This window comes from Pyxicephalus adspersus, chromosome 12 (genome assembly GCF_032062135.1).
Source record: "Pyxicephalus adspersus chromosome 12, UCB_Pads_2.0, whole genome shotgun sequence".
In the NCBI taxonomy this organism is placed as follows: Eukaryota; Metazoa; Chordata; class Amphibia; order Anura; family Pyxicephalidae; genus Pyxicephalus; species Pyxicephalus adspersus.
Window position 1 is genome coordinate 28,439,013 of NC_092869.1, and position 56,621 is coordinate 28,495,633.

General features: G+C 39.4%; 2 protein-coding genes across 2 annotated transcripts; both read right to left on the minus strand.

The window, feature by feature from the left end:
• Positions 1–33,845: 33,845 nt before the first annotated feature.
• LOC140342718 (pyrethroid hydrolase Ces2e-like) lies at positions 33,846–37,741 on the minus strand. The gene is made up of 5 exons (XM_072429066.1): positions 37,663–37,741; positions 36,298–36,445; positions 35,446–35,598; positions 35,300–35,372; positions 33,846–34,478 (listed from the first exon to the last, which is right to left on the minus strand). Exons 1-5 carry the CDS (start codon positions 37,732–37,734, stop codon positions 34,292–34,294), a joined length of 633 nt encoding a protein of 210 aa, XP_072285167.1. The 5' UTR covers positions 37,735–37,741; the 3' UTR covers positions 33,846–34,291.
• Positions 37,742–44,050: 6,309 nt separating this feature from the next.
• On the minus strand, positions 44,051–56,030 carry LOC140342717 (fatty acyl-CoA hydrolase precursor, medium chain-like). The gene is given in 13 exon segments (XM_072429065.1): positions 44,051–46,588; positions 47,775–47,847; positions 48,166–48,318; positions 49,042–49,189; positions 50,405–50,479; positions 51,046–51,186; positions 51,381–51,476; positions 51,788–51,901; positions 52,111–52,267; positions 52,502–52,635; positions 52,780–52,918; positions 53,223–53,424; positions 55,566–56,030. Coding segments are annotated over 13 exon segments (1,680 nt in total). The 5' UTR covers positions 55,627–56,030; the 3' UTR covers positions 44,051–46,401.
• Positions 56,031–56,621: the final 591 nt, after the last annotated feature.

Below are 56,621 nucleotides of genomic sequence, written 5' to 3' on the forward strand. Positions count from 1 at the left end.
GGGGGGGTCAACAAACAAATGTCATATTCCAACAGAAAAAAGATCAATTTGAATAAATTATGCTGCTCATATTTATATAAGCAGCATTTGCTACTCTGCAGGTCCATCTTCTTTCATCTCCTCCCAGCAGGGTGGGCATGGATGATAAAGTGAACAATGCATCACTATAAGGTGGATGAAGGGTTGCGAGATCATTTGGGGACCTGTGGGGGCATCACTACCTTTGTCATAAGAGTTTAGCAAAACTGAGCATAATTTAATGTGGAGGATTTAGGACATCTTTTGGTGAAACTAAGTACTGCGGATGATCGCTCCAGATTAGAGGTGAGTACTGCAGCCTGAGTGTTCTGGTAAACACCAGCCTAAGTCTATCAGCATTAGATGAAACATTCACTATTAACAAGCGCATAAAATACGTTTTACAACATGAGATTCACTTAGATATTATGTAACTGTAAATACCTAAGGTATAGTTGAATACCGGAAGCATGATTGAGCTTACATTGCAGGATGGTAATGGGAAACACACATGACAGGAAAGTGAATCACCGTTTTTTCTTGCTCGGTTACACTTTTTGAGGAGATGTTCACAGCAACATGTGACAACATGGCAGTGCCACATTTTTTCCCGGTGATAGAATCCTATATATGGAGCTTTACTATGCATAGGTACAAAGTGCCTAATCACAAATACTGCAGTCACACGGCAGATTTCAAACATGGACAGTCGAAGGGATATTCACTCACTTTGGGGAGATTATACCCGCTTCCTTTTCCATCTTTGATCTGTAATTAAATAAAAAACACCAAACGACGCAGTAATAAAGAGAAAATATGTAACCCCTCTCTATTACAATCCAAAACTTATGCTTTTGCTTTATGCTTTTTATATTTAGGAGAACAAAACCCGGACAGCTTTTTCTATTGCACTCTTTTGGTCCGTCAAATACATAATTAAAAGAGTCCAGTTTTAAATGTTCAATACGGGCAACATCATAACACATGGCTGTGTCACTCTCTCCTGTAGATTTCGCATTTATGTAGAAATATAAAACTTCCTTAGACACATTGTAAAATGCTGAGAACTAAGTCTATAAATATGTAAACTAAATCATAAAATGTAAATCAAGGTGTTTAGGTGCCTGCGTGATACCAATGAATAGCATCTTGTATATGGTCTTGTACGAAAGTACTGGGATATAAAGAGCTGCAGCAAAATCCTGCTACTGGCATCATCTGATCCCCTATAGAGACTAAAATAACATTTTTTTGGTTGACGTTTCCATTTGCATCAATTTTAACATTTTTTATTGTGAAAAAAGTACTGCAAGTTAACATCGAGCTGCTAAAACAAAGAATGTGAACGTACAGGTGAAACCGATATCAGCATACAGACCGGTCCTCTATTGTTTGAGAAATGTGACCTTGGACATCCAAGAAAACAAGACAACCATCTCAACTGTCACTTATCAGGGATCGCAGTAAATAATAAATAATAAGCAGACCACAGGCACATATTACGTCCTAGTATAACCATCCTACCTCGTTCCAAGTATGAAATTTGTGAACAATTAGCCCGAGCCTCTGTGCATTACGCATTACCCTGCACAAAGAGCACTAGATCCATAGGCAAACAGTGAAGTCACATTCTGTGTACACAGTACTTCAGTATCCAAAGGTTTCACAGACATAGCATTTGGCTTTTTGCAAAGGCATTCCATATCCTACACTGAACATTTCTAGAGAACCAAATTCAGAAAAATCCATTTCTAAATCTTACTGTAGCATTCATACCCCACTGGAGTAACATTTCTACAATCTAGCATGTTTGTACCTATTCAGTAGAACGTACTAGCTTGATCCAAGGATGGGGACGAGAAAACAGTAGCAACTGGCCAAGAAAACCCATGGACTGAAGGATGATTTTTCCCACAAGTTGGCACAGATGGGAATATTTAAAACATATAAAAGTCTTATAAAAATGTAAACAGACTGGCTGAACCCTCCAGCGTGTCTGCAGGCACATTATTGTATTGTATTGTTATTTATATTATATTATTGTATAATCATAGTTTATAAGGGGAACTGCAAAAACTTCCTGGCATTCTGGGAACTTTTTTCTAACTAACCCTTGTCACAAAAGTGGGTATAGTGCACCACAATGCACTGATGTGAACAATCTGTGTGCTGCAATGAAAAACAAAAAAGTGAACTCTAATATATATATATATATATATATATATATATACACACACACATACATACACACACATATATACACACACATATATACACACACACAATCCTGCCCCTTAACACACCAATAAGGCAAACATGTAAATCCAAAAAGGAGGTCTATAATACATTTTAAGAAATGGATGCTGTACAATACCAGGTTGGTATCCTCTCATATCATGACACTCAAAGATTTTTAAAATTAGCTAAAATAAACATGCAAGCCACCATTGCTGACCTCTGCTTCTGATAACGCTAGCTGCCCATTAACCAGACATTCTTGATTCAATCTTTAACTAAAGAGCGCCTATAGAGGCATTTACCAAAACACAGAAGAGAACAGAAAACACAGATTGCGGCACACTTACCTTTTAGTTTGCTATAGTCCAGCGCTGGCAGATCCCTTTTGCCATAATCCATCCCGTAGCATCTGGCATCTCCTACTGGGCAGCCAATGATGCTGTGTCTCCCGCAAATGCCCAGTGTAGTTATAATTTTCCAATAGACATCAAAAGTTTTTTTGGCATCAGATAATAAAGTCATATTTTTCCCATTCTGACCATTATATAAAATCAGCTAAACTCCTAAAAGGGGGTCTACAATACATTTTAATAAAATAGCTGTAAAATTCAGAGGCGGTATCCAGTGCTCCAACAATAAAGGCTTCTCTTCTATCACGGCATTAAACGTTTGCTTTACACTGTATTAGGGGAAAATAAATTTAATGCTGCTAATGCTGACCTCCTCTTCTGAGAACGCTAGCTATTCTTTAACCTGACTTTGTTGACTCTTTAATCAAGGAGGGCTTTAGAGCCTATAGTTTCTAGAATAACACAAAACCGACACATTGCGGCACACTTAGCTTTCAGTTTGCCATAGTCCAGCGCTGGCCATTACAAGTAATTCCTGCAGATGCCCAGTGCAGTTACATTATCCCAGCACATACACACATAGCCAGTAGACATCAAAAGATTTTTACCATCAGACATCATAATTAAAGTCCTATTTTCCTCTACCGATCATCATATTCATCAGTCCTAAACCCCCATAAAGGGGGTCTAAAACAGCAGTTGCCAACTGGTGGTCCGCAAGAAAATTTTGGGGGTCCGCGGCTCTGGCCCGTGCACTACCGAGCGGGGTCAGGAGAAGGATCCCGCTGGGGGGATGCACCGGCCAGAGAGGCGGACCACGTCCCCTGTTAGTTCCTAGGTTCAGGGGGGTGGGCGGGCATTGTCCCTGGATACAACCCCCCCACTCTCTCTTTGCTTAGATCTAGGCAACGGGAGAGTGGGCGGGGTTATATCATGATGATGTCACTGAGTGACACGCGGCTCCCCATGCACAGTCAGGAGCCAATGATTTTAGTGGTCTGAAAAGGTTGGTGACCACTGAACTAAACTGAACTAACATATTTTAGGTATTTTAGGTAACTAAAACATTTTAGGAAATAATGTACAACTCAGGGTCCAGTGCTCCAACAGTAAAGGCTTCCATTTTATCTTGGCATTTAAAGTTTTTAAATTAAACTGCCAAAAAAAAAAAAAAAAGTTTACCCCCCCACTGCTGACCTCCCCTAACACCATCCTGCCTACCCTTTAACTTGACTCAACTATTATTGAGGGGCTATAAAGGTATTGGCTGTAATACAAAAGGATACTGCAAAACATTTGCCCTGATATATTAAAGTTCTCCAAGGCTGGACAGGATACACTTTCATCAGTAAAGCTGCAATAGATCTGGTCCTGGATTGAAAACATTTGCTAACAAATAGCCAATGACTTTTAGGAAATCCATAGGCTGCTATGAGGGAATCCTCACAGTGTGCTGAGAGACTAGAACAACACTTCCCCCAACTACAATAATCACCACCTCAGAGCTATAAACACCTAAACCAGACACTGCTAACAAATAGCTAATGACTTTTAGGAAATCCATTCCAGGTTTGCTGGATCACCCAGCTTCACTGCTGAAAGTGTATCCTCTCCAGCCTTGGAGAACTTTAATATATCAGGGCCATTGGGTCACACTTAGGCTACACACACACGTTCAATAATTATTGTTTGAAAGGATCTTTCACGATCCTTTCCAACGATTAACTGTACAATGCATGAACGAGCATTGTACATACAGCACCAGGGAGGGAAAGGGGAGAACAATGGAGCAGCACCCCACTGTACTCTCTCCCCTTCCCTTACAATCATTTGTCATCCATGCATCCACCACCATGTACCTAGCCTTACTTTTCAGTTTGCTGTAATCCAATGCTAAATGCTCGGTGCTCACCCTTTGCTGCAGCAAAATCTGCAACTTGGTCACATACTGAGCAGCCAGCGGTGTGATTTAGCTCCCACAGATGCCCTATAGAAATATCTTATCCCAGCACTGCATTGTATACAAAATTTGCCAGTAGATACAGTAAGTTTGTGGCAAAGTCACACTTTTCATCTCCTGATCAATATATATTCCTGCAAAACATCTACAGGGTCCTAAAGCCAGAAAGTTAGCTTTTTCAGGATTTAGGCAATACTAACCTTTCTCTTAGGACATATGCCCACAATACAGCCCACCGATCACCCCACATTCTGCCCATCCTTTGACAAACTCAGCATGACTTTCCATATTTACAAACATATAACTGCCTCCAGGCATCCATAGATACACATGGACACAAAAGATGAATTCTCCAAGCCTGGGTGTGCACACATCACACTTACTAAAACAGCAACAGACTTACAAAGCCATGGCCACACACACAATGAGGCCAATACTTACCTAGGGGAGAGAAGTTTGCAGAAAGCAGGATGAGATGTACAGGCCACCCTAGTGATCAGACCCCCTCCATGAAGTGTGGGCTCACAGACACAAGCTCTATCCATGGCATTTAAACATTGCACACAGGCTCTGCAATACACTGAGAAAGGAGCAGACACAATTCTCCCCAGGCATCTGTCTAGTGTTACCATAGACGTATTATTGTCATAGCTGCCATAGCAAAGTGACATCCAGAGCCCCCCCTGTCCCTGCACACATGATACCCACCTCCTCCAACCGCTGCCCGGTGCAGATTGATTCCCAGTCTCCAGCAGTCTGCTGCTAGGGAGGAGAGCTACGGCGGCCTGCGAGGACAAACTAGCATTTATACTCTGCCTGCTCTGTGCTATGAGGGAATCCTCACACTCAGAGACTTTATAACAACACAAATACAATAATCACCACCTCAGAGTTATAAACACCTAAACCAGACAATATGTACACCCTATGTGCTGGGACTTGTAGTACCTCAGCTACACAGTGCTTGATATGTGAGGTGATTCCTCCATTTTGTAAAACATTTATTATTAATAAATGTGTTAAAAAGCACCAACATATTACACAGCGCTGTACAATAAATAGGGGTATAAGATACCAGACAGTAACACAGGAGGATGAGAGGACCCTGCCCACAAGAGTTTACAATCTAGCCCTCCTATTCTGTGTTAATTCCCCCACCTCTTAGATTGTAAACTCTTCAGGGCAGGGTCCTCTCCTCCTCCTGTCTACACTGTCTGTATTTGTCTTTTATTTGCAACCCCTATTTAATGTACAGCGCTGCGTAATATGTTGGCGCTATATAAATCCTGTTTATTAATAATAATAATAGTAATAGACCAGCTATGTAGATACTAAAGTCACAAACTTGTGCAGCAATGGGTCATACTCGTGTTACAATATTATGTTAGCGGTCGCAGCTGCAAATCGCACGTTTATTAGCGCTAATTCACACTGGCAGTGAGGTTGCGGTGCTCTTATAGCTTTCTCGAGACAGGAAACGCTGCTGATTGAGGCGATGCCACATGTTGTGTGTACCTGAGGCAGCCCCATAAGGAATGAATAGGGGCTGCAGTGAGTGGTAATAGCACTCCAGCTGACAAATGTGAAGCTGCTTCTATTTAAACCACTGCGAGTCCTCGAATGGAAAGGTATCAGTCATGGGGAGCCACACCAAATTAAGTGCTCATTCGGCAGGTGTGAACCCGGCCCCAGTGATTTGTAGCAAAGTCATTAAGGGGTATGCTATTCTTACCTGCACACCTTGATGTAGATCAGCGGTGGCCAACCTTTTGACCTCACAGACCACTACGTTCAGAATTTATTAGATAATTATTTTTTATTTTATTAATAGAACATAAAAATTACAAATAATGTTCTAATTTTTCTATAGTTCACCAAAATTTTCTTGTACACCACTAGTGGTCCACGGACCAATGGTTGGCGACCAATGAAGTAGAGTGTCCAAGTGTTTTTTTCACTTTTTTAACACGTGAACCTGGTGAAATAACTTTCAGGTCTTTAGGTAACTCCCACTAGAATTGCTTTATCCACAGCTCACAGTATATTAGTCTGGTGGTTAATGGGAAGAATGCCTCTTATATTGCTGGTCAGTGGGACAATGTCACCCTTACAGATAGCCAAAGAAATCACTGGTGTCACTTAAACTGAGAGGCACAAACTGCCAATTGCTCAAGGAACCTCTGGAGGAACCCTGATTGAGAAACACTGATGTAGATCATAGCAGTACTAAGATGACTGCTTAGTGGATGGATCTGCCTTTTAGCAGAACTAAACTTATAAAAAATTATGAGCAGACAGGTTCTTTATTGCAGAAGGGACAGGTGATGTAATAACCCAAACTTACCTGCCCATAAGAGGTACGTTTCCTAAAACCTAAACTTACCTGTTATCACTTTGCCAGCATCTTCACCCATCCACTTCTGTATTATAGATCTTCAACCATCTCGATTGATCAGGTCAGAAAATTTGACATTTGCTGAAACATTCAATGGTGGAAAATCTACCAGGTCCATGTGTTTCAATAGCAGTAAATAATTCTCCACCAGGCAATGTTTCAGTGAATGTCAGATTCACTGCTTTATAAATGGACAGTATTTTCTATGGCTGGAAGCACCTCAGTTTATAATTTAAACAACACATTTCCTATGTTCCTCAGTCATAAGAAACATATATACAAATTGTGAGAATTTATATATTGTCATATGTTTATGTAAGTATTTCATTAGCTCTGTTTTTTATATTGCTTTATTTTGTAATGCTTTGAAAATTTACAGTACTGAAAAAGTTAGGATTTTCTTTTCTTTTTTTAATAGGGAACAATTAGAAATGTTACCTGTGCCTAACAAGGACCCTAAACAATGAAGCATTTGCTTGGAACCTCCTGAAAAATAGAAGAATATTTCCTGGTATGAGAGGGTGTCTAGGTACTCCTGTGCTTACGGCATCATATCTGTATGTCTGCAGTGTGAGATCAAAGGCATTGGCTTTGATTTATTAAAGCTCTCCAAGGCTGAAGTGTATCCTTCTTTAATCAGTAAAGCTGGGTGATCCAGCAAACCTGGAATAGATTTCCTAAAACTCATTTGCTATTTGTTAGCCAATGTTTTCAATCCTGGATCAGATTCATTCCAGGTTTGCTGCATCACACAGCTTCACTGATGAAAGTGTAACCTCTCCAGCCTTGGAGAGCTTTAACAAATGAAGCCCACTGACTGATTCGGTTAATGTTTCCAAAGTATCACTTACTGTGTTTCTTGCTGGAGGTTCTGACTTGAGGAAGCAAAGCCGTGCCTCTACCAAGATGGCTACCACCAGGCTGAGACACAATGCAGAACAAGGCAAGGTAAGTCAGTGATGAGGAATGATCAGCTACACTGCTGACTAGTCCTTTCCACTCTGCTTGCCTTCATATGGGCACAGCTTTCACAATTTAAATTTTAGTTCCTCATGCTGTACTGGTAAAGAGGAACTAAACTCTAAAATCTTTGTACCAGAGTCATACAGCGGTTATCTAAATCTGACAATGTGTCTGTTAAAGTGTTCTCTATACACAAACTAAAACACATTTATATAACAACAGCCCATGTGTAGAGAGATAAAAGCTTATTAGGGATGGTTTATCTCATTACCACCCCCCTTCAGCACACACACAGCCATTTTGTCTCTCTTCAATAGCGAGTTAAGCTGAGTACATTGAGAAGCGAAGTGGCGTATCTCTGTGTGCAGTCTCAGGGTCACAATGTTCTCCATTCAGCCAATACAAACAAATGTCCCAAGAACAAGGAGAGACAAAAAAAAAGTTCTAAGACACAAAAGACACGGGCCTCACACAATTGCTGCTTCCCGTGACATGTCACTTGCGGATACTATCAATCTCAACTGAACTAAAGATGTTTAACTCCACTTCAACTAATACCATAAATCTGTATCTTGTAAACACTAGCAGCGTATAATGAGAGTGACAGCCTGCCCAGAAGAAGTGGTCTTTTATAATTGTCTGCAGTCTTGTACACATGGCTTTTACTGTTTTTTAATACTCTGTACTTTATAAAAAACAGATTGAGATCAATTTTATTATATTCTTTTCTTAACATTCTTTGTAAAATGCAGCAACATGCACACAATTGTGAAAAAAGTGCACAACAATGCAAAAAACAATAAAAATGGAAAGCCAAAATGCATAGTGAAAGCTAATTACAATGTAAAGTTATTGTGTATTATTATTTTTTCCCTTATAAGTAAAATAAAATAAAAAAAAAAACAGCTCTGGATACAATGCTGACCCTTCATGGTTTTCCACAATAGACAATAGACTGTAGATCACTACAGGGCTAATCCACTTCCAGGCCAATTGAAGTTCAAAAATATTTAATCCACTTTTTGAAACCCAGGGTGTCAAAGATTTTCCCACGAGGGAGCTCGCCATCAAGCCACCCTGGACTTGACAAACATATTTGAAGTAGGGGACCCAGAACACCAATTGACTTACATGCCGATGGCCTCTTAGAGGAGTAGGGTATGGGTAAGTGGTCAGGAATTGGGTTTTAATTAATGCTTGCATTTTCATAATTCAAAGTGTGATTCCAGCTAAGGGTTCTTTCAGACCTGCAATGTAAAACTACACAGTTTTTCTCAGCAACCTGTGGCTATGCAGCCAGGATAGGCAACCACATTTGCAATTATCTGTGGCACAAATTCTAAACAGCAACCACATGGCCAAAAACAGCACTTCATTTTCAGGACCCACTCCATGATCTGCTGAATTCAAGAAATTTTCTCCTTCCCTTGACAGCGGCTGAGCCCACAGCAACACACTGAGGGTTACTAAGTGTGAAATGTCCCTGAGAGCTTTTACTGAGGGGCTTCTGATGGAGAAAACATTTTAATATCAATCCAGGGGAAGAATAATCAATTTTCTACAAGAAAACTATATTTATATTGGCATTGAGCACAGACATACACTCGTTATACATTTTATAAACTTACCTCTTTGACTGTCTCAGTTCACTGATTTCTGTTGTCAGCTTTTCACCTGCATTTCACCTTATACAAATATGTCAGTGTGAGTTTTCTTACTTGATTCTCTTAAGATCACAATAGGTAACCTTACTCAGATACCACTGTTTTAAAAGGACAAAGCAATTGGATATTAAAAAAAAAAACAACAAAGTATAAAACAAGTCGTATCTAGGGAAGTTTGCTATGCAATGAAATTTCCTTATTTTGTTTTTTCTTCTATATATTTGTACTGAAACATTTCAAAAGATAATATTATGTATGAGAAAAGTAAATAAAACATTAGAGGTTAATGCCAGATATTCATGCCATGTTGTCACAATGACTTTTTAAGAGTTGACAGACATGTCCTTGCTGCAATAAAAAAATCTTACTTGCTCTCATATAAGATAACGGGTGGGAAATGAATGGTATAGAAAAATGTAAAAGGGCTTGCTAGAGGCTCTAATTTAAAGATGCTTCACAGATTATCATTGAAGAGGAAAGTGTTCTAATTACATTTAAATCCCAAGGCTGGGCAATATTTTTTTAGCATTGGGGGCCGCAAGCCAGCTAAAAGAAAATTAAGAAGAAGCAAAGGCAACAATAAATAAAAGTAGATCTAAACCCGTGATTACTGACCTATTCCGTTTGCATCACAGGGCGCCGCCATATTCCTTATTTTTCAATTCACAAATTTGATCTTCAGCCCTATTAACTGACATAACTACCACACAAGCACACTGGATTTCATTCATTTTTGGTATGTACAAGGAAAGCTGGGATTGTCAGGTTTCACTTGCAACCAACGCTGACCTGCTTTTGCACAGCTCAGTAAAATGTGACAACTGGGCGGCAATCTGGCAGGTAAGAGCAGTTATTGCAGAAGGAACATTACTTGTCCCTTTCTGCAATAATTACCTGCCTGAATCACAAAAGTTCAAAGTGGGCCTAAAGTTCAAACTAAAGTTTTCTCCTCTAGTACTCCTTTGCCACAAAAATGTTCTCAGTCTCCTAAATATTTATGTCATACTATGAACAAAGTGTGTCATTCCCCCACTCTAAGTGGGAATCACCACATTGTCACTTGGCCAACAAGAATACATTGGAAATAAGTAAAAGACAAGTACATGGTATACAATGGGAAAGCATCTGTGAGGGAACCCAGAAACACGAGATGTCCAGTCCATATGATTTCTACTTGTGGTCCCAGATATTTTATAAATAGTGTTAGTCTGTACCAATGACCGCTCAACTTGTAAACCTAATGTTGTGACCAATATATTTTAGAAAATATCAGGGCGTACCAGAAAGTACACATATTGAAAGCCTTGAACTAACATTACTAATTAATTCAAAACACAGTATTCTAATAGATGTATCTGGGAAAGGACTAAACAGTAAAGGTTAAGGTTTAACACATCACACATATCTCTCACTTCCCTTTCCAAAGATAATTCATGGAGCTCTTGAGGTTGAACCCATTGGACAAACATTTCCTTTGTCAACCCATGTAATTATTGCGTTGATCAACAAATACTTTACTCTTGTTGGATCAAATCAAAAAAAGTACCTACTTCAGAAACAATGGACTAACTATCTACTGAATCTCACAATGATAATCAAAGTGTACATAACCCAAACTATTAACTTCCCCTATTTGTTTCCTTTTGGACTGTTTAATTTATAATTGTCAGCATTTAGCTATATCTGTTTATTAAGTGCAAAATAAAAAAAAAATGTTGACCATGTGAGAAATTCAGAGGGTCCTCTCACTTCCTGTATTATCTCAAAGTGCACTCCAAGTTCTTATCTTGTAGCCTTTATGTTGTGAAGATCTGAAACCTCCTACATCCTGCACAAAGGATGGCCGACTCATCGATCTGTAATCATTAGTGTAATAGGTGACGATGATAACAATGAATGATGATTTTCAGTCAAAAACAAAGACCATGCTGGAGAATCCATTTGTCCGAAGATCTGTGTACAGTCGGCATATGAGGTCAGGTGTTCTAAGGTGCATGCATGAGATGTAGTAAAAAGAAGTGATGTTGGAAAATAATTCAAAAAAACATTCCTATGTGTGCTTGGTGTTTTCACTCATAATCAAAAAACATCATTTCCTATTTTATATCACTAAACAAACTATTTCAGACCATATTTGCCTGTATCGGTGCTTAATATGGTCTGTGAACAATTGTATTGTTTGTACGCAGTCATGCATTATTCAGTCATTCATGAACGTTCATGTATTGCTGATCGGTCGTTTAAAATGACTTTTGTCTAACATGTGTGTATAAAGCTTTAGTGCGGGAGTAATTAAATAGTTTTTTACAAAAGACAATGGGCAGGAGCCCATGTATTCTTCTCCTTGGGAAATGACAGCAGTCATCCCCACTTGGTCCTTTAGTGATAGGGGATCTCTAAATGGCGTGGGGGCCGCTGTATATAAAGGATAGATTTTAGCCAGGATGATCATTTGTCTCCGGCAGCAATCATCTAGTTTGTGTATGTAGCTTTAGTAGCTAAGTGCATTCCTGGCAGTACCAGGTATTTTTAATAATGCAGACAGGGCCGTCATTAGACGTTTTTGGGCCCAGTACTAGGTAAAAAACCTCCTAGGGCCCCAATTACAAAAGTTCCAGCATTGCAAAATCAAGCTCTTTTGTTTGGGGCAATACTTCTTGTCTTCTTTTCCCAATAGTGGCCTTGTATTCAGGGACTTTAAAGCGGATCTATCACCACAAATTAAACTTAAAAGGGTAAATAACCCTTTGAATTTGATTTTTTTTTCTTAAGTAACTTTTTTTTTTATAGACCAAGGGGTCGAACCTCTACCCTTCTGTCTTTACTACTATGGTGGTAAAGACTGAATGGGAGCACAGAGCCTCATGGGATACTTACGTCACTCAAGGAAGGATGAAGATGATGGTACGAAGGAAGAATCAAGGATGGCGCAGGTCCAAATGGAAACCAGGTGTGGAGGGATCAAGGGTTCTGCAAAAGTAAAGGTGTCTTTTTTTTTTTTTTTTACTGACAGTATGTATTATGCAGAGATAATTAATTAATTTTTTTTCTAATATAATATTTTATATTATAAAAGCAAATGACCCGCTATGAAAATGTGCCACTAAAAAGAAGAGGTAAACATAGAAGCCAGGCTAGCTTGTTATGTAATGTGAAGCATGGAACCAATTTTATTTTTATTATAGCCATTTGCATCCTCCACACACTTACATGAAACAGTCCCATAATCCTCTACTTCCTTTGCATCAAGAAAATAAGGGTTAAGAATTTCAATTCTCTTCTGGTTGGCAAATGCCTTTCCTGTGATTTGTAAAGACAAAGGCAGTGAGTGTCCAGCCCCTAAACAGCAGTTTATGTAAGATGAGCTGGAAGAAGAAAGGCAAAAGGGAAACCACAATTAAATTCATAAAGGGGATGTCTTCAGTAAAATGCCCTTGGGGCCCCATAGCAGATACCATAAAGATGACAGATCATAGCACAGGGAACATAGGGCCTATTGTACACTACCACAGGAAAAAACAACACAAAAAACTGCTGTACTTTCATTTGTTGGTGCTAATCAAAGCAGAAACATTAAAGTTATTTACAAACAATGAATGTGTCTTACCCAAAGAAACCATAAATGATATTAATAATGCATGTGTGATAATGAAAAAATGTGATTAACTACCATATTGCAATCAAATTACTTGAACTTACCAGCTATTAAAGCTGCACAGTATTTTAACATGTCCATTCCCAGAGTAAACCTTATATTATACAACAACAATTAAGTATATGTACATCTGATCACTAAAATCTCATATAGGCTTTAATACATAAATGTGTTAAATATGTTTTTAATATTTAAATAAGGTCCTTGTTTAGGTGCTTTTTTTAGGGTGACAACTGTCTTCCAATTCTTCTCCTGTGCAGGGCCAATTTTGAATAAATTGGGGCCCTTTGCAAGTGCTGAAACACTGAAGGCCACCAGAATCGACTAACTTCTAAGTGTCCTGCAGAACCATCAACGATCACTGAATGACCGTACACACAATAGATAGCGAACGATCGTTGCCCGAACAGATCCACCAGAACGGTCGTTCGTTTCCAGCAAAAATTATTGCACGTGTGTAGATAGCCTAAGGTAACAAAATACTGATTTGTGTGGGGGCCAAACTGTGGGAAGTGGATAAAAACATGCCGATGCTTGAATTAGAGAACAAAATGTCCCTATATTGGTGGTCAGTGGAATTAAAAATTTTTCTTGCATTAGTAAAAAAAAAATGTTCCTTTGTCAGGGGTCATTGGGTGAAAAAAATGCAATGTCAGGGCTTAGTTGAAGAGATAAATGCCCCATGCATTAGTGATTAGTGGAAGTATTTGTGTCAGTGTTCCAGCATCAGTGATCTGTGTGAGAATACAAATGTGTCTGCATTATTTGGAGAAGTAAATTCCCCATTTCAATGGAAATAAAAAAATCTTTGCCAGCATTAATGGGTGTAAAAAATGACCCTGCATCAGTAGAAGGAAGATATACAATCTGCTCACACACATAAACATACTTATAATTTGAACATTTCACACACATCACTGCAGTACATACATTTTTAATCACAATCTACACATTACACACAAACATACACACTGGGTGCTGCACTGCATAGAAAAACATACAGACAGTCTGCACAGTACACACAAACATACACACAGCACTCCATTACTTAAACATATACACAGTCATGCCTACACTATACATACTAGCAGAATCTACCCTCTTCATTCCCAGCAATACTTACTTGAAGCTCTCCCTGCCCTTTTCCAGAGAGAAAGGTGGCAGAGCTTTGTGTTTAGTGCTGTGCTTTGATCTTTCTCTGGAACTGAAGCTCCAGATCCCACGTGAGAGCTGCAGATAGTGCAGCTCCTTAGGGTGCAGGGGAGGCGGCGGGTAGCTTCTGGGGGTTCTTAGGAATGTGAGAGCCCCGGGTATGTGCTCAGTTTGTCCACCCTAAATGTCAAATTGTTACATCCACCCCTCATGGAGGCTACTAGCAGTTGTGTGGACACATATAGCACAGGTGTGTTTCACCATTGCCACTATCAGAAAGGCTGTCCAAGCAAATGATGATCAACTGACACTGGAGCCGCAATGTAGACAAGAAGTGACTGTAGGGAATATAAAGGAAAAGTAACTATTTTATGGTAGATCAAACTAAATACTGCCCGGGCTGGGTTTACATCTATCATGATCATAATCATGGGCCAGGTCATAAAAAAGTTTTTCTTCTACATTTTCACAGACTGTAATTGACTCATGTTTATGTAAAATTCCTGGGTCTTCCCACAAAGTTGGGCCATTGTGGTGTCATATACATTCATGAAATGTCCTACGACACATTATTTATTCCAGGGTCACTGTAGCCTTCCTTTGCCGCTACACAATTGTAATCTCCGAACATATTTCATTCACGCCCTGGTTTCCCAGTGGCCCCTTCCCACAAGGCATGGTCCTTTCTTCCACTGTGATGTGGTTTGTGAGGAAAGCTTAATCACCACATCACAGATCTTAGGATAGTTACTGAACTCTCATTTCTACACACTTGTCTTCTCACAAAATGCCAACACCCTGACGCTAGAAGTTCTTGGTGTTAGCTCTTGAAGTTCTCGGTAGTTGGATGATGGCTCAGAGGCTTGCAGTCTTACCTTGTAGGGTCCAAAGATCAAATATCAGCCAGTATGTTATCTGCAAGAAGTTTGTAACTTTTTTTCGTGTTTCTGTGGCTTTTCTCTCACATCCCCCCAAACATACTGGTTCCCACGAAAAATTGTACTTGGGACGTTTAATCTGTGAGGGACAATGACATGACTAAGACCCTCTTTCTCCAAAGTTAAGGCCATCAGTGGTTTAGGAATTGTGGTCCAGATGTTCTCCTGTTAGTAAATGCTAAAATTGTCCTCATTATGCAGCTCAGAACTTCATGAAATGTGTTAAGGATACTCCTGTGGGGTACAACAAGTCGAATTTGTTATTGTAATGTTAGCTATTGTGTGTTATTGCATTGATGTGCTATTAATATTTTTCTGGGTTAAAGTAGGTATAATCCTTAGTAGATATTATTTAATTGGTTGGACATAATTGGGGTGGAAGCTGTTCACATAGCAAGGTGCTGTTTGTAGTGCTCACCCCCCAGAGCAACAGCTGCTCTTAGTAGTGTGGCAGAAGAACTCAAAAAGGTTTATGTAAATCGATATTTTAGGGTTAGCTCAGCGCATACAGAGCCTGATTTAATAAAGCCATCCAAGACTAGAGAGGAAACACTGTTATCAGTGAAGCTGGGTGATCCAAAATGGATCTGGTCCAGGGTTGAAAACATTTGCTGACAAATAGCACATTACTTTAGGAAATTCCAGGTTTGCCCTTGAGGGACCGAGCTGTAGAATGTGTTGCCTGTTTTCTGGGGCCGACATACTGCTGAAAATTGCATTTTGTGCACATCCTATAAATCTGACGTGTTTTTTCTGACTCTGAATAGTTACGTTTTTACTCTAAACTGATTCAAGGTAAAAATGCAGTCATTCTTTTCTCAAAAACAGAGGTCTATCCTGTATATGGAATCATTTTTTGTGATGGGAGGTCAGCTAAAGGTTTTCGATGCAAAAGTGTTCCTCAGTTCAGGTACACTTTAATGCTCCCCTAATTCAAACGCAACCTATGTAAGTCCTTTTGGTTCATATTCCCCTAATCCCGTACAGATAGCATACAGCCCCACAAAAAAGTATGAAATATGTTGCACAAAAAAAAATTAAACTAGATTATAAACATAACCAAGTTCACAAACAACAAGTTCTTGGTGCTGAGATATCAAGGGCTGAATTTACAGAGGTATATGAGTTAACGGTGTGAACATTTTTTTTTTTCTTATAGGTTGCTAGTTTTTGTCTTATAATATTACTAAGCAGTCTCATTATTAAGATCATAAAGATGGGTTGTTTGTTTTTTATGAAGGCCATAATATGACATTAGCATGGGAAATTTCCTGTGCGGCTTCCTACTACACACCTAGACACTTTTGAGAGCTTAGATGTACAATAATGAAGGTGAAAACTTTCTGTAGTGCTTGCTACATGTAGGAAAGTATACATATAAAGCAATACTCATAACCAAAAAACTAGGCAATAAATAATCACTTACATTGATTAGTTCCCATTGCCATAAACTATTTTCAATTAGAAACTAGGGAATATTTGAATGGATTGCATAGTCAACACAATGAATGCCATAATCGCAATCCTAATGATATACTGTATTTTGTTTGCATTACATGCTGGTAATAGTATGAATTGTGCAAAGCATAAAGAATCACCAGATGGCTTTTCAGGCTGTATTTCAATATAAACTCAAGAAACTCAAAACCTTTATCAAAGACTAATTTTTCTTTTTCTTTGGCTAGCTGCAGAGCTCTTAGGGATATCTAAACATCTGCTGCTCTGGAGTGGTGAATATATAGTTTTATAATGAAAGAGACAGGGTTAATAAACACATACATATAGCTATATCTTGCAGCCTCTGCATTAACAATCCCAAGAGGATAAATATAATTTCATGTAAATTGCCAATAGGCATAAAGGACATATATTTGTTACAAACTTCTTTAAAATGAATATTTTATTATTCACTTTAAAATGCACTGTTTCACTCTTTCTGCATAAACACTGTAAATAAACACTGTAAATAGTGGAGAACAATACTTTAAAACTTAAAAAAATGGATAGGGAACTTTAAGATTACATCAATATATCAAAGCCATACACTGTCATGACCCAACATTATTATCTCTGTCCCATTAACTTCCTTTATTACAGGCTTGCCTCCCAACGCGTTTCACCTTTGCTTCTTCAGAAGAGCGAGGACAAGTGTATTGTGATTTGTTGGGGGGGGTATAAAGAACATTTTGATTTTTGCAGTGCATTGGGTCTTGGGACTATTATTTGCCCCCTTGGTGATTTCTATGGGAATCAGCAAGGTGTTTTTTAAACCCATCAGTTGCAGGGTGCTTCTATAACATACAGTTTGAAAAACACGTTTTTTTGTCTAGTGCTGCAGCAATGCATATTGTAATTGAGCATATTGTAAGTTGAAGAATGAAGACTTTCCTGTAGGTACTATGTGAAGGAAACAAGAAGTGTCCCTTTTTCTGACTATTCAGAGGTAGTGGTATCTAGTGGAAGCCAGAGGTAGTGAGGAGAGCCCACCAGAACCCATAGCTTTCCGGGCTAGGAATTGGACCAGATATTTTTTTTTTTTTGTTTCTTCTGTAGGCCAGTTCATTATTGTATTTGCTATAATAATGAACAACATTTTATAGTTACTTATTTTATTCACTTCCAAATCCTTAGTTAAGCCTAATTTTCTACTTTATTTCCTCTTGCTAGTTTGGGAATTTTGTTTTGTGACAAACTTTGTACCCTAGTGCTGGCGCTATTAGAAAAAGCACAAATCACAGAATAGTTTGTACTTTTTATCAACTCCCGATTATGAAGTGTGAACAATGCTGAATGAAAAGCCATACAAGGTAGGGAGAGGATCAGGCTGCTGGTGATAGAGGATTGCTTACACACAGAGCAGAATGGTCTGGATCATAAATCTGTTGACTCTGCAACGCAATGACATGACAAATAATAGCGACATAACAATGACAAAAAAAAAAAAAAGAAGTACAACAGGACATTAGGAAATGAGGAATTAAAAAACCTAGATAAGTGCTTGGCTTTTGCTAGATCTTTGTCTTTTTGTGCTTACATATAAAAATGCTGCAATGAGGAGGAACAGGTTTTAGGGGTTTGAGAAGAATGGCTTTGCAAATGGCAATTTGTCACTTTGGAGTCTTTTTACAGTTTCACAGTAATAATTCTGCTTCCTAATCTTCACTTTTCTGGTGCTATTGTGTCTGAGACATTTTTTTCTGACTCACATTCTGTTTGAAAAGTTTAAATATTACATTCAGATTACATCTCAGATTAAAGAAAATCTCATGGAAGAAAAGTGAATGTTTAATGCAGAACTAAAAGGTATAGTTAAAAAATTAAAGCAGTACCTGCTTGTTGGAAATTTTCAACTAAACTCATCTCCACGCTCCTTCACTGGGGCCAACATCTTCATCAGTTCTCTTCCAGATCCAGGATCTTTGCCCATCTTGATTGACCAAGTCAGAATGACTTCTGTGCAGGCACATCTTTCTTTGCAGCCAGGTATGCTGGGATAGTCTGCTGAGCAAGTGCTGCTCAATGTGCATTGATGATAATATTAGGCAAGTAAAAGGCAAGTAAGTGCATTTTATTGTAGAAGATACATTGTCTGTAGCTTCTGCAATAAAAAATTTGCCTGCACAGAATTTAACTGAAATGTAACTTAAAAAAATCTGATCTTTTCTTGTTTGCCCCAGTGTTCTTCCTGGTGATCCTAATAATGTTTATTCTTGAATAACATCTATTTAAAATACTAGCTTATATAATATACATAGGTGTTTTTAATAATAAAAGGGAAACTGTAATGTTTAATTAAATTTTAAAACAGAATTGTAAATAATTTTTACTATGTACATACAATCTTCATTGTAATAAATAGGCAATGCATGAGAGAGGATGGCCAGAGCTCCCATTTGATATCTAATGAGACAACAGCAATGAAACAACTTGCTTTGCATCTTCCCTGAGATAAAAGAAGCCTGTAACCTGTTCAAAATAGTTTCTTTAAGCACAACCTAAAAGTAATCTTTCTAATTGTAATGATGAGACTATATCACCACCTGATGAATACATGAACATGCAAGACTCTACAATAATATGTTAAATTGTATACTGCCTGATTAAAAAAAGTAACATATTTTACTTCATTTTATTATTATTTTTTTTTAATTTAGACCCACTAGCTAAATGAATTAACCTTAAATTCTGTATAACTAAATTGTCAGTGAATCCAGTGGAATAATGGTATTACATAGAGAACATCTTGTGGTAGGCACTATACATAGGGGCTTTTAAAGGATGCCAACATCATAAATTAGAATTTCAGTAATAGATATAATGATGCTTATGAAATATATTTGTCAATGGACAAGGCTGGGGTAGTCTTGCTCCTGTGTCCCATCCTTGGGATGGATAGGTTGCTTTGGAATTTTTCTGGCATTTAAGGAGAAGATGCCAAAGTTCCCCCAATGCAATACAGGCTTGCACAATGAACTGCAGTGCACCACAATATATGGTAACCTGCATCACTAATAACATTATTCTACAACTGCAATGTAGGCTGTAAAGCCAAGTTTAGATTCAGTACTCTAATATAGTAATGGATATTGGCTGGAATTACTTGAAACGCATATTGCACTCAGAAGGTTAAAAAACAAGTGTCTGAAGTTGGTTATCGGCAATGACAGCTGCCAAGAAAAAACATAAAGCATAAAGTATATTATGGGTATACAGACAGAGTAAGTTAAAACCAAATACTCAATTTTGACATAAAGAGACCAACTCAGCATCAATGTAAGTTTCTTTTTTAGCCTCTAGAACAACGGTCGCCAACTGGTGGTCCGTCAAAATTGTGGTGGTCCAGGGCTCTGTCCGGTGCAATCCCCAGCGGGGCTCAGAAGAAGGACCCCGCTGGGGGGCGCATGGGCCAGACCCGTGGACCACACCCCCTGTACAGATTGTAGGCTCAGGGCGGTGGGTGGGTTGTGTCTCTGGATCTGATCAGACCTGTGATGGGAGAGTGGGTGGGTTCTGGCATCACTACATCACTCTTAGAGTGACAACCGGCTCCCCGCGCATGGACAGTCTAAAGTCCATGCATTTAGTGGTCTGTAGGTCCGAAAAGGTTGGCGACCACTGGTCTAGAATGTGTGTGTGTGTTTGCAAATGTTAGAAACTGACTGACTATTAAGCAAATCTGTAAAATACAGAACTTTAAATGCATTAGCTATGTCAAACCTGTTTGTGTATATCCTTCCAGGGACAGTCAGAGAGTGTAGTCTTCCAATGATGCTCAGGGACTGTAGACATACTTCCAGGGACAGTCAGATACTGTAAACATACTTTCACTGTTTACATATTTTCAGAGATGCTCATGGACTGCAAAATATTACCAGAGATTCTCAGGAACTATAGACATACTACCAGAGGTTCTCAGGGACTGTATACGTACATCCAGAGACAGTAAGGGACTGTTGATGTACTACCAGAGACAGTAAGAAATTGTAGACATGTTACCAGAGTCTCAGGATTTGTAACCTATTTCCAGAGACAGTCAAAGACAAACTAGCAAAGGTTCTCAGGGACTGTATACATACTACCAGAGATGCTCAGGGCCTGTAAACATACTCTCAGAGACAGTAAGATATTGTAGACATACTACAAGACAGTCTTAAGGACTGTAGACATACTAACAGAGATGCTCAGGGCCTGTAAACATACTCTCAGAGACAGTAAGATATTGTAGACATACTATAAGACAGTCTTAAGGACTGTAGACATACTAACAGAGACAGTAAAAGGCTGTAGACATACTATCAAACATTCTTAGGGACTGTTTACATAGTTCAAGAGACAGTAAGAGACTGTAAACATACAAACTTAAACTGTTTGACATAAAAAATATGTATTGTTCTAATTGTATATATTCCTGTCATGTTCCTGAAGAAGCGGAATTTATTTGTGAAATGCGTCGATACCAAGAGGGAACACCCTAAATAGGGTGACCCTAACAGGAATAATATTGGGTTTGCACCATTTCAATCTATGTTAAGATAATTACGTTAAGTTAATTAATGTAAGACAAATTTTAATAAATTGTCTAAAAAAATTAAAAACTTACACTCTTTGGAAAATTTGAGCAAATTTGAACTGATCGGCCTTTAAAGTCCCATGGTGTAATTCAAACTTTGGATTTTTATTGTTTTAGACTGTAAACATACTACCTCATACTACATACTACCTCATACTACATACAGCTCAGGGGCTATAGGCATACTATCAGAGATGGTTGGAGAGTGCAAACATACAAGTAAGAACGGTTAGAGAATAAAGACATAAAACAGATGTTTATGTTACAGGAGACAGTCTAAAACTCGAAGTATGAGACTGCTAAAGATAACTTATTTTCTCAAGGGCTGTCAAAATATAATCACAGATCAGTCACCGGGAGTTTAAATATTGAAAGGTTGGTACTGATGTGTGACTAGGATGGATTTGATGAAAATATCCCTAATTTTTATTAACACATGCTAACTTAGAATCCAAGTTGATGTGCAAACAGCTGGGCGCATTCCCATCAGCTGGCGATTTATAGGGATTGTTCTGACCACTGTTCACATTAGCAACCCAGCATCTGCCAGTTACCATTGTCCCTATAAACCAGCATTCGAAAAGTTCATGGTAAAAACTATCTGATAGCCACTTGCTTCCTAGCCAATAGCATTGATGTTTGCCGCCTGCCAATGGTTACATTAGTTTGGTAATCTGGCAAAAATAGTTTAAAAAAATTGACCATAAATCCCTTGTACACACACATATGTACACAGGGATTTTATGTCAAAGTCCTTGTGTTTTCTGTCCCTTTAATGTTCCACACTACACTAATCACTTTCACCAGTTTTCCTTTTTCTGTAAAGAAAAAACAACAGAGTAGGAAATACAGTGGGAATCAGAGATAAGAGGTTGCAGATCAAATGTGCTGAAAGTACAGGAAAAGCCCATATTCGCCATTTGCATTTATCTCAGCAGTGGTCATGGATTACAAATTTATAGAAAAGTTCCCTAAAAGGTGACAGCTGCAGGATGCATCCTCTTTTTTCCACTTGCTTCACCCCACAATTTTAAAACTGACCACACACACAGATTTAGTTTCAGGTTTGATCTGTCAGCGCAACAAGAATTGTTAACAGCTGTGAGGTGTGAGATCCCCTAAACAATCCATTTAAATATAATCCATTTAGTATCTCCAATCAGAGGACCCTCAAAAAGTTTGTATGTGGATGAACCATCAAATAGGTTGAGATTTAGGAACTAAGAACAATCCGCCTCTTCACAGAAGAAATTTAGCTATTAGCCTCCTTGTGACTCTAAACATGTAAATTGAATTTGCAAGTTTAATGGAAATCACATTTTTCTGCAAAGATGATTATTCATCATTGTATGGGAAGACGTCCTTGCTGGTAATAGCAGTTTAGTGGAATGCAAATGCCATTCTGGTGTTCAGCAATGTAAATCATTCATTGGTACCTAGACTTAGCTTTAAAAGAATTGCACAGTAAAAAAATAAAAATAAAATACTTTTCTCATACAGTACAAGATTGTGGGTGAAAGAACTGAGACTATGAAGGAATAAAAGAGAAACAGCACCACCTGCTGGAGAACCGAGTAGATGAAAGCCCCTAAAAATATTTTTTAAGTACAAACTTTAAAAATATTTATTATAGAGGAATAAATATAATATAATATATAAACCATGGAGAAATGCAGGAAATCTCACTTTGGCTTATACTGCCAACTACAGGAATAAAAAAATTTAAGGTAGCAGCCTAGGAAAGTGCTTTTAAGTGTGTCAGTCTACAAACAGAATTTTCACATATGGTGGGACTGCCCTAAAATCAGGAGATATATCAGTGTGTATCAATTAGTCTACACTATACTGGATAGCCAATTTCCTAAGCTCCTGGCTGAAGTCTTGCACAATCTCTATTCAATGTGTCTGATTTAATAAAGCTCTCCGAGACTGGAGAAATTAGAGGTGAAAGGCAAAAACTATCTTAGGGAAGAAGGAAGTCTTGGCCTCAAGAGCAACTTGTCCCAATGCAAGACCCGAAAGGGTTCCATCCAGGGGAGAGCTGCTTGTTTGGATCCCAGAGCTGATGGTAACAAGCCATGTGAGTAAGAGTAAGAAAAAGTGTCTATATTTGTTCATGTTGTAATAATAAAGACATGTACAAAAGGTCGTAATCATACAGTGAGAGACCAATGTTCTTGGAAATCAGATAGTAAGGACAGATATTTCTCACTTGATAGTACTGAAAGCCCAAATCTATTCAAAACCTTTCTTCAACAAACAGTGGATTTTTCCCATGGAGACCCACCATGCTTTCGTTGGTGGTTCACGGCCCTTAGGGGGGGCGCACTGGCCAGGGCCACGGACCATGTCTCCTGTATGGATCACAGGCTCAGGGTGGTGGGCAGGTTGTGTTTCTGGACATGGGAGAGTGGACGGGTTCTGTTATCACGTCACTCTGCGCTAAGTATCTTCCCTTTTGTATGACACACGGCTCCCCGCACACGCACGGTCGGGAGTCCGTAAAATTAGTGGTCCGCAAGCTCCAAAAGATTGGCGACCACTGATCTAAAATAGTGTTTCTCAAACAGGGTTCTGTGGAACCCAAGGGTTTTTCAAGAGGTTGCATAAGCAATGAGCTATGTGTACCTCTCATATAAGGTTAGCTCACATCAATGATCTCTTTAGCTAACTGTAAGGACATTCTTCCTAATGACCAGTAATGTAAAAAGAATTCTGTTAATTCTGATAATTTTGTTATCTCATTCATCCCTTAGTATTTTTTTCATTTATTTAAATGTTCATAATTTGCATTTGTTTGCAGTGCCAAAATAAAAATATTAAAAAAAACTTTGCACCAAAAATATGATTTCAGTGCCTTTATTATGGGTAAAATGAAGAATAAAAATTAGGCTTACCATTATTTTAATAACTCCTTATCCACTATTTTATTTTTTTATATATATTTTTTTGTATGTTAACATTTTAAATGTGTAAGCTTTTGAAGTGTCAAAATCAAAATCTGAAGGGGTGGGCATGAAAGGGCAAGAAAGCGTGTGCATAGTATACTATGTGTGGTGGGGGATAGGGGTGCAAGGCAAGGGTGAAGGGGTATACTGGGGCAGAGAGAGTAGGGTGCAATTTAAGAGCGTTAGGGGTAACCTACGGGGCAGGGAGAAAATCAAAGGTGTAAGTTAAATACTGTGGAGTAAGGGTGCAAATAGAGGGTGTAAGGGGTATACTAAGGCATAGGGTACAAGCAAGAGTAAAAGAAGCATATTAGAACTGGGTTGTAAAGTGAAGAGTATACTGCCTCTTACACCCTAACCTTTCACCCCACCCCTCTAGCATACCCCTTACACCCTCACTTTGCAACCCCGCCCCAGTAAAATCCTCGCACCCTTGCCTTGTAACTTACGGTACTTAGGATATACTGGGGGTGCAATGCAAGGGTTTAATGGGTAAACTGAGGTTGGGGGGTTGCAAATCCAGTTTGTAAGGTGTATAATTGAGGAGGGGGGGGGGGGGGGGGGGGGGGGGGGGGTAGGATGCAAAGAATGCACAGGAATTATTTAGATAAATCTTTATTTCTCATTTTGTTACAACATGAAATCTTCAAGGCTGCAAACACCAATTAGGAGATACTTAAAAAAAATGACAGGTAACTCAAGCTTTCCCCCTCCACAACTGGGAAATGTTTGGGAATGCAATCTTTTCTGGGATGATTTCCTGGGATGATCCAGAGGACTCTACGGCTCACTGTGCTTTCCTGCCTTTTCTGACAACGTCCGTATCTTTTCAGGAAGTATTTGGGTCAAAAAGTTAGATTTTCTGTGTTTCAGTCTCTGTGCTGCTTTCTGCTGTGTATCAATCTGCAAATAATCTTCATCTTGGTCATACTGTGGTCACAGAACCAGACTGGGTCTGTTCGGATCACTGTGGGGGGAGAAAGAATAAGGGTACATTTTGTTCAGCAATAAACTGAAATGCAGACATGGAAAGGATAATAAAGATGAACCTCAGCCACAAAAACTTCCATTTAATTATATTCCTCAATAGCCACAAAGGATCTAAATCAACTTTGTGGGCGTCAAATGTTTTTGCATTGCCAAATATAGGTAGCAGTGACATTGTACAGGTTGTACATAGCCAGTGGGGAGAAAAGCTGTGGGAGAGACCTAGAAGCCCCCACTCACTACAGGTCACCTGCATAAAACTACAGAGGGGCGAAGACAAGACCAGTCACCCTTTACAAGGAAAGACAACAGCAGTGACTAGTCTGTATTACAGGAAGTTCCCGAACAGAGGTCAAATGTCACACTGGATATACAGTATCTGAAGGTACCGGTAATATACAAAGTGCATAAAGAGTGCTCCCATTAGGCATATTTCAGGTCCCTTGTCATGGGGGGTGCAGTCACCCGGCCTTACCCTGTGCGAGCAAAGTTGGCTCAGTATCTCATGATGGTTTTGCTAAGCATCTTCTCCTCTTCGGAAAAATTGTCTGTAAAGTAAAACAGTACAACTGAATTATGATCAGCGTAACAGTGTGTACAGCACCGTTCATGCATCGTGCACTCCCTTGTCGTTGGAAAGGATCGTGAAAGATCCTTTCCAACGACAAAAATTGGAAGTGTGTACTCAGCTTAAGGTTACTTTTTTCAGGCTAAAACATTTGTAGCCAAGACCATGGCCTTGTCCCTTCCTGGGAGATTAAATAAAATCACAAATGATGTTACAGTATCTTCCTAACAAGCTATGGAAAAGAGGAGTATGTGTAATAAGTGTCTGTATTGTCCTGTCCTAGAGCAACAACTCTACTCATATAGTCCAATGAGTACATTTGGTCACTGTAGGAGTTTGTTACTAGCGGGGTCATAATATGAAAAACAAATGCCTAAAACAAAAAAGAAAACAAATGCAGCCACCACATTTTAGCAAGGATGTGGTGTAATATATTCAATTTGTTATTAGGTTTAAATACAACTTGTAAAACTTTCTTAGCAGAAAAAGGAAGGTCTCAGCTCTGACTGGATCGATGCTTTTGGCAGCCAGTCCATGTACTCCACATCCAGACCCTATCCACAAACATACATACAAAAGTTGCTTTTTACCCAAAAAGTATCTTCTACATCTTCCCTCTTACCCAAATACATGCCACCTTAATAGAGAGCAAACTTTAAAATTCTGAATCCAAACACCTGGGCTCACAAACCTGACATGCTTCTTCACTGCTTACTTCTATATTTCATGGACACTCACTGCTCCTAATTTGTGGAACTCACCAACTTTAGCTCTCTTTATGAAATTTCTCCTGTGCTTAACTTATTCTATGGAATTCAACACCTTCAGCCATCATCTACAGAATTTCTTACATATGCCACCTATTCTGTAAAAACTCACCACTTTCACCCATCTATTTCAGATTTCTCCCACACTGCAATTGTGCTATGGAACTCCCTACCATCAACCATCATCTCTACCATGCTGCTCCTATACTATAGAACTCACCACTTCCAATCATCTTTAAGATATCTTATGTGCTTAACCCATTCTGTGGGACATCTATACCATGAAACTCTCCATCTTCTGCTATGATTCTTTGGAACTCATCAACATCTGCCATTCTATCCAGGTTTTTACTGTTCTGCATTTATTCTTTGGAACTCACCATCTTCTACATTCATGTCAAGGATTTAATCAGCACAGTACATATTCATTTAAACCATTTTTGGTACCATCTCCAGGATTTCTCTTATGCTGAAACAATTTTATGAATATCACCACCTTTTGCTACCTCTCTAGGATTATATGGACCTCACCAGCTTCCGCCATTGGGGCTAATTTATTAAAGCTCTCCAAGGCTGGAGAGGATACACTTTTATCAAAGAAGTTGGGTGATCAAGCAAACCTGAAATGGATCTGGTGAAGGATTGAATACATTTGCTAAAAAATAGCAAATATCTTGCTAAATTACTAAATTAAGACATCCATTCCAGGTTTGCTAGATAACCCAGCTTCACTAATAAATATGTATCCTCTCTAGCCTTGGGGAGCCTTAGGCCCAATATATTTAGAATTTCCCATGTGCTAAACCTATTATTAACCTTCTGAATTAATATGAAATTGAAACAAAGGCTACTGTGCCTCATGTTTTTACATAAATAAGAAAAAAGTACTCAGAACATCTCTGCAATACATGCACATTTAACATTCTGTAAGTGAGATGACAACACTTTCTAAGCTGCAAAACCCAATCTTGTCACCTTTATTTTGGCCTAGACTAACACTTAGGGCTCTATTTATAAAACAGGGAATCTAACATTCCCTCAAACATTCTCTCTTGGGAATCAGTTACTGCCAATAAAACACATGAACCTGGAAGATTCCCACCAGGGAATGTCTGATTCCCTGTTGTATAAATAGATCCCTTTTAGTTGATTGGGTAGACTTTCACTTATACTTGAGAATCCTTGCAACTAATTCCAATCATATCTGAGGCAATGTGACAGATAACATTTTTCACACTCAGCATACATAGTCTTGGTTCTCTGAGTTGAAGGTCACATAGTAAATGAAGGGTGAAAGCAGCAACAGGCTCAGGGCAAAGGGAAAATATTTATATTAAAGTCAATAGATTGTTCAATGACTGCTCACCTTGGTTGATTTCCTACCTGAGGGGCCACCCAGCCATATTCCACCTCATTATTACCAATGATAAATGGCACCTAATGGCATATCTCCTCTGCAGGTTTAGGCAGGAAAACACAGGCTTGTAATGGTAAGAATTTATGCAGCAGTCAGAACAAAAAGAATCCATCAAGCTAACTTTGCCATTACACAATGTCTACAAAGTCTACACAGGACAGGCTAGGAAGGTACAACCCTCTGATAACACTGCAGACCATCTATTGTAGTATTATGAATGGTAGAGAAGTTTGGGGTAAAGTAACATACCATGTTGGAGATGATGGAAAGATTTTTTGCTCAGACTTCATTCGTAGACAGTCCATCAGAGAGGTTGCCTCATATCCACACCTGGACACAAACTGCAAAGGAAATCCAGAAAATATAGGATTCACTAATTTCATGTTGTTTAATTGTCTGCAGTTTTTCTGTCCTGGTGCCCTGAAAAAACTTCACTATTAACCAGAATCATTGAGCAGGACAGTTAAGGTGTATGTACTACTAGTTTACCATGTGCCCTGGCATTATGGCCACTTTACTCTGTGTGATGGCACGATGGAACAATCCTCTGGCCAGAGGGAGAGAACCTGAAATTACACAAACAGACTTGTATTCATTTCAAATGTTCACTTGTTCATTGTGGCTGTTTTTATTTATTTACTGAATTCATTCTGGAAAAATACAAAATCCATCTAGACCTACCCATCTAGACCTGGTCCTATCCATCAGAGCTTGTAGTCACTAAATAAACTATATGGCTAAAAGTCTTTTAATACCTGACCATTACATTTATGGGAGATTGTTGGACATCTTAATCCAAAACCATGGCCAATTTTTTGGAGTTGATCCACCCTGAGACTATAAAATCCTCCACTCTTCCTGTAAGGCCTGGCATAAAATTAAAAGTTGTGAATTTGTGTCCATTTGTGAGGTTGGGTAAGGATGTTGAATTAGAAGACTTGACTCAGAATTCCAATTCATTCCAAAGGTGTTCCAAAGTAGGGCTGAGGTCAGGGCTCTGTGCAGGACACTCAAGTTCCTCTACACCAATATTGGTCCAGCCATGTCTCATTGGAGCTGGCTTTGTACACAAGAGCATGTTTATGATGGGACAGAAGAAGGTCTTACCAAAACTGTTACTACAGGGTTGGAACAACACAATTGTCTACAATGTCCTTTTATGATGTGATAAAAATCAGTGGCCTTCACTAGAGACAAATCGTTTGAGAAGAGGCCTTGCCTTGGAATTTCGTATACTGTTATCCATGTGGTATAGCAAAAACTTAAAGAATTATGGGTTCCAACATGGCTTTGGGTAGTAAATGGCCTCCATTCCTAGATCTAAATCTCACCTCATTACCAGAGTTTATTATTAGTCTCAGCCACCTAATCAGAGCATCACAGTTGGTGGTACAGAGGCTCATGGTATCAGCGTCCTCATGGTATCGGCATCCACCCAGAGGACAGAATTAAGGTGGAGTGTTTTGAGTGCTGTTTGGCCAAACTATGTTAACAGTGGGGGAAATAGGCTATTCCCTCGGTGCTAGACCACTTATTGACAGACCTCATTGGCAGACCTCAATACCACTATAGTGCAGACCTCAGTGACAGACCTTCAGACAGTCCACTACTTATCTAACTCCTGGCTTTTTGCTGCCTCTTCTCTTTTGTGCCTACCCTCACCCATCATGTGCCCAGTCAATGGGGACACACTCTCGGATTAGCTGCATTGCTAGGGAAAAATTACCCAAGATACAGAGATATACAGTGGTTGCTTCTGCGGTCACACACAGCAGGATGGTGGAACACCCCTTTGTATCATCCCCTAGGATGGTGTCAGCATGTATGGTCTGCACCCTGCACCCATAGTGATGCCACTAGTCTCAGCTGTCCACCAAGCATTGGTATATAATATATAATACATATGAGCACCCTAGAGAACCCTAGAGAATTAGACTTAGAAGTTCAGAACTGCAGGAACTGAACAGATAATATCACCCAGCCTTAACTTTAATTGATTTACACATAGAATGAATGAGGAGAAGGTATGAACATGTATTTTTGAGTGCTTGTAGAAACACTCTCGTAAGCAATGCTATGGCTTGCAATTTTTGTTGTTGGAAAGCGCTCCTATTCAAGAATGTGGAAACTGTTTTCTATTAGAGTTCTCAGCTTTCCACCTGCATTAAAGGGGTGCAGGGATAGTGGGAGCCTCCTTTAAAGGGAAGTGCACATGGTTTAGAACAGGGTGGGTCAAAACCCCTCATAAATATTACTGTTGGGTGTAATGCTATAAAAAGGCTTTCATTTAAATACTATGGCAGAATCCTACGTGTTCCAAAAGTTGCCTGGCTAGCACAATAAAGAAGAAGGACTGGGATGGGAGCTCTCATGTTTGTGTGATTGGTAGGGGAACGAGCTGCAATATTTACTTTAAATATTTGCCTGAGATCTGTACAGTGAATAGTATTGGCAGGCAACTGTCCAGGCTCACTACACATCCCTATGAAAAGATGAAAAGCCATTGGGTACACAGAATGCTTGCTGGCATAATACCACCCTCTTGTGACACAGTGCCAGTCAGGGTTGGCTGGGGTAACTAATACCAGAAGCAAAGTACAATAAAACTGGCAGTAATATGAGGGTGGCATTGATATGGAGCACTTGGATAATCTCTGCTCTCATAGTGACACAGCACAATATAACTAACTTCACAAGGGGAACCCAGCAAGGGAGGACAATCCTGATATTGGACGTTGCCATGTTCTGTTTCGTCCTTTGCTTTAGCTGCAGAATTTTCTAATAACCAAATTTGCAGTATGAGCTACCTCTAAGTAATTTTACAACAGCTTGTATAAAACCTATTAAATGTATTTATTACATGAGCATTGTTTTTCTTTTAGTCTGGTCCTTATGAAATCCTGTTAATGATTACATTATATTGGCCACCAGCAGACAGTAGATAATTCTCTTAGGAAGTTCTAAATGGAACGGGGAATGATTCAATTTTTACAAATTTTTTGATAGGAATGGCAAACTTGCTGTTAATCTGAGAAATGTATCATGCCTTTGCATGTAAATGCACATCCACAACATGTATTCAACAGTCACCCTGCAATATAAGACAATTGAAGGCCATTTATTCCTATTTCAGGGGTTAAGACTAGTATAGTTCAGGAAGAATTCAGATGAGTTTGGACTTGAAGTATATAGGCAGAAACTGGTATAGGTTTGATGATACAGAAACTCTTAGACTGGGGTGTGTTGTAGTACAGGCAGTCCCTATGTTACATACGAGATAGGAAGTGTAAATTTGTTCTTAAGTTGAATTTGTATGTAAGTAGGAACAGGTACATTATTTTATTAAATGCAATTAGGACAGATGTTTATATACAGCAGTTCAAATGAAATATACAGCAGTTCAAATGATTAACAACAACTAATTCTCTGCCCAACATCCAACATGTAGTTTGGTTTTGTCTCTAACAGAATATACCTATTGTTTCAGCTTACTATAGTTTACCTAAACAATACACAGCGGATATAAAAAGTGTATTTTTGATGAAAAAAATGATACCAAAATAAATAATTTCAAAACTTTTCCCACCTTTAATGTTACCTATACCCTATACAATTCAATTGAAGAACAAACAAATCTGGTAATTATAATTATAACATTCAGTCTTTTTGGGTTGGAGTCTATCAGCATGACACATCTCGCCTTATTTCCACGTGCTTTGTGTCAGATTTCAAGGACATCTCCTCTCCAGGTCACCCCACAGATTTTCTATTGGATTTAGGTCTGGGTTGAACTTCTACTTCTACTGTATATGATAGCAATGGGCCTGCATGGCCTAATTTACATCAGTTACAGGCACCCATTTGCCCACATACAAAGCTTAATTAAATGTATTAATTACATGTGCATTGTTTTCTTTTTAGTCTGGTCCTTATGAAATCCTGTTAATGATTACATTATATGTATTGGCCACCAGCAGACAGCAGATAATTCTCTTAGGAGGTTCTAAATGGAACGGGGAAGGATTTCCCCGGGAGAGGCACAGGAAGAGATTTTATTGTCCTCAGGCAGTAATGACATACTAAACAACTCATGAACAGAGTGATTTCTGGGTAAAGGTACCTGGTGCTATACACTCACAGTGCCACTAATTCTCTGTGTAGCTTTGGAAGGTGTCAGGGCAGATTTCTATTCCTTGCAGGTCCAACTAGTATCTCAGTTATTAGTTAGAACTAGCAGAATATGTTCTTGTCCCTGAGATTTTGCAGGTATCATTGTTTAAGGTCAGCATATCCTGCTCTTCTGCTAGAAACATCCTTAAGGGAATCTTGAGAGATAAAAATACTAACTGCTAAATCAACCTGCCAACCTCTACCAACAACTGAAATATCTGCTTATAGTGACAAACTTTTTAGAATGGTGATTGGTAAATTTACAATATTATCTAGAGAGATCTACAGCTCGCTGTGCCATCTCTCTGCTCCTTGGAAGGATCTACAGCTCCTTGTGCTCTCCTGTCTCCTCCCGCTTCTTCTGGATCTTCTCAGGGAGAATTTGGGTCAAGAAGTTGAATTTTCTGTCTTTTAGTTTCTGAGATGCTTTCAGCTGTATATCAATCTGCAGATAAAACATATTATTAGGCACCATGGTGTTAGTTACTGTATAATATCCTTACTGTGAGTTAATCACAAACAAAGCAAAAAAAAAATCTTTATGGAGCCTAGACATTCATTAACTTCTGGAGCAAGCTGTGCTTTGATATGCAAAAAAACAACTGCAGAGTTTGCCTTGGATCATTAAGCCTATTCGTTTCCACCTGTGTTGTCTTGGTCCCTGGGTTGTTGTCTTCCAATGGGTCTGTGAATTTTCGGTGAACCAATTTCACGAATTCCATTAAAGTCAAGGGGGGGGGGGGGATTCGGACGTGCCTCCAATGAGCTGTGACCGCAGGTTCCCTCGGTCCAGGTTTGCACGGTCATTTATCAATGATAATTACAGCCCAGGGACCGTGGGAACCTGGACGGTCACAGCTGAACTCATATGACATCTCAATGTAGATTCTCCATTGAGAGGTCATATGAGCTCAGTATGCCTTTCGTCACAGCTGATTGGAGGCACGTGCCTCTGATTCTAGGTATAGTTGAGAAGGTGTCAGGGTAGAGTTCTTCTCCATACTAATATCATTGTTCTAGGTTTGAGCTGGCAGGATATTTTCTGGTCCTTGGGATTTCTCAAGTATCAATGGTCAAGGTCATAATATCCTTCTGTTCTGCTGGAATAAGAAATCTTTGGTGGGAGCTGAACTAGGTATACTCTTAAGGAGTTCCCAAGAGATAAAAATACTAGCTTCCATCCTCTAATGACAATGGAAATATCTGTCTAAATTTACATTGGACTTCCAATGTATGGCTGACTTCCTGCCAAACTTTTTAGAATGGTGATTTGTAAATTTACTGTATAATCCAGAGGGATCTACATATTGTACCATATACCCTGATTAAGTGGGCTGATGAGCTCCAAAAATGAGTTGCTTCTGTGAAAAATAAACTTACCCAGACCTATTGAGCGTAGTTGGCTTTGGCTGTACTACAGGAAGCCGTCCTCACTACTCGCAGCACATACCAATTAATGTTCCCAGTATTGCCTCCAAAATTACATTTTTGTCCATAGCTTAGTAACATGGAGGGAAACGTTAGCCAATCAAACTACATTGCTGGACTGAGCCCAAACTGAACATGACAAGAAATAATCACATGATTTATTTTACAGCAGGAAGAGATTTTATTGTCCTCAGACAGTAATGACATACTAAACAACTCATGAACAGAGTGGGTTCTGGGTAAAGGTGCCTGGTGCTATAAACTCACAGTAGCTTTGGAAGGTGTCAGGGCAGATTTCTATTCTTTACAGGTCCAACTAGTATCTCAGTTATTAGTTAGAACTAGCAGAATATGTTCTTGTCCCTGAGATTTTGCAGGTATCATTGTTTAAGGTCAGCATATCCTGCTCTTCTGCTAGAAACATCCTTAAGGGAATCTCGAGAGATAAAAATACTAACTGCTAAATCAACCTTCCAACCTCTACCAACAACTGAAATATCTGTTTATAGTGACAAACTTTTTAGAATGGTGAATGGTAAATTTACAATATAATCTACAGAGATCTACAGCTCGGTGTGCCATCTCTCTGTTCCTTGGAAGGATCTACAGCTCCTTGTGCTCTCCTGTCTTCTCCCGCTTCTTCTGGATCTTCTCAGGGAGAATTTGGGTCAAGAAGTTGAATTTTCTGTCTTTTAGTTTCTGAGATGCTTTCAGCTGTATATCAATCTGCAGATAGTCTTCATCCTCGTCATACTGTGGCCACAGAACTAGGCCAGGTCCGTTAGGGTTGCTGCAAAGTAAATGTAAACGCAATGATTAAATACTCGTCAAAGCGGTAGCAAGTGTTATTATTTTACTCCATTTGATTTCCAGTTCAATACAATAATCAGATCTAAAGTGAATGTGAAGTAAAATTTGCTTCTGAATTGTCATTTCCTCCTTTGATCGGTTATACCGTGATTGGATACATTGGTAAATCTCACTTAAAAGTATTCATATGGTGTCAAGTATAAAATCAGTTACATCCACCCAAGATTCCGATCACTTTCTCCCATCAAAAGGGAGACTTGAGACTAAAGCTGCATACACAAGTGCAATAATAGTCGTTTGAAAAGATCTTTCACGATCCTTTCCAACGACTAGCACTGCACGATGCATGAACGAGTGCTGTACATATGGCACCATTCTGCTCTATGCAGAGGGGAGGGGGAGAGCGACGGAGCGGCACTCTGCTGCGCGCTCTACCCCTTCACTTCCATTAGGATCATTAGTCGTCCATCGTCCGTGGATCCACCAGGACGGTCGTTCGGACGATGGACGACTGTCGCTGTACACTGGCCTTCTTAACACACAATACACAGACGTGGTACACTGATATCACAACAGAAACCCTGATGTGCCGAAGAAAGTTTTGTCAATCTAAACATACAGCAAACTTGAACACAACTGTGAAAGCCAAATTTTGGGCAAAACTGGAAAAATAATATTTAGATTTTATTGCTATGTCTGCATAGTGGGTGTTTACTACTAATTCTTGTCTTTCTGAAATAACAACTGTCTATTATAGGTGAACCTGTGACATTTATGGGGGGGGGTGTCACCATGTCTTACCCTGTTCGAGCAAAGTTGGCCCAGTATTTCATAACAGTTTTGCTGAGTGTCTTCTCCTCCTCTGGGAAAGTATCTGGAAAATATAACAGAACAATTAATTCTTTGTTTGCTGCAAACTACAGTTTCACATCCCACCGCAAACATACGTGATTTATAGAGAGCGCCATCTCTGATGAAGGGACCTCCTAAGACAAACACAAGATCATCACCGTCATCGGCCTTCACCCACTGAGGTCTCTTGTCACTATACAAGGATGGACAACGCCGGAGTTCATAAAAAAAGACAGGGGATCCAGAATCTGAGGAGGAACAAGATAATTATATATATATATATATATATATATATATATATTATAAAAACATAAACTGCAACGATATAATAAAGTTACAGAGAATATGATAGATCTAGATTACTGATCAATAGTTGGGAACTTCATTTTTGTAATTCCTTGTACAAGATAATGGGGGCACACATCAGTCAGCCCTCAGCCAGAACTGATATTTTGGGAAAGCTGGAAAGTTAAACAGTCTGCCAGTCTTCTCTCGTGGACAGCTACTGTGCTCATTATGGGAGTTTCTGGGGCTGTTTATCCGCTCTACCTATTATTTGTAATTCCTATCATCCTTGCCCCTAATTCCTGTGCCTGAACATCTGCCCTGCACATTATGATGGGGTTCCTATATCGTTGTGCAGAGTTCCCATGTCATTACACCTGGTGGTCCCATTAGGCAGTGTTCTCAACATTTTGGCACAGTATTCCTGGGTCTGTATGTCTTTTGTGCCCGTCTGTACACCCGCTGTGTTCATTATAAAGGGTTCCCATTATCCTTGCTGGTATAATACAGGAGATGTATAGGTAGAAAGGCAGAGTGTTCTAACTGCTGATTGTTAAAATAGTATTAAAAACCCAAAAGAAGACACAGTTTACCAGGCTCCAAGTCCTTTTTGAGGAATTTGCAACACATACAGATAAGAACTGTTTTCTGGTGCTTCATACCTCTGTGCAGTTTTGCTATCTTTAGTCCTGGGATGACAAAGGAGATATCTCCTTGCAGCTCTGTAAATTGATCCCTGATTACCAGAGGGTCATCTGTGTCCCCAAAGTATTCATCAAACAATGTGTAATCTACCCCAGATAACGCACCCTGCACACACAGAAAGCACCACATTGGGAACTGATCACTTCCAAATGTCTCCTGAGATTGGAGCTACAACAAATATCTCCCTGCATACTTTGCATTCGTTGCTTGGCTGCATTGTTATAAAGCTAACCTGTCGGGATCCATCACTTGTCCCAGTTGAAGCTGCCATTGCCCTGAGACACCATGTTGGTCATATCTATACCTCGCTTCCGTCAGCCTCCTGCGACATATGACGGCCATGCTGGCAGGAGGACCTGTCTCAGGAAATACTGGATGTTTCTACCCCCTGGTAAGCGTCTGCATGAACGATTGGTGGTACTAATAAGAGAAGCCATGATCTATAGGAGTTCATCTAGTGTGGGGCATTAGGTTAGGGGTTAGCTTGTGTTATTATCAAGGCTTATTGGGTACAGTCTCAGAAGGATATCTAGGAAAGTTCTGAATATATGGCTCTATAAAAGTATGCCCAGACTGAATTATGTATAGGTAAGTAGAAAGGTAGAAGTGGACAGGCTTTTAGCGAGCAAATATTTAGTGTAGTGTATATTATTAATATAATATTTGCCCGCTAAAAGCCTGTTTGCTTCTACCTTTCTATTAAACCACTTATAGGGTACACATTGGGGGTCAAAGTCTGAAAGATACAAAAAGACAACCAAGAATAACAATGCGCAAATATATCAAATGTATCAAAAGCTCAGAAACAGCATAATGTGCCCAAACAATGGGAAGGCATCAAAACAGCCATATTAGTAGAGGAATCATTAGATACCATTTCAACTATGACCAGTGAAATAAATAGGTCCTGAGAGCCTTTTTTACTAGACCTGTGTGTATGGTAGCTGCTATAACATGCTAGTTAGTATTATTGATGATAATATTGATTGCCATTGTGTGTTGATAAGGCTCCACCAACTTCTTGATCATACTGATTGACAATGTGTTTCACTGGTACTATCCCTTTTTGGCAACCTAACCTATACACATCATCTTCTTAAACTGGGCTTTTCAAGCTGATTTTTATTTTTTTTTTTAGGAAAATGCTGAACCAATATCTCACATGTCACCTCCATCAGGCTCGCATTGATGGTGTTACAGCCTATGAAGATATCATTGATGAGTCGGGGAGGACAGGATACCATATGTCTGGGTGCATGGTTGGGAAAATTCAACTAATACTAAAATAGTTAACATTCAATGAGAATCTTACAATGCCTTACCAGAAACATAGCACGGTTCATCTCTGATTGAAGGGATTCCTTTGGTAGTCCGTCCATGTATTTTGAGTCCATATGGTAGGGGCAGCCAATATTAGAGAGGTAGGGATCACCTTTCCCTACACTAAGATTCAGGAAGAACTGCCATGGTAGGTGATGGATTCCGATTTATCTTTATGCAACACAATGGGCATGAGTTCCCCAACATTTCATTTGAACTTCGGCAAATGTCCATGCTTTATAAAATTATTATTTTGGCATATTTTCATAGAAGAAATCAAAATACTTTATTTTTGTAATACATTACCACTAATTTTAAATGTACAAGCATAGATGTGAAGAAGAATTATTTTCAGTCAATGAATAGTAAAATTCAGAATCTTGCACTCAGTGACAGCCATCCTGCCCACCTACCTGGTGCATTATAACAGTGTAGAGTTTCTTCCTGGTCAGACGTGGTTGCTTTTGTTTCTACCAGTAGAAAAACATGGGGTTTACAGAAAGAGGGATGTGAGGCGTAAAAGAAGGCTGGAGCTCCCATAAAGACACTAGAAATTTTTTAACAGCCCCACCGTGGCAACAAATACAAGGTGTTATAATGACCAGGGGATCTGTAACCCCTTCAGGGTCACCCACCTTACATTCCCCTCCTGCCAGCACCAGCTCTGCTAAGGCATCACCTCCTCAGCTGGTCTAGGTCATGTGACTCCCAGTCAGCTGCTTCACTACATCAGAGGACTATAGTGTTTCGCAGATGCACTTCCCCTGCTGGTGCAGGTGTGAACACCACCAACCTCTCATCTCCAGGACCCCCTCTGGTGGTAGGATAGGATGCAGCAGGTCACAGGGCTTCCATCCATCACATGACCTGCCTTTAAAAAGGAGGTGAATGGCAACAGAAAATTGCCTAAACAAGGGGTTCCTTTGGCTCTTCTTCCAGGTTCCTGTTGTCTGAGTCTCTTGTTCCTGATTCTTTGTGTTTTGACCTCACCCTGACTTGATGCCTGCGCTGACCTCTGGCTTGCCTGACCACTCTATGTCCCTTGTTTTGGTTCCACGTCCTGTTTCTGCCTGTCACCAGTCACCTTCCTCGGCATGCACGGGGGCCTCAACATGGTAGTTGCCCGCAGCGCAACACCCTCACCACTAGAGGCTCTGGTGAAGACCGGGCAGCTGCTTAGACTCTGGGCCCTGTGTACGTCTCTACCAACTGAGCTGGTGACTGTCCTGCCCTTCAGCACGGTGACATTGGGAATCCAATTTTTTCCTCTTTTAGTCCTGTTTTAACCCATTAGATTTTGTGCCTTCCTCTGGATCAATCTCTTGAGGTGTTAAAGCATAAAAAGTGACTGATCTTCAATACAATATTTTAATTTTATTATGTATTGAACTCCATTTGCTGCATGAGATTCTCTTTTCCTTTTTTTTGTTATTCAGTTTTATAATAAATGAGAGTTGGGTGGGAAATATTGGTAAATTCCACTTTTATATCACCCTTGGGTTAGAGAATCATGGTCCATCACTCACCACAGTGGTTTGCAGGTCCTTACATGTGTGAGATGGGAAACACTGTAGTGTATGATGATCTTCAATGGAAGTCTATGGACATCTTGAGAAAAATCATATAGTTATGTTTCTTATGAACAGTGGTGGGTAAAACCATAAAGCATTCTAAAATGAAACTTGAGAGTAGAGTCATTGGTAGGTGCCAATTTTTGTAGATAATGGTAGAAAACGTCATGAAAAAGATTCCAGAAATTCTTGATGAAAGGCCAACATTTTTTGCAGTAATTTTATGATGGTTGAATAAAATGCTTACTCAAATGTATGACAACTGAAAATGAGCATCTAAGAATCTAAAAATCTCTGAAATATAAAAAAAAAATCTAATTTTTCCCTAAACAGCAAGGATGAAATTACAGCACAAAAAGTTTATTTTTCAAGCTGCAGTTTGGAGAACCTATAAAACAAAACTCAATACACCATCACCATTGTTCTAAATATGTTACATACTCTTGACCTTCATTCTTCTCAAAATGTTGCATACTTAAGACGGCTGTTTTTGCCGTTCCCCACAATAACACTCATCACATTTCACTCATGTATATCCACCACAGTAACCAGGGGTGTAGTCGCAAAAAAAGAAGAGGGGGCACGGTACATGCCCGCCCCATTACACCGCTGCTTGTGTCACTCAAAGGGGAAGACACCTCCCCCAGACTAATGTCATAAAACCAGACCCCGCTCACTCTCCCGTTGCAGGTCTGAGCTTGCGATAGGAGAAGGGGTGAGTTGTATTTAGAGAGACACCCCACCCACCGCCCGAAGCCTATGATCAGTACGGAGTACATGGTCTGCGGCTCTGGCCGATGCGGCCCTGGCCGATGCGCCCCTCCACCGCAGTCCTTCTCCTGATCCCTCGTGGGGTGGACCAGCCAGAGCTGCAGACCACCAAAGACTTCTTTGTAAAAAAAAAAGAGTGGGCACGCTGTTGCCACCCAAGCCCGCCCGACTACACCCCTATCAATAACCCATGCTTCAGCTTTTGCCACCACCAGCCCATGCATGTGCATCAAGTACTACAGCTGGCAATTTTTATTTTCTGGGACCACTTTCTCCAAAGCGAGATAGCTGATGCAGAAAAATGTAATTCAGGGAGGAATGGGTAAGGGCTATACTGTGAAAACACAAGAAAGTCCACTTTAAATTCTCAAAAAATCATTTACAGTGAAGAAATTTCAATAAACTTGTCGATCTTCTCACCAGTTACTATATATCCTTTTTGATTCCTATAGTCCCGACAATAAAGGCACAGCTAGAGAGTTCTTCACAACTGTTATAATCACAAAGTTATTGTGCTCATTACACTATCAGCATTCCCCATCTGCTATGGTAGGGGCAGCCAATATTAGAGAGGTAGGGATCACCTTTCCCTACACTAAGATTCAGGAAGAACTGCCATGGTAGGTGATGGATTCCGATTTACCTTTATGAAACACAATGAGCATGAGTTCCCCAACATTTCATTTGAACTTCAGCAAATGTCCATGCTTTATAAAAAAATATTATTTTGCCATATTTTCATAGAAGAAATCAAAATACTTTATTTTTGTAATACATTACCACTAATTTTAAATGTACAAGCATAGATGTGAAGAATTATTTTCAGTCAATGAATAGTAAAATTCAGAATCTTGCACTCAGGGACAGCCATCCTGCCCACCTACCTGGTGCATTATAACAATGTAGAGTTCCTTACGCCCTCCTGGTCAGACGTGGTTGCTTTTGTTTCTACCAGTAGAAAAACATGGGGTTTACAGAAAGAGGGATGTAAGGCTTAACAGAAGGCTGGAGCTCCCATAAAGACACTAGAAATTTTTTAACAGCCCCAGAAAAGAGAACCGGTCCAAGGACTGACCCTTGGGGAACACCAACAGGGAGGAGAGTGGGAGAGGAGCAATTACCATTGAAAGAAACTTGAGAGGAGCCGTCAGACAGATGGGAAGAAAGCCAAGAGAGCACAGTGTTACAGATACCAATAGAGCGCATGATTTGTATTAGAAGGGGGTGATCAACAGTGTCAAAAGCAGAGGAAAGATCAAGGAGAAGGAGGAGGGAAATGTTACTTTGAGACTTAGCTCTGTGGAGGCCCTCTGCCACTTTAGTAAGTGGAATTGGCAGCTTGAAAGCCAGCCTGGAGGGGGTCAAGGAGAGAGTTGGTGCTCAGGTAATTGGTGAGTGTTTTGTAGAGGTTCAAGGATTTTGGAGACATATGGGAGAAGGGAGATAGATGGTAGCTAGAAAGTATGGAGAGGTCCAGTGAGGGTTTCCTCAGGATAGGGAGAATTATGGCATGTTTGAAAGCAGAGGGGTATTTACCAATAGTTCGGTTAGGGCAGGGGCCAGGATGGAGGAATGGGCACAGAGTAGATCAGAGGGAATTGGATCAAGCAGACAGGTAGTAGATGCAGATGATGAAAGAAGAAAGGAGACTTGATCCACAGTAACAGGGCTGAGGGAGGCCAATGATGATTTACAGGTGGAAGGGGTGGATATGGTTGGAGTGGCTCAGTGAGCAAAGACATCATGTCTGATTTTGTCAATTTTCCCTCTAAAGTAGGTGGTTATGTCATGGGCAGAGAAGGTTATTGTGGGGTTTAGGAGGGAGTCAATTGTTGAGAAGAGGTTGCGTGAGCTGGAAGCTTGAGAGGAAATTAATGCGGAGAACTAATTTTGCTTGGTGACAGTGAGCTCTGTGTTAAAGCTTTGTAGCGTGATTGTTGTGCCAGGGTCAGGGGTTAGCAGGACGGGGGTTATGGAAGGTGGCAGGGGCAACCTTATCCAGAGCCAGAGAAAGAGTGTCGTTAAACTGAGTGGCAGCTTTATCCGGAGATGTGATTTTAGATGCACCAAAACAATTATTTATAATATTACTTTTTTTTACATCACAATGAAGTGAAACCTTCAGCAGTTCGAATATGTGTATTGACCTCAGCCTGACTTTGACTATACCTGATCGCTGCCTGCCCTGACCTCTGGCTTGCCTGACCACTCTTTGTCCCTTGTTTTGATGCCACGTCCTGTTTCTGCCTGTCACCAGTCACCTGCCTCGGCATGCACAAGGACCTCAACTTGGCAGTTGCCCGCAGCGCAACACCCTGACTACTTGAGGCTCTGGTGAAGACCGGGCAGCTGCTTAGACTCTGGGCCCTGTGTACGTCTCTACCAACTGAGCTGGTGACTGTCCTGCCCTTCAGCATGGTGACATTGGGAATCCAATTTTTTCCTTTTAGTCCTGTTTTAACCCATTAGATTTTGTGCCTTCCTCTGGATAAATCTCTTGAGGTGTTAAAGCATAAAAAGTGACTGATCTTCAATACAATATTTTAATTTTATTATGTATTGAACTCCATTTGCTGCATGAGATTCTCTTTTCCTTTTTTTTTGTTATTCAGTTTAATATTAAATGAGAGTTGGGTGGGAAATATTGGTTTAAATTCCACTTTTATATGACCCTTGGGTTAGAGAATCATAGTCCATCACACACCACCATCAGTGTATGATGATCTTCAATGGAAGTCTACGGACATCTTGAGAAAAATCATATAGTTATGTTTCTTATAAACAGTGGTGGGTAAAGCCATGAAGCATTCAAATGAAACCTGAGGGTAGAGTCATTGGTACGTGCCAATTTTTGTAGATAATGGTAGAAAACGTCATAGAGTATCAAAAAGATTCCAGAAATTCGATGAAAGGCCAACATTTTTGCAGTAACTTTATGATAGTTGAATAGAATGCTTACAAATGTAGAATGCAAATGTATGACAACAGAAAATGAGCTTCTAAGAATCTAAAAATCTCTGAAATATAAAAAAATATTCTTAATTTTTCCCTAAACAGCAAGGATGAAATTACAGCACAAAAAGTTTATTTTTCAAGCTGCAGTTTGGAGAACCTATAAAAAAAGTATCTGATGTGAGTAATTTGTGATTTGCTTCTGAAAACAGTGGGCAGAGACATCATGTCTGATTTTGTCAATTTTCCCTCTAAAGTAGGTGGCGATGTCTTGGCCAGAGAAGGATGTTGTGGGTGGACCAGGTGTGGGGTTTAGGAGGGAGTCAATTGTTAAGAAGAGGTTGCGTGGGCTGGAAGCTTGAGAGGAAAAGACTGCGGAGAACTAATTTTGCATGGTGACAGTGAGCTCTGTGTTAAAGCTTTGTAGCTTGGCTTTGTAGTGTGATTGTTGTGCCAGGGTCAGGGGTTAGCAGGACGGGGGTAGTGGAAGGTGGCAGGGGCAACTTTATCCAGAGCCAGAGAAAGAGTGTGGTTAAAGTGAGTGGCAGCTTTATAAAGAGATGTGATTTTAGATGCACCAAAACAATTTTTTATAATATTACTTTTTTTAAATCACAATAAAGTGAAACTTCCAAAAATGTATAGCTGATCTGTGTCTGAAGGCTACAGAGTCAAAGTTCTGCAGTCGGAAGCCAATATTGGATACCTGATATCAGCAAAAATGCAATGTCACATTCATACAAAATTTACCAGGAAATATTACATTTAGCTCTACTCATTAAATATTATTTGAGAAACCATTGGATAGTGATAGGAGTGCCAAACCCAAAGATGAAATGAACATGAAGTCTTATCAAAGCAGTGGACAAAGAGATGTAGCCTAAGCATTTTACATTTTGAGAATGAAAATACAAAATAATATACAGCAGTTCAAATGATTAACAACAACTAATTCTCTGCCCAACATCCAACATGTAGTTTGGTTTTGTTTCTAACAGAATATACCTATTGTTTCAGCTTACTATAGTTTACTTAAACAATACACAGAGGATATAAAAAGTGTATTTGTGACGTAAAAAAATAATACCAAAATAAATAATTTCAAAACTTTTCCCACCTTTATTGTTACCTTTACCCTATACAATTCAATTGAAGAATAAACAAATCTGGTAATTAAAATTATAACATTCAGTCTTTTTAGGTTGGAGTCTATCAGCATGACACATCTCGCCTATTATTTGCACGTGCTTTGTGTCAGATTTCAAGTACATCTCCTCAGCCCTCTTCAGGTCACCCCACAGATTTTCTATTGGATTTAGGTCTGGGTTGAGCTTATACTTCTACTGTAAATGATAGCAATGGGCCTGCCTGCATGGCCTTATTTACATCAGTTACAGGCACCCACATACAAACCCTAATTTATTGTACACAGGCAGCTGCTGTGTACAATTAGAGGTCTTACAGTTGCTTGCCTTGAGAGTCATACAGTTGGCAAGGTAAAGTTTGGTTTAGCATTGGCTATTCCCAAAGCCCAACATTTGCCTGAATTCATACAAACAGTAGAGGCATCTTCCAGCAATGTCATTTTCAACAGTACGCTCTAACACTACTAACAACCAATGTGATGTAAAAAAATGTATACATAACCCAAAACTTTTTCTTTAGTTTAGAGTGTGGAAGGAATACATTTTTGATAGAAAAAACCTTGCTGATCCCACTAATTTGTGGATAGCATGCAGTATCTTTTTATTTCAATAATCCCCTGGGTCCCTCTTTCTCTTATTTCCTGTGGTATCCTGGTTTTGAGGTTTTGAGCTTTCTTTCTTCTGCTATTACAGTTTTGTGCCCATATCCCCACACATTTTCCAGCTTTTGTGACATTTCTCTTCTTGAATATCTCCGCCCCAAAGTAAACAACATAAGTCTTATTATTAGAAAATAAATACATTCTGCATTTCTAATTTTTTGGCTATCCTGGTGCACTGACTGCTCATTAATTTTGGGATTGTTAACAAATTGCAAAATTAGTGGTAATGTGCATGGGGTATTGCAACACACAAGGACAGACAGGTGTGAGCGGGTCCAAAAATCGTCTAACATCCTTGTTCTCTATGTATAGGATAAAATTGTGATTTTCTCTACAGATTAGCCTCAGTGTCCTATTTATTTTTCAGGAACCTGATCACTCCCATTGGTTCAACCTAATTCTTTATTTAAATTTTCTGAATATATAACTATACGTAGAGGTTATCTGAATTCATGAATAAAACATACATTGCAGTTTACCAGTACTTGTGATGGCTGCACTAGTTTTCTTTGTTCAGGCCAGTTGCCCTTTTTACTGCCTGTGAGCAGATCTGAAATCACATATAATGTTATGTTTCTTACAAACTGTCCCTTCTATAACTCCAAATACCCTCGAATGAAATGGAGATTAAGAAAGGAGGGTGTGTTTGTTGTCCTGTCTGAGGGTGACAACTATGGCTCCCTCCATAGATACAGCAGAAAAATGAGCGTTGTCACCCTAGGTCTAAGGGGGTTTGAAGATTGCTGTTACTTGTTGGGTGGGAATCCTGAAGGTTTATCTGCAGATTTTCTTGGGGGATTTATTTTAACCATAATGCACTCCGTGGCTTGGTCAGCAGCCTAAAATAGGCCAACAGCGGGGGCTCTGAGATCAGCTTTAACTTTTAGCTATTGCTTGTTTCATAGCTAACTTTTCCACAAGACTTCCCTATTGTTTCAGGGGTAGTATTTTCATGTCTAATTTTTTTTTAATGCCAACAGAGCTTTTAGAGTGTATGAAGTACAGCATGCACCTATTACGGATTGTTTACTTATGTGCTACCAATGCATCATTTTCCAGCTAGCAAATACAATCCACTCACCCCCTTCCCCTATCCACATAGTATTTTGGCATAGGGCATTCAAAAAGCTCATTTAGTGTGATGATCAGTAATCCACAAAACTTTTCCACAACGTGTACATAAAAAACACCAATTAACACTTTTGTTCAGCACTTGAGCGATTAAACCACTTTCATTAAATGTTTTCTCAACAAAACCAACAATTCTACCCCTTATGACAACCCAGTATAATATTACAACTTCCCTAAGGAGAGCAGCAAGGTTCTAGGAGGTGTGGGCACTTTGTGGCCCTGTGGATGGGGCAGAAAGCTGCTAGTTTCAAGTTTAGAAGCCCAATGCCCCTGGCTCCTGGCCTGTGCTAGAAAATATAAACTAACTGGAGGTGTTACAATGAAATCTGAAGCACTACCAATACAACACTACTGAAATCTTTGTGTTTTCTTTAATTGTTCTTTGCACAAGGTAATATTTCAATCACACCTTGTCCTTCTTGGTATATCTAAATGTGATCTCTCTGATCCCTGGAGGACTCTACAGCCGGGTGTTTTATAAGTGTGATCTCCTTGATCCACTGAGGTCTCTACAGCTCACTGTGCTCTCCCACTTCCTCCTGCATCTTTTGGATCTTTTCAGGGAGAATTTGGGTCAAGAAGTTAAATTTTCTGTCTTTCAGTCTCTGAGACGCTTTCTGCTGTATATCAATCTGCAAATAATCTTCATCTTGGTCATACTGCGGCCACAAAACCAGACTGGGTCCGTTCGGGTCACTGTAAAGTAAACGTAAACTTAATCACTAAAATCTAATTGAACCTATAAATGTTCAGACGGAGTCAGATGTTTTGGTATTATGATTTAGGATTCAATAAATAATCAGATCAATCCAATCCAACCTTAACCAAATCTCAACCCCTCCTTGTTTAGGGACAAGGGAACATACATGACAGCAAATATACTCATGTTGTGTCATGTGTACTAATAACCAATTACATTCTGCCAAGACTTTGATTATTTTCCATCAGGTAAAGAAATTAGAAGGGAGATTATTGGGGTTCCCAGCACACATTACACAGACATGAACCATGGTTGTTACCATCAGGACATTGATGCAGTGCATGAAGACCTTGAAGTAGCTGAGGAGATCAGCAGCATTGACAAGAGAGAAAAAAGGTAAAAACAATTGTCTATGATGTATGGTGTGCAGACACACAAATGATGATCTTAAGCTACGTACACACGGCAGATTTTTATCGCCCGATAATCGGCATGGGCCAAATATCGGGAGAAAATCTGCTGTGTGTACAGTCGGTGTCGTCCATCGTCCGAACGACCGACCTGCCGGATCCACGGACGATGGACGACGACCGATCCTAATGAAAGGGAAGGGGAGAGCGCGCAGCAGGGTGCCGCTCCGTCGCTCTCCCCTCTCCATAGAGCATGAACGGTGCTGTATGTACAGCACCGTTCATGCATCGTGCAGTCCCTTGTCGTTGGAAAGGATCGAGAAAGATCCTTTCCAACGACAAAAATTGCAAGTGTGTACGCAGCTTTAGACTTCATCATTTCTGTGACATGAACAGTTTCAGGGAGTTGATGAGTTGATAAATTGGTCCCACTGAATACAGAATTGGTATACAAAATGTATCAAATGTGTCTGTCTTTTGATACATTTTGAGTAAACATAACAAGGAACAACATTCTATTTCCCTCAGAATCTTTACGAGAAATACTGATCTGCTGAAGAAAGTTTTGTCATACTAAACATATAGCAAATCTGAAGACTGAAACTATGAAAGCCAAACCTGGACATACCTGAAAAATGAAGGGTTAGATTGAATGTCTGGGTTTAAATATTGTGTCTCTGTAGTGGAGATTTACTATTATTTTCTGTCCTTTCAAAAATAATAATTGTTTGTGTTACAGCAATCAATCACGGGAGGAGTCACCATATCTTACCCAGTTCGAGCAAAGTTGGCCCAGTATCTCATAACGGTTTTGCTAAGTGTCTTCTCCTCCTCGGGGAAACTATCTGGAAAAGAAAACAGAACAATGTAAGTTGTTTCTAAAGATGGACCCACTGACCCTAATATTGACTTAGGGTACCAAGTCCTAAAAATAGGATTATGGAGTTGAGAATATAATAGGGATGTTTAAGGTACCAGATAATTATAAAAGCAACAAGTAATTCAAAGCAATTGAATTGTATGTATGATATATTGGCTTGAACTACTGGTTGCTTTCCTAATAAATCTAGAACCCAAAATGTCCCTACTATATTCTTAATAACAGAACAATTTAATTTTGTGTTTCCTCCAAAATATGAGGTCACATCTCATCACCAACGTACGTGATTTATAAACAGCGCCATCTCTGACAAAGGGACCTCCAAACACAAACACAAGATCATCACCGTGATCGGTCTTCACCCACTGCGGTTTACTGTCCTGATACAAAGATGGACGACGCTGGAGTTCATAGAAATAGACAGGGGATCCGGAATCTTAGGAGGAACAAGAGATATGCTTGTCATAAATAATTATTATGAGATTACTGGTAAGAATAACCTGCAGTTATATACTATTAAATTAAAGGGAGTCAAAAAGATCCAAATTATTATTTTTTTGTTAACATCATTTTCGTAACCTTTTAAAAAGATAACATGGACACACATCAGTCAGCCCTCATCTACAACTGATATTACAGTGATTTGTGGATGCTGAAAAGTTAAAACCAGCCACTCTTCTCACATGGACACTTGCTATACCCATTATCAGGGTTCCAACCACCTTGTCAAAGTTCCTGTGTCTGTAAATCTGTTTTAAACATTATAAAGTGTTCTTACCAGTTGAACACTGTGTTTTGAGGTCTGTATGCCTGCTGTGCCCAATATGAGGGGTTTCCAATATTTTTGTGCTGAGGTCCTGGGTCTGTGCACATGCTGTGCCCAATAAAAGGGGTTTCTAAAATCCCTGCAATGAGTTCCCAGATCTCTACACCTGCTGTGCCCATTATTAGGAGTTTCCCCCATCCCTGCACTGAATTCCCAGGTCTGTTCTCCTGCTGTGCCTATAATCAGGGGTTCCCAACATCTTTGCTGGTATATTACAGGGGACTTGGAAACAGCCACAATAGATCACAAGAATGACAGAGTGATTCCATTGCTGGTACTTAGATGAGATATAAAAACACAGAAGGATAAAAAGTGGAGTCTCATGACTCATACCTCTGTGCAGTTTTGCTATTTCTAGTGCTGGGATGACAAACATGGCATCTCCTTGCAGCTCAATAAATTGATCCCGAATTACCAGAGGGTCATCTGTGTCTCCAAAGTATTCATCTAGCAATGTGTAATCCAGTCTGGAAATCGCACCCTGTGCACATAACAAAAACCACATTAGGAACTGATCACTTCCAAATCTCTCCTGAGATTGGAACTATAACAGAGATATAACTGCATGCTCCGTATTCTTGGCTTGTACTGTTTTAAAGCTAATCTGTCAGGATCCTTAACCTGCCACAGGTGGGGTTGCCATTGCCCTGAGGCAGCAGAATGAAAACTGTACCATGTTGGTCATATCTAAACATCAGCTCTGCTAGACTTCTTGACCCATGACACAACCTTGACCAATTTAAACAAATAAAACCTGTTCTGATCCCCAACTAATAAAATACAGCCTAGGTAGGACAAATCAAAATCATTTTAGCTTTCTTCATTTAGCTACCACCATACGTTTCCTAATTACATCTGTCTCCAAATACTCAATCACTTACTGGATACTTTTTGTGTCTAATCACAGAGCCTACAAACTTACTATCCCCTTGTCATTTCCTATTTGGAGTTTATTGGGAACACATTCTCCATTTTTCCTTTGGGGTCATTATACCAAGTAAGTCAAGGCCTTGTAATACTGAGTGAAATTATATTTATGTCAACTAATGTAATTTTCATGCGCACTTTTACTGATCGATGTAATTTTTAGGGTCTCAAAATCCCCTGAGGAAGCCCACGAGGGCGAAACGCGTTAGGATCTAGTGGCCATAAAAGTTTGCCGAGCCCTCTTCTAGTGTGTACCTGTTCAGCTCCTATCAGTCAAGAAGTTCTGTATCAGGAAATGCTTGATTTCACTAGGTCCAGTGATCTATCTGCATGGGAGAATAGTGGTGCTAAGGTTTCAGGGGCCCAATAGGGGAAGTCAGCACTATCTCAGGAATACTAGGATAGGAATAATAGGATCAGAATACTATCATGGCTGATGGATTGCAGTTTAAAGGTCAACGTCTTAAAGATGCAATAAACAATCAAGATTAACAATGCTCAAATGTATCGAAAAGTCAAAAATGGAATATTGTACCAACATAGTAACAGAAGATTGACTGGATATAATTTTACCCTTGACCAGTGGAACAAGTCTTGAGAAACAATACTGCATCCACTTTACTCGACCTTTGCATGTTAAAGGATATAAAGGTGGGGGGGGGGGGTAGGACAAAAGACCCCAAAAGACCTCATGTCTGGGTTCCTGGTGGGGAAAAATCCATTGACACTAAAATAGTTACCATTCAATGAGAATTATTTGATGTCTTACCAGGAACAAAGCATGGCTCAACTCTGATTGAAGAGATTCCTTTGGCAGCCCAACCATGTATTTCGAGCCAAGACACTGTCCACAAGACAAACATTGTCACCAATAATAAGTTACCCATAATGCTACCCCACCTATTTACAAACTTTCACATTTTTCATGTATTTGCTTACCTACATAGGAGAAAGCAGAATTAAAGCAAATGCTATACCAGTAATAATTAGTCACATTCATCTTGTTTTTAAAATATGGAAAGTCCAGATGAACATGACTTACTACTACCATGACCTGGATAAATCAGAACTTTCACAGATAAACAAGCAAAGACTGTTTGTCAGGAATTATCCCTAAATCCCTTGCAGGATATTTCAATGAAAAAAACTTTTACTAATTCCAACAAATAGTTTAGATGGTGAAGCAAATAAAGTGGCAAAACAAAAAGAAACAAACTTTCCTGATTTGTAGGGACTATCTCTCTTTTAGATCCAACTAATAAAAAAAGTTATTGTTTGTAAAAGGATAGAGGATAGAGGCAATAATTGACTGCAGACAAAGGCAATATATTTTTTTACTACAGCCCTTGGATTCAGGTTATTCTCTTGCAGGTGGAAATTTTCATTATCATCTACTGATAGATTTTTTACCTTTGGGATCAGCCAGCCATATTCTTGCTCATTGACACCAATGATAAATGGCACCTTGTTGTTTTCTTTGGCAGCCAATATCTCCTTTACAGGTTTTGGAAGGAAAACTCCATCCACATGGATTGGTAACGGTAAGAATTTCTGCAGAGGTGCAACAAATGTGAGCATGAAAAAGAGCCTGTCAAAACCCAAGCTCGTATTCTCTGAAGTCCACACAGGACAGGCTGGAAAAAAACAGCCTCCTGTCTGCCCAGCAGATCATACATTTAATTTTAATAATGTAAATGCTAGGTATTTCAAGGTACATACCATAGAAGACCTAACAGGTAACATACCGTGGCAGAGATGATGGAGGAGATCTCTTGCTCAGACTTCTTCTGTAGACAGTCCACCAGAGAGGATGGCTCACAACCCGACTTATTAGCCACAAACTACAAAGATAAGCCCCGTGTATAAGAGATGTCATTGTTGTCATCAATTATCATTGCCATCATGCCTATTTCTTATGTTATGCTGCTCATCTCATCTAGTGCAATATGAAAATCAACCAGTTCCCAGAATCTCCTGCACAGGATAGGACTGGGATCAGCATTTTAATTTTTGACATTGTTATTTTCTAAATCATAGGGAATGGTAGAGATGACAAAAGAAAAGAGCATGAAATAGTAATTGTGATCATTATGTTCACCCATACTTATGATGATGTGATTATCAGGATCTGGTGAGGATTAAATATACTGACATCACGGTAAAAAAAGAGCTCCTCTGCTGAGCTCACCATGAGTCCTGGCATTATAGCCACTCCACTTTGTGCGATTGCACGATGGAACAAACCCTTGGCTAGTGGAGACAGGACCTGAAATGACACAGAAAGATCATTTAAAGGTCGCTTATATTGTTTTATCACTCTATTAACACATTCACTGATTGTATGTGAATTTAGTCTAGATAGCCTCTTAGTATGAAGAATAGGATGTAGATTACAAGAACTTGGGTTGGTTATATTTACAAGGTCAAAAAAAGTTAATTTTTATTATGGATGTTTATTATATTTTATCAGCTTACCAGTGCAGAGACGCTGACTCCACCCGCAGACTCTCCAAATATTGTGACAGATCCAGGGTCACCTCCAAAATTCTCAATATTCTCCTGAACCCATCGCAGAGCTGCGACCTGGTCCAAAAGTCCTTAATTTCCAGAGGCCACTTGTTCATCTCCAGTGCTGTAATAAAGATGTCAAATTAAAAAAAAATCAAAATACAAAATGGATTCAATACAAAAAGACAGTTGTTACTACAAAGAGGGGGAGAAGGTTCAAGGAAATAACATTGAATTGATTTACATAAGTATCTCTATCATTTGGATACATAGCTTCTTTTTTAGCCGGATTATAATAGTTGTTTAAGTAAGCATTTGTCTCTTAAGGAAAGAAGATATCAAATATACTGAGACCAACCTGAGGAATCCCAGAATTCCGAGTCTGTATTGGATCGCCACATAAACCACGTTTTCATATGCTCTCAGTGCGGAGCCATCATAATGAGTTGCAGACCCAATTACCAGCCCCCCACCATGTATGAATACCATGACCTGAGAGAAGGAGAGAAAGATTTGCTGGACAAAGTCTGAAATAATGTAATTTACATTTCTGTTGTTTGAAGTAACCTGACGGCAATGTAATAGTATGAGGGTGCTGGGTACTTAGGAGTACACTAGGAACCCCAGGACACTTACAGGTAACCTGGCACTGTCACTTGGGTCCGATGGAGTGAATACATTTAGGTACAGACAGTCCTCAGACAATGGAGGATATGTTTCTTTCAATTCCATTATTCTCATCATTATTTTGGTCACTTCCATTGGCTGGAGGCACCTGGAATGAGATTCAAAAAGAATGCAGAATGTAGTACTATCCCTGGACCCTTTAGTTTGGGGGGCCCCTAATATTTCTGATGATACCCTTGTAGGAAATAGGAGGTCAATTTGGAGAAGAGGAGCACTCTGGAGAATTGAGCGGGCTACACTGGAGGAGTGAGGTCACATGGGGAAATATTAAGGTAGTAGATTTGTCTGCCCTAGAAGGGGCATTTGGCTGTTTTTTATTTTAATAATTTACTACCTACCTAGATTCTACCGAGAATCTATTAAGTCAACAAGATAACAGTTCTGGTACTTACATAGGTGGGTGTTCTTTGGCCTCCCTCACTGAATTCCAAGGTTCAAGCGGTTCTGGGGCTGCAAATCGTAACATTCCGACTGGTGGTTTTGCAAATGGGATTCCATAGAAAGCGTGCACATATCTGTTGCTCTCTTTTACTGTTAGTGTTGTCCCTCTGAGTTTCCCATAAACTGTATCCACCTGGGGTCTACCATCATATGCTGGAAGTCAGAAAAATAGACATAAGCTAACTGAAATATGGTGAATATTATCAGTGTAATGTGGAGTAGATAATTTTATAAACCTTACCTGCTTTCAAATTCCCCCAAAAAATGTATTTGTTTAGTGGAAAAGCCTTAATCTCAGATCATATGCTTTCAGATACCTGGGGATGTGGTGAAGGCAGCTTCTCGTACACATGTAGTCCAAGAACCCCTCCTGAGTAGTATACCAGGCAGCATGGGGGCAGTGGAGTCGTACAACTACATGTGATGTTTTTCCAGAGATTTGAGATCTCTGATATAGATGATGGAAGAAATATAGCAATCAGATTTTCGGAAGTAACAGAGTAGCAGTGTGCGTGAGATACAAGCCAAGCAACAGATGGGTACCATATAAGCCATAGATGAAGGGGCAAAGGATAGAGCGGGGTTGTCCACAGTGGACAGTGAAACACAAAGCAGTAGTGACAAGACTAAGGTGAGGCCAGATGGTTGGATAGCTCTAGGCCTAAATGGCTTGCATCCACTAACATAAACATTATTTGATTAACACTTTGGTCAGATGTTGAATTTGCCTATGAAACCTCCTCTTGACAGTTTCTGGCTCTGATCCCAATAACTGAACAGGGGTGATTTACTAAAGAAATTTAGGCTGTTCATTTAACACGGTTAATGGTCACCTTGTAGGTTATGTCACCACACTTACTTTCACTTGTGAAAATTCACTTTGCAAAAACCCATTAACATAATAGGAAAGCTACAAATTTTTTTTTTTTTTTGCACAGTTGGATGGTTGTTGATATCACAGTGCTTAATTTCCTTCACTAATATAAGTGAAATGTCTGTTGCAAATGGGATAATTTACTTTTTTACGTAAGCAGTTTATATTTCTTCAGTAAAATATTGTGTCCTAGCTCCACAAGGTAAACTCCTGACCACAGAAGCGATACTGCCACCATAATTTTTATTTATTTTTTCAAACCAATAACAGAGGAATTTGTAAACCATCAATTTACAAAATAATAGAAAATATCAACACAGGTGAATCAATATACCATATAATAACAAATTAACAAATACTGAGATATAGACATTGACAATATTTTCTTATTAATTCATTATTTTTTGCACCTCTAGTTAGATCCAAAAAACCTAACAAGTTTAATTTTTTTTATAATGCGTGACATGTAAGATTTGAAGAAGAAACAAAAGGAAGATCCCTCACACGTTGCATAAGGAATTTTGCATACCTGTTGGTTCTATAAAGGATAGCGTTGCAGGTGTTTATTGCATAGATTTAAGAAAAACAGAAAAAGAAGAGTGAAAGTTAGGAAAGGTAAGAAAGTAGCAAGAATAAACAAATAGAGGATAGAACATGAATGTAAATGGGAAAAATAACTCAAGGGGTAAAGGAAAAGGGTTCCAGAGGGTGAGGGGGAGTGGGTTGGGTTACAACTCAAAGGAACCAGTTGGACCACCAAAAGAAAAATTTTTTAGTTGGATATTGACAAAAGAGACCGGTAGTTTGGGTGTATAGAATGGTTTCAAAAGAACCAGAACTGATTTTTTTCTGACAGGACTAAACAGCCCAAACTGGATTTCTAGGGGTCCAGGGGATCAGGGTCCAGTCCATAGCTTTCAATTTTTTTCTTCATCCCGTCATTCCTGAGTGGGTTTGTTAGTGTCAATATTACATTAAATGAATAACACTAATATGGCCTCACATTCTCATCAGCAGGTTTTATTATGATGTTGACTTGGTAACTATAAGCTACCCAGAATGTCTATAGAAGAAAGTCCATTTTGGAAGCACACATTTGCCAATTGAACCAATATTTTCCTTCACATTTAATTTGGCCTACATATGTATCTGTCAACATGGGGGGAACTCCTTATTTTGTAATCAAATGCCTGGGTCTGTATACAGCAGATATACAGACTCAGGAACGTAGGGCAGAAAAGATGGGAACCCCTCAGAATGAGCACCGCAGGCATACCGACCCAGGAAAGAGGCACAGGGATCTCGCTGAAAGAGTCCCAGAGAGACAGAAGAAATTGTCAGGTGGATTTAAGAAATAGCAATTCTGGGTAACTAGGTTCTGTAAATAGTCACAAAGTGATATAGAACGGCAGAGTCTTACCTGTCTCATGACTTCCTTGGATGGCAACCCACAGAAAAAGGATTCGGAAAAGGCTTTCCATGTGTAGAAGAGACACGGGTATTATTTGGATTCCACTAATTTTAAATCGTCCAGAGTGGACAATCAGTGTTATTGGTTTCCTCCTGTGACTCTCAGTACAGGCACAGAACTGGTTATTGTCAGGACAAGTATCAAAGTTCAGTTTAATTATTGCCAAGGATATGCAGGGTGGCAGTTTTAGTTTTAGCAAATTTTCTGATCTCACAATGAAACCTGAACACAATATATATATATATATTCAAGTAACTATAACAAGATATAAAATGTTTCCTAAAATTGAACAGATATATTTATTGTGTTAGCTAATGTACATTATTTGTTTATTGCCTTTATTTTATTCTTACCAGAAAGAGTAAATTTATATAAGTGGACCTTCCATCAGATATATTTTAATGCAAAGAGCAGCTTGCTTAGGGATATGTAATTTTCAGCCAGTCATAGATTCTTAGATGTTTGCATGCCTAGATAAATGGCTGCTATCTCTGTATTATTGATCACTTACTTGAATTACTGCTATGCACCAATCAATACACCACCACCATTGTTCTAAATATGTTACATAGTCTTGACTTCCAGTCTTCAGAATATATTGCATACTTCTGACTTCTGTTCTTGCCATTTTCCACAACACCACTCATCACATTCCTCTCCCGTGTAGCCACCCCAATGACCCATCTTTGTGCTTTTGTCACTACCACCCATGCATGCCCACCAAGCACAACAGCTGGCAACATTTTCTTCCAAGGTCAAACCACTCAATGCCCACCCATCACACAGCCAATGCCACTCTCTCCTAAGAGAGATATAAACGTTGTGGGCATGCAGAAACGTGAAACTCGGGAAGGAAGGGGTGAGGTCTTGCCTTGGGTGACTCTGAAATTTACAAAATCTCCTTTACAATGAACAAACTTTAATCAACATGTCCACCTTTTCACTAATTACTATATAAAAATGTTCTCATCTGCATCTCAATTCAGCAAGAATAAAGGCACTGAT

Coding starts and splice junctions, on each gene's coding strand:
- LOC140342718 (XM_072429066.1), bottom strand. CDS start 37,734: ATGGACTCAAAATACATGGACGGACTACCAAAGGAATCCCTTCAATCA. Junction 35,599..36,297: donor GATAGCAAAACTGCACAGAG/GTATGAAGCACC, acceptor GTTCCTCCTCAG/ATTCTGGATCCCCTGTCTTT. Junction 35,373..35,445: donor TGGCGCTCTCTATAAATCAC/GTATGTTTGCGG, acceptor TATATTTTCCAG/ATACTTTCCCAGAGGAGGAG.